The sequence below is a fragment of the Paramormyrops kingsleyae genome, chromosome 25 (genome assembly GCF_048594095.1).
Source record: "Paramormyrops kingsleyae isolate MSU_618 chromosome 25, PKINGS_0.4, whole genome shotgun sequence".
NCBI lineage: Eukaryota > Metazoa > Chordata > Actinopteri > Osteoglossiformes > Mormyridae > Paramormyrops > Paramormyrops kingsleyae.
Window position 1 is genome coordinate 10,653,803 of NC_132821.1, and position 72,089 is coordinate 10,725,891.

At 42.9% G+C, this 72,089-nt stretch overlaps 2 protein-coding genes, 2 long non-coding RNA genes and 1 pseudogene across 15 annotated transcripts; 4 read left to right on the plus strand and 1 right to left on the minus strand.

The window, feature by feature from the left end:
* The first annotated feature begins 8,395 nt into the window (after window positions 1–8,395).
* Window positions 8,396–22,324, plus strand: LOC140583066 (uncharacterized). 10 transcript variants are annotated; one of them, XM_072707649.1, is made up of 14 exons: window positions 8,396–8,541; window positions 8,700–8,995; window positions 9,074–9,290; window positions 9,374–9,493; window positions 9,575–9,735; window positions 9,827–10,030; window positions 10,142–10,290; window positions 17,866–17,915; window positions 18,001–18,069; window positions 18,262–18,315; window positions 18,406–18,501; window positions 18,635–18,774; window positions 18,973–19,061; window positions 22,155–22,324. In XM_072707649.1, the coding sequence occupies exons 2-14, from the start codon at window positions 8,970–8,972 to the stop codon at window positions 22,286–22,288; spliced, it is 1,509 nt and encodes a 502-aa protein (XP_072563750.1). In that variant the 5' UTR covers window positions 8,396–8,541; window positions 8,700–8,969; the 3' UTR covers window positions 22,289–22,324. The 10 variants fall into 10 exon arrangements, with proteins under 10 accessions (XP_072563750.1, XP_072563749.1, XP_072563746.1 ...); XM_072707648.1 differs by lacking the exon at window positions 22,155–22,324 and adding an exon at window positions 19,202–19,444; XM_072707645.1 differs by having other exon boundaries at window positions 8,397–8,541; window positions 18,635–18,823.
* A 2-nt stretch (window positions 22,325–22,326) lies between these two features.
* Window positions 22,327–24,128, plus strand: LOC140583067 (uncharacterized). The gene is made up of 3 exons (XM_072707656.1): window positions 22,327–22,482; window positions 23,076–23,637; window positions 23,833–24,128. Exons 2-3 carry the CDS (start codon window positions 23,077–23,079, stop codon window positions 24,079–24,081), a joined length of 810 nt encoding a protein of 269 aa, XP_072563757.1. The 5' UTR covers window positions 22,327–22,482; window position 23,076; the 3' UTR covers window positions 24,082–24,128.
* Window positions 24,129–40,326: 16,198 nt separating this feature from the next.
* LOC140583070 (uncharacterized) lies at window positions 40,327–42,194 on the plus strand. Its single transcript, XR_011985859.1, has 5 exons — window positions 40,327–40,710; window positions 40,804–40,874; window positions 41,031–41,207; window positions 41,480–41,529; window positions 41,733–42,194. It is a non-coding gene; the product is annotated as an uncharacterized lncRNA (long non-coding RNA).
* A 15-nt stretch (window positions 42,195–42,209) lies between these two features.
* On the minus strand, window positions 42,210–49,754 carry LOC140583069 (uncharacterized). 3 transcript variants are annotated; one of them, XR_011985858.1, is made up of 4 exons: window positions 49,658–49,754; window positions 42,923–43,035; window positions 42,715–42,826; window positions 42,210–42,614 (listed from the first exon to the last, which is right to left on the minus strand). It is a non-coding gene; the product is annotated as an uncharacterized lncRNA (long non-coding RNA). The 3 variants fall into 3 exon arrangements; XR_011985857.1 differs by lacking the exon at window positions 49,658–49,754 and adding an exon at window positions 43,213–43,771; XR_011985856.1 differs by lacking the exon at window positions 49,658–49,754 and having other exon boundaries at window positions 42,923–43,771.
* Window positions 49,755–61,527: 11,773 nt separating this feature from the next.
* Window positions 61,528–63,147, plus strand: LOC140583056 (uncharacterized; annotated as a pseudogene).
* The last annotated feature ends 8,942 nt before the right edge of the window (window positions 63,148–72,089 follow it).

The window sequence follows — 72,089 nt, forward strand, 5'->3', positions numbered from 1 at the left end:
GAGGCCGGTATAGTCAACGTTCGTCACTTTAACTAGCAAGATAAGCTAAGTTCTCTATTTAAACCAGGCTTATTTGGTGAGGTAAAATCGAACATGATTATTTTCCAAGGAGATTAACTCTCTATGTTTTCATTCTCATTTTATCATGAATAAATTGTGCCTTTCTGAAATTAATACGCAATTTAGCCTGTGTGGTTTATTACTATTAGGCTAATGTTAATGCATAAGAATGTCTAACGTTATGCTCTGAAAAAACATTACTATAAGTGAATTTTTTTTTTTTCCAAACAATTTTTATTTTTAAACTTTGTCATAAAGATTAATACAACGTTCGAGTTTTCTATTATAACCCGATATAAAATAAACTATGTAACTATAGGATACTTGTCTATATACTCTCAATGTCCATCAGTTCCACAAAAGAGTCACCATTCAGACTCTGCAAGTAGTCACAGAACACCTTCCAGATGGACCAGAACACACGAAGTCTGTTCTTCAAAAAGTAGGTAATCTTTTCTAAAGCAAGAAATGAAGTCATCCCCTTTATCCATTGAGGCATGTCAGGACATTCTTCTTTTTTCCAAGAGCATGCAATTTCACGTTTGGCTTCCAGCAGACAAAGAATCAGCAGCAATCTTTCATGTTTGGTAATTTAAAAATTCAAAGGACAAATATGTAAAATACACAGCTTAGGATCAATAGGAATTACTTTACCGATGATTTTACTTACGATGTTCAATATTTTAACCCAAAAACAATTAACTTTAGTGCATTCCCACATACAATGAAATAAAGTTCCCTTCTCATGCTTACATTTATAGCATTCATCAGGAATATTCCGGATGAAGTGGTGTAACTTGACTGGAGTGATATATTGTCTACTATCCATTTAGCCATTTATACTGAAGCAGTCTCAGATGAGTGTTCATTGTCTGGGTTTGGGCTTTTAAACATACGATTTGCCACTCTTTCTCAGTTATATTAACCTGCAGGTCACATCGCCATGCTTGAAGTCTGTCATTAAATGATTCTTTAGAATTGGCTACAAATTGTTTATATAATAGAGATATTTGACCTCTACCTTTCAAACATTTAAGTGTAATGTTTTCCAAAGTAGAAAGAGGAGGCTCAACCAGGCTTTGGCCTTGCCTTGATTGAATGAAGCAACGTAATTGCAAATATTTGAAAAAGTGTTTTTGCGGAATTCTAAACCTTGTTCTAATTCCTTCAAAGGACATGAATTTTCCTTCATTATAGAGATCAGACACCTTGCTAATACTTTGAGTCAACCAGATTTTAAAACCTGGATCTACCCTACCAGGATGGAAATTTTCATTACCAAAAGTGAAAAGCATGAAAGTCGTGGTAATTCACCTAAATGAGTAAGTGCCTCAAACCAAACCCTTATAGTACTTCTGGTATATGGATTTTTTGTGCACTTAATCAACTTTTTAACATTTGCTGAATAAAGATATAAATTCAAAGGAATTGAAATAGAATGAGCCTCTATAGATACCCAGGTTGGAGGGTAATCCTTCTCAAAGTAAAACATTGCTGCTCTAATTTGAGCAAAATTTCATTAGGACAAAAAAAGAGGAATGTGGAGGAAGTGGGATGGATTGGAAGAGGTATAACAATTTAGGCAGAATTGACATTTATAATATATTAACACGGCCAATCAGAGAGATGGGGAGTTTTGTCCACCTGTTCAGCAGACCAATTATTGAATCTGATACAGGCTTATAATTAGCTGATACAATTTCATTAACAGTTGGTGTAATTTCAATCCCAAGATAAATGAAACCGTCTTGTGAAATTCTAAAGGGTGTCTGAACTGGGGGGAGAAGCCTTTCCGCTTTATGAAGGAACATCAACACAGATTTAGAATTATTAATTTTATAGCCTGAGAATTCTCCAAATGTTTCAATCAAATTTAGCAATGCTGGGATAGATTGTTTTAAATTGGAAAGGAATATAACAATATCATCTGCATATAGTGAGATACGATGTTCTGAAGGGCCAATTGTAATACCTGAAATGTGTATATGTTACGGATTGCCATAGCCAGTGGCTCCGTCGCTAGGGTAAAAAGTAAGGGAGAGAGCGGGCAGCCCTGGCGTGTTCCCCTGTGGAGTCTGAAAGGGGCAGATATTATTCCATTTGTTATTATCTCAGCTGAAGGGTTAGTATACAGGATCCGTACCCATTTCAAAAACCCATCCCCAAACCCCATTCTTTCCATAGTTTTAAACAGGTACTGCCACTCAATCCTATCAAACGCTTTTTCAGCGTCTAATGACAGAAATGCATTATCACAAGTATTCGATTTCTCATGTAATATATTTAATACTCTACGAATATTATGCAATCCTTACCTCCCCCAAACAAAGCCATTTTGATCCATGTTAACAAGCCTAGGCAAATGTATTTCTAATCTTTTTGCTAGCACCTTGCAAAGAATCTTTAAATCATTATTCAGAAGAGAGATGGGTCTATATGAACCACAAGCAGTTGGTGGCTGGCCGGGTATTAACATAAGAACATAAGAACATAAGAAATTTACAAACGAGAGGAGGCCATTCGGCCCATCAAGCTCGTTTGGGGAGAACTTAGCTAATATCTCAGAGTTGTTAAAATCTTATCTAGCTCTGATTTAAAGGAACCCATGGTTTTAGCTTCCACTACAATAGCAGGAAGACTATTCCATACTCTGACTACACGCTGTGTAAAGAAGTGCTTCCTCAAATTTGTTTTAAAATGTTCTCCCGCTAATTTCCACTTATGGCCACGAGTTCTAGTATTTAGACTAATATTGAAATAGTCATTTGGCTGAACAGCATCCAGACCCGTTAGAATCTTATAGACCTGAATCATATCCCCCCTTAGTCTCCTTTGCTCAAGGCTGAACAGATTCAGTTCCGCTAACCTCTCCTCGTAAGACATTCCTCTAAGACCAGGAATCATTCTCGTAGCTCTTCGTTGCACCTTTTCTAAGGCAGCAATGTCCTTCTTGAGGTATGGTGACCAAACCTGCACACAGTATTCTAGGTGGGGTCTTACCAAGGAATTATATAAGTGTAACATCACCTCCCTTGACTTAAACTCCACACATCTAGAGATATAACCCAACATTCTGTTCGCCTTTTTTATTGCTTCCCCACATTGGCGAGAGTGGGACATGGAAGCATCAACATACATACCGAGATCTTTCTCGTAATCAGCTACCTTTATTTCAGTGGAACCCATAAAATATCTGTACTGTATATTTCTGCTCCCTGCATGGATTACCTTACATTTATCTGTGTTAAAATTTTCCATCATAAATTAATTGGCCCCCTTTTAGACATGTTCCTGGAATCCTTGGAAAATGGGGCTTTGTCTCCCTGAGATTGAATCTTATGATGTAACTAAAATTGTAACAGCAGAGTTATTATCGCCATATTCAAAGAGGGAGACAAAGCCCCATTTTCCAAGGATTCCAGGAACATGTCTAAAAGGGGGCCAATTAATTTATGATGGAAAATTTTATATAACTCTATTGGTATGTCATCAGGCCCTGGGGTCTTCCCTCCTTTCATACTGGTAATGGCCTCAGACAGCTCCTCAGATTTTAGGTCCTCTTCAAGAGATGCCATGAAGCCCGAACCTGTGGATTTAAAGTCCAAAGCATCTAGAAAAGCTTTTTCTCTCACTGCAGCACTTTCCGAATATTCAGAGCTCTAAAGGGTCTGATAGTAATTCCTAAAGACGTCATTTATCTCAGTCTGATCCGATGTTACCTCACTCTCCTTTATCTGAATGGAATTTATGGCTCTTTCAGTTTGTAACTGCTTAATACGCCAAGCCAGTAACTTGCCCGCTCTCTCCCCCCCTTCATAATAAGTCTGTTTGAGTCTTAGCAAGCTTTTCTTTACGCGTTCCAATGAAAGTTTGTTATATTTCATCTTCAATTTGTGCAGCTCCAGAAGAAGATAAGGTGAAGTTTTTTGGTATACTTCAAATTCAGTTTTCTTTATTTTCTTTTCAAGGTCTACCATTTCTACTTGACAATGTTTGTATTTATAATTTGTATAGCTACTCATTCATCCTCTTATAAAGGCTTAAAATGCTTCCCACTGGACTGAAGCAGATGTTTAATTTGTGTTCATTTCAAAATAATAATCTATCTGTTCATCAATGAACTCCAAAAATTCGGGATCTCTCAACCAGGTCATATGTAGGTGTGAAACTGCATCAATCAAACAAAAGTCCTGGCAGCAACAGGAGGACAGACTCTTTCTACAATGTGCCTAACATTTTGATGTGTTGCTCTAAAACTAGTTGGATGAAGGACAACTACATATTAAGAAGCATTAACATTAAGAGTCTTTGCTGTAGGTGAGCATATATTACACAGGTCTACAAAAAAAAATTCAGGTGCCAAGGTTTTTTGAATGGATTTAGGGTATTTTGAGGGTGCTGAAATAAAAAATTTTGCTGAATTGGTTCTAGTTATTGAGATAATGGAAATCCACGAAAATAATGCATTCCTCCAATGCGACTTGTGTGTGATAACAAATGCAATAGCTTTTGGTCTGTCTTTTGACTCGTTAACAGTGTCATAGGTAATGAAATGAATGATTGGATATTTTTTATTCCTTTTTGTGTGATGTTAGACTGTTTACTTACTAGTTGTAACTAAAATAAAAACATTCTTGCAATTCTGAATGCTTTTCAAAACGTGTTGCCTTAATTAAATAACTATTAAATGTCTCCTGGGGTGGCATGTTGGTGCAGTGGTTAGCACTGTTGCCTCATACCTCTGGGACCCAGGTTTGAGTCTCCCCCTGGGTTACATGCGTGTGGAGTTTGCATGTTCGCCCCATGTTGTTGTGGGGTTTCCTCTAGGTACTCTGGTTTCCCCCCACAGTACAAAGACATGCTGAGGCTAATTGGAATTACTGAATTGCCCGTAGGTGTGCATGTGTGAGTGAGTGTCAGTGTGCCCTGCGATGGGCTGGTCCCCCATCCTGGGTTGTTCCTCACCTTGTTTCCGTAGCTTCTGGGATAAGCTCCAGACACTGAAGTTTACCTTTCATATGAGAAAATGCTTTTTACATATTGATTCTCTGCAACATAAAAGTCTCATCCATAGGATTCGGACTCGGCTGTAGGACTGATAGCGGTTTTATTCTCTCCATCATGGTTGGTTTCAGTTGGCATTGGTGTCAGCGGTATGTAAACTGTGTGACATGAATAACTGCAGCATCTTTAACGTCGGTCCGTTGATTTGATCCGGACAGCGCCACGGGTAGCACAGATGGTTCCCTCTTCTGCAGAGGAGGCACTGAAATACAAACAGTTTAAGATTAGAAAAGCGACCTTTCCGTTTACAATAAATCACTCGTTTGTGTTTAGGGTGGTTTATGCGTTCAAACATTGTGTAACTACCCGGGGGTAGGGGCGTCGCACCCGACGTGCTAGGTTTTGGGAGTGCAGGGTTGTCGGCAGATTATATCGGTACCCGGCCGAAAACGTATATATTTCAGGGTGCCACCGTGTCCATTTTTGTCCCCTGAACCTGCCTTCCAACACCCTCCCGCAGCAGGACGGGTAAAACATATTTGCACACGCAAATACTGGGACTAAAAGAACTCGGGGTGAGGGACTCAGATCCTCTCATTACTTAGTCTCCCTGGGTAGAATAACCGCCAGTTTTCCCCTACCAAGGCGGGGCGAAATTTCTCCGCTACAATTGCTCAGAATCGCTGTAGCTTTCCGATGGTATGTGGGGCGTTGCGGTTGCTTAGCGTGACCGACGCATAAGAAAGCAAACATTCTTTATTATCATCCTATGTATGTTAAATTACGATCTTCCACATTAATCAAGGTATTGTAAAACGGAAATTATTACAGCTCCAATAGCTTATATTAAAGTCAGCCAAGAGTCACAACATGGTTTTGAAATGGCAAACACAGACACAAATCAAATGTGTATGAGCAAGCAACATGAGGGATCTGTTGTTTGGGTAAATTATATTATAGTATACACTATATATTTGTGGTTGTGGGGGCGGCAGGCAGGAGAGCTGACAGAGTGCGCGACAGGAAATATGTCTGCAAAACATTGAGCTGCTGCAAAAAGCATAGAACAGTCTCACACCTATAACCACGAATGTTCTGCTTGCCCCTTATATGGAATCTTGTTCCGAGAAGTATGTCTGCACCTGTGAACAACAAAGATTCTGAGAACCCAGTAGATATATGAGAGACTGCGTAATGGAAATATACCAGCTTGACTTTTATTCTTTTGCTTGTGTGCTACAATGTAACAAGGAAGTAACCCAGAATAATGTAAGTATATAAGACTGCGTAAAGCTTTACCACCCAGAACACGCTGAGCTGACACACTGGGGGTGTGTAGGCAGTCTGTTCCCGAGCCGGCTCGCATTAAAGCAATAAGAGGCATTAACAATAGAATGCATTACTAAATAAAAGCATCATTTATAATCAAACTGAGAGTCTCCTTTGCGTGTTCCCTTCTCATCCGGACCCGGTGGAGCGGCGCACTCCAACATGGTGTGGTGGCGAATTGGTGCAGAAGTTTTAGAACTGCACTATCGATTTATCACTTTATTTAGAAATATAAATTCAGTTCTTATCCTTTTTAAAAGTTACATTTTTTGAAATTGTCTTTCAAAGTGTCCCTCAGAATGACACTGGGGCTGGGGTGGGCGGGGCTACGAGGGGGGGGAGGGGACGCGGTCAGAATGGTATATTAAGAGGAGACCTCCGCATGTACAGTTACTCTACCTCTGCTTCCAGCGAGACAAGAGTTCCAGATTCTGCTCAAGATTTCATCTTTTGTCGAAGAACTCGTCAAGAATGGCTTCCAAGGCGTAAGTTATGATCAATTTATGATTGCATTTGAATGTGTAGAAACTGTGGATAAACTGACACTGTGCTTAAGTCTCTTAAACTGACTACTATTGTTAAAACTTAAATTGCATCCACTACAAAACGAAAACAATATTTCGAAGCAACTTTTTTTAATTACTAAAAACTGATCTTTTTAGAAAGACATTTTGTTAAGGTACTTTATAGATTCTCCTGTTTTATCTCTTTATTTTTTTTCTGTAGCACTTTTGAGATTGCTAAAATATAAAGTGCAATGCAAATAAAATGTATTTTATACTAATTATCTTTAAATTAGTAGTAAAGATGGTATTAAAGTGTAGAATACCATTTTTTTATTTGCAGTGATCACAAAGGGCTTGTATTGCTTGATATAAATGTAACTAATTAGTAAACATGTTTTAGTATTTGTGATCATGTAGTTTACTAATTACTTTTCTCAGTCTGGGACCCATCAGGATGACAATAGATATGCAAATGTTATTTATCCAAACCACTGAGGAATGAACAATGTTGATGATGATGACTGGAATGGGTCCTGAAAATCATGAATTAAATCTAATCTTAAGTAACACTTCCTTGACTGTTACATAACTGTTAATTGTTTGTTTGTTTTTTTTATCCGCAGTACTTCCAACAGGCATTTCCTGCTCTGCCCCGTGTGCAAGAATACACAGGCAAGCCTCTCGGTTCATCTGACTAGGGTGTGCATGAAGAGATCTTCGAAAGAAGCCATCCAAGAAGTAGTGGAGAAGGCAAAGCAGGATGTGCTTGAAGTTCTGCAGTGGGGCAGGGTGTTCAGCTACAGGCACCTGCGAGACATTATGGATGATGCTAATCCTATGAGCAGGTTGGTGGGAAAACTCTTCAGTCTTTTTTACACATCTCGCGTCGTTTCTTCAGTATGACATTTACTAAGAGTTTTTTATTTACTTATTTATCTGAAAGGATGATCCAGGAGCTGGAGCGTCGCCACATGGTGGTGCCTGACACCCCCTCCCCAGCAGTAGCGGCGCAGACCAGCAGTGTTCCTGTGGTGGCTGGTACAACCGTGCAGCGACCGGAGAGCTCGGCGACTGAGCAGTCGGAGGACGCAGTCGGAGGACGCAGTCAGTGTCCGCGACGGCGAGATCTTTCAAGTGTGAGTATGAGTGTCTCGGCTTTGCAGCTTCATTGATACCTTTTGCTTTTGCTTGTGGGCCAATTGAAGGTGCAATTTTAAGACGAAATATGTTTTCCACATGGCAGTACCCGGGAAGTGCAGTGGCCACAGACCTCCAGGCACATGATGCAGGAGAAGGGACTGTACCGGAAACATTCTCTGGACCATCCCCTCCTGAAGGGCTTCGCCGCATACTTGGAGAAGGATCTCCTGAATGAGAATTTCAAGCAGACGGTGAGGTCTCCCATAAAAGTTCACTCTATTATTTTTTTGGAGCTTTATATCTACGCAATATATTCATTAAGTAATGCCGATCTTATTTTCCAGGTGGAAAACGTCAGCAGGTTCATGTTTTTTGTGAACCCTGAAGAGCCATCCCTTGAATTTCTGAGGGAGAGGGAGAAGACGAAGCTCTTCTTTCGGGAGCTGACTGAGGCTGGTCTCTCCAGGCAGACTCAGGTCAACTACATGAAGAGCCTGAAGAGGTTGGTAGCATGTAGATTTTTAACAGTATATTGTAGGTTTGTGTTGTATTGTCGTATCTGTTTTCTTCAAGGAAGTTCAGTCCTCCCACTATTGTCATGGTGGCATGTACAAGTTTATGTACATATGGATACTTACATACATGTCCTTCCTCTGACAGATTCCTCAAGTACCACACCGTGGCCACCGACCTCCGGCGTGACAACATTGCCTTGTGGAATGAGGCAATGTTCTTCGTGGAGTACCTGGGCTCACTCCAGCAGAGCTCTGCAAAGTTGGTGAGTAAGGAGATGACGCAAAGGAGGTAAGTTCAACTGTCAACACCCGTTAAATTCCATATTATGATTTGATGATACATCTCCTCTACTGTGTTTAACACACTCATGATGTTTTTTTTTTTATCTCCCTCACTGCTCCTGGAGTGCACTGCATGGAGAAGCAGAGCCATTTTACATTGTGAGCACATTTTATTAAAATGTGTACTGTATTGATTAGGATTGACAGTAATTGAATTTTCTTCTCCCACCCACATAGTCATGTCATTCTCACGGGGATGAGCCCAGAGAAGAGTCCAGAGGACTGCTGGGCCGTGCTGAGGGCTGCCAAGAACGACTTCTTGGCAGTCCTTGGCAAGGTGTATCCGGAGGAGATGCCCCTGGAGTGTGCAGAGTGCTGCCTTGTCCTCTACTACCTGGAGGCCACGGTGATTCTGAAGCATCTCCAGCCACCAGGCGTGGTGGAGCACATGACCGTAAGTGTTGTATTCTTTTTGTCTTCACTTTTCCTTTTTGCCGATACTCTTATTTATCAGTGGGACATCATTGTATTGTGTAGGTCCAGGAGTGGATGACCAGGAGCACGTCCGAGGCCGACCATACGGTGATTGTGGTGAAGGAACACAAGACGTCGGCGCAGCAAGTGGCCACGTTTGCATTGTCCTCTGAGGAGGAGACGGTAAGTATATCAAGTTTGATAAGATTTATTTCATAGTTTATTTCAAGAGCAGCGATTTAATCTGTTTTCCTCTGCCATCAGTGGTTCCACATCTACTTCACCCAGGTACGGCCACAGCTCCTGAGCTCCAAGAGGAGCCAGACGACATCGGATGACCTGGGAGGAGACGAACGGTTCTTCGTCTCCACCGCAGGCAGGCCGGTGTTCAACGCTTCGAATGACCTCACCCGGCTGCACCAAAAGTGAGCTGATCGTCATGATTAATTCCCCCTATAATATGTTCTACATACGTGTTGTGTGAGACGTATTAATAAATGTATTTTTGTATTTTAGATACAAGCTGGATCCAGTCACCTACCAGACGGCCCGGCGCATCTTTGAGACGGCCACCAAGGACTTGACGGACCAAGAGAAGTCCTTGGTGGCCGATTACCTCACTCATTCCACTGCGACGGCTGACGAGCACTACCGGATGAAGCAGTCGCGGAATGTGGTGCTGGCCAGTAAGCTGCTGAAGAAGCTGGCAGGAGACTCAAGGTAGGCATGTTTTCTGTTTGTCAACACACTTACCAACATCAAGACACACAACCAAAGCCCTCACCACTGAACACTAACCTTAAACTTTTGTGTTTTTTTTTTTTATCTCAGCGCTGACTCCGCAGAGGAAGGACCCAGCTGTTCTGCCCGTGGTGCCGCACGGGATGCTGCCCTGGCATCCAACCAACAGATGGATGTCCAGGCAGCGTTCGATCAGCTCCTTCGGACCCACCCCGTGACCCTGGATGGCGACGTCCCAGATAAGACCGCAGTCCATCTTCATCTGCTGTTTCCATAGTTCATCAAGCATAACCGCAGTAATTCTATTGGCGGTAACCACAGACTGACACCCTGGTCTTGCACAGCATACTCCGCCAAGTGGCCCATTCACTGTCCAACCAAGCATGGTCTTAATGGCGAAAGGCCCATCATCCACACTCTGGACAACTTCTATTGGCTCTAGGGCTCTAGGCATATTCATGCCAATCAAAAGCTCCACTTGCGATTGTATCTCAGGCAGACGAATGTGCTTCAAGTGTGGCCAGCCATCCAGGTCCCGTTGTCTTGGGATGTTGTACACGCTAACAGGCATTCTGTACTGTGTGAAAAGGTCAGGCATTTCACAGTAGACATCACTGTCCAATCCAGCCACCTCCAGGTCGGGCACAATGAAACTGTCCACCACTTTCTCTTGTCCCATGGTGCGCAAGAGAATCTTTGTCTTCCTCCCAGAGAGATTCAGCTTATCCATAAGACCCACTGTACAAAAAGACGCTGAGCTCCCCTGATCCAGGAAGGCATACGTTTCCACTGTTCTTTGACCTTTCCTTGACTTCACTTTAAGTGGTACAATGGCAAGCTTGCAGTCTTGTTCTCCGGCCCCAGTAAGACCACTGGTCTGGACTGTAACAGGAGTGTTGTCTACCTCACTGTCAGGCTTGGCCTCATTCTTCTCCTTGTGGAGGATATGGAGCACACTTGAATGTCTGAAACCACAGATTTTACATAAGACGTTTTCTACATTCTTTACTGATGTGCCCAGTAGGGTTGGGTACCGAAAACCGGTGCCAATACGGCACCGGTACCTATATAACCGGTATGTACCGGACCGAAACAAAACGCGAATTTCGGTGCCACTTAGATGCCTGAACTGTCGATTGAAATATTTGTTCTCTGGGGCTATGATGACACAGTTGTAATAAGCATCAGATTCATCAACACACACGTGACATCATCAGGAAATGAGACCATCCGAGATGCGTGTGAATGCAGCAACTAACGTTACACTTGCTCTGACGGCAGCAGGCGGTCTACCGCTATCTTAGCTTGCTAAATGAAACAACTTTTGTTAAAATGCCTAAAACTAAACGGTCGAAAATGTGGCTATATTTCACAAGAAAGGATTCCGACACTGTGGCATGCAGCAAATGTTTTACAGCAGTTGAGTGTAAAGGGGGAAACACGTCAAATCTAATGAAACATTTGAGGGTACACGGAATAAACTTAAAAGCAGAGAGATGCACCGTGTTTGACAGCTTGCGGACAACAGCTGGCACGATTGGTGTGGATAACCCCAGCCCCAGTCATACCAACCGTAGCAAAAAGGAGTCCACCGATTATGATGACGACAGCAACCTTTCCGCAGGTTAGTAGTAGGCTAATGTAATGCTAAATTAACATTACATAGGTGGCTTATGTTTTGTTGTTGTTTTTTGTATTTACATATATATTCATATATACTTTAAACTTTTAATATATTGTTCAATTTTAAGCATTCAATTTTTTGTTCAATAAAAATGTATTCTTGAGACATCCACCATCATTTTGTGGCTTTTGTAAAGTATCGGTTCAGGCACCGTTTTGGCTGAGATCTTTCAGTTTATATGCCAGTGGAATCATTACAATATAATGTGCATCAAGGGAATTTCTAAGCCATCCGGAAGTCATTCTCCATGGCCTCGCCAAACTCCTCCAATACCCGAGTTTTTGCCTCAGTGACCGCCAAAGCCGCGTTCAGCTTAGCCGCAGATGTTCCCCACAGACCCACACTATACACTTGGGTCTGACTGGCTTCCTCCCCCACCAGCAGAGCCAACCCACCACCAGGTGGTGATCGGTTGACAGCTCCGCCCCTCTCCTCACCCGAGTGTCCAATACAAGTCCGATGACACGATCGCAAAGTCGATCATTGAACTGCGGCCTAGGGTGTCCTTGTGCCAAGTGCACATATGGACACCCTTATGCTTGAACATGGTTCATTATGGACAATCCGTGACGAGCACCGAAACCCAACAACAAAACACCACTCAGGTTCAGATCGGTTCCTCCCAATCACGCCCCTCCAGGTCTCACTGTCATTGCCCACGTGAACATTGAAGTCCCCCAGCAGAACAAGAGAGTCCCCGGGAGGAGCGCTCTCCAACACCCCTTCCAAGGACTCCAAAAAGGGTGGGTATTTTGAACTGCCGTTTGGTGCATAAGCGCAAACAACAGAGAGTGCATAATGAAATAATTCAGCAGACAGTCTCATATACTTTTATATTAGTGGAAAGAGAAGAATGGAGAGGAAAAATAAAGAATGTAGGAAAAAAAGGGAGAGGGCAAATGTTATGTATCTAAATGGAGGCTTATATAAAAATCTTAAATTCTCTGCAGATTTAAAACGTTTAGTAGCTTTTTTATTCAGTGATGTAAAAACATTTTGTATGCAGATTTAAAATTCCTTTTTATATACCGTAGTCAGACCTTGTGGTGACTGTTGCTATCGCACCTACGTTTCGCAACAAAAACACAGAGGAAATTCCGTCTCAGAGTCCCCCAGAATCACTCAAGTACACTTCGCTGCAGCCTGCGGGATGGGGCGGGGTGAGATGTGGGCGGGGCGAGATGTGGGCGGAGCGAGATGTCACGCAGTGGCCTTATATGGTGAAATACCCATACACTCCGATACTGCAGGTGGCGATAGTTGAAACAAGTTGCATGAGTCCAACAAGAATGCGGGAAAGCAACACTTTTCGCGTTACGATGGATAACCTGTCAGAGGTAAGCAGAAATTAAATGCCAAATTAAAGCCTAAAATGCTTGTTTTTTGACCTAGATGAAACAAAGAAATGTGTGGCACTGGAATAAAGAAATGCATGTTAAGGAACTGTAAGGAAAAACCTTGCTTAGTTTTAACTTAAACTTATACTTCAACATCTGCTGTATTGGCTGTTTGTGCTTCGGTGAAAAGTATTAAATTGTAACCGCAGTATGTGCAGAACACTATACCAAATGTTCCATCGGACAATTTTTAAAACCAAATTATAATGTATATTTACATTTCTTAAATGATGCTTATCTATGCATTGATCTGTTTTTCATCCGTGTTAAAATATATGAATTATGACAACACTGCCCCTTCCTTTCTTACAGAGACACATTTCCATATCTATCAGCCGACAGCCTTGCACTTATTATAAGGCTGGACAGCTTCACTGCCTGTTCTGCCACTATATGTCTGCAGAAGAACACAGGGTTACAATACATGTGCAGAACCATGCCGTGTTAAACATTAAGGTATGAATATTTGAACAAATGATCTGCTAAGGAACAACAAATGAAAATTGGTGTACTTTGACTGCACTTTTCTTGTTAACTTAATGAGAAATTCCCTTGATGCACATTATATTGTAATGATTCCACTGGCATATAAACTGAAAGATCTCAGTTGTTATTTATAATTATATGTCTTTTGGTGGAAAAAAGAAAGCATGCTTACAACAAACAAACAAACAAATTTATTTTTGTATTGCGCATTATCACAACATTACATTGTCTCAAAGCGCTTTACAGCATCCCCACCCAAAGCCCCCAGTGAGAAAGCCATAGGCAACAGTGGCAAGGAAAAACTACCTAGAAGGAAGAAACCTTGGGAGGGACCAGACTCAAAGGGGGAGCCCATCCTCTAGGGGCCGGCAGGGAGAGTCAAATATAGTTAAATCTGTGACACAAACGGTGAGCAGGGGGGAGATGGCAAGCCGGTGCCAACGCTCCCTCCAATCGCCAGGCAGCCAGAAGGCAGGGAGCGGGTCATACAAGGAAGATGACACGGGCAGAACGGCGAGCTGGATGCATGGACGTCATTGGTAGAGGCGACGTCACATGTAGCAGGGTGTGCTGGACATCTTGATAGATTGAGGTCTCCAGGAAGCTCCCCCCAGGAGAAGTAGGGGAAATAAATGCAATTAGTCAAAGTAAGGGAGACTATAGGCAGTGCTAAAAGGTAGATGAGTGCAATATGAAGTGCAATGCTCCGGCAGATACGGCTATGGCAGCATAAGTAGGAGGGAGAGGCATGTGGGAATGCAGGCATGGGGAGTCCCTGAAATGTCAGCACTCCAATCCCACAAGCAATTGTGAAGCTAGAGTGACAGCACTGTCAATTCAGTTTATCCAAAGCCAATGGCACCGATCCCCACCCAGCTCAACACCTCACACTTGTAGGAATTATTAGCTCAGGTAATTTTTTATATCTCCACCAATATGTTTGAAATTAATTGAAGTTTAATTAATTATTATTTAATGCTGATTATTAACCAATTGTTATGCCGAATGGTCGGCTCCTCCAAACTCAATTGCGGTGTCCCTGTGAGTCTGTTAATGTAAGACTCAAATGGGATTCACTAATTACCAGTATCGCTTAGTAACCTGGGTTAGAAGGGTCGTCCGGCGAGCTGCATCACCAGGTAATGTAACCGATTGGTAGCGAAGCTCCCCTCACGGCCGATGAGAGAGAGTCTCGCGATGTTTCAGGCGAGTTTGAGGTTCAGAGTGTGTAGCAAGATCGCACAAAGGCAGGAACTTATTGTGGAACACTCAATGACGGAGGCTAAAGTTGTGTAAAAGACATGCATTTATTCCTAGCTAACACTACAACTAACATAAGACAGACATTACACCTAACACAAACAACAAACACGAAATAACGGAATAAAACAAATAATGTAATTATGAAAATGCAATGACGGGATTTAAATGAGTAACCTTAAATGGGAAATACTGTTCTGCAAAGCAAGCATAGTTTGTGGAAACACGACCCTAAAGTCTTACAGCAGGTTAACAGAACAGCTTAAGTTGTTAGAATGAAAGGAAGTTGGTTTACTTGGTTGAAGAGTGGGGGGGGGGGGGGGGTCTTGGCAGTGCTGGCAGAGCTGTTGAGCTGATGGCACTCAGGAAGCAGTGGAGTGGAGCCCCTTTGGATTCTCCCTTTGGATTCTCTCTCCTGGTGAAGCTTTGTCTTGGGTGCTGTTCTCTGTTCAGCTGGGCCTTCACCGGAGGGTTTCTTGTGGGCTTCTCGTCTCCCAGGCTGATGGTCTTTTCTGCGCTTGATGATCTGTTTGCCCCGGCTGATGTTCTCCTTCGGGCTGGCGGTTATTCTCTGCGCACCTTTGTTCTGAGGTGCTAGATTTTTATGGTCTAAAGTTCATGAATAGGGATGACCAGGAATTTGACTCCTGGCCCAATGGCTGGCCATCCATTTGGCGGGCTTTCGGAGGGGGGTCTGTATAAGTCCTTTTGGGATTTATGGCCCGACTGATTCTCCCTTTACTGATTATTTTCATTAAGCTGTTATAACTTTTGATAGATCCACTTTTATGGTAATCACTGACCAGATTTGGAATCAGGGGTGCTTAACAATCAGTTTGACACCAAACATGCCATACCAGCTTCACAGGTACATACCTCATACCATCTGCATTAATTGATTAAACAATTAATTATTTTATCTATGTGACTGATTCACATCAGTATAGGATACAGGTGTTTTGGGTTGCACCTCAACAGATGTTACACTTTGTGCAGACATTACATCAAATATTCATATTACAAACAGCACATCTTATCCATAGATAGGCGTGGCCATTAGTTTGTGGTAATATCAATATAAGTTGCACATCTGGACACAACATATCTTGGTTGGTGTGGCTTATTCTAATTGATCTTCTCCAAAATGGATAATGTACACCTTAATTTAGTTCTTTTTAATATAGTATGTTAGAACACAGAAACTTGGTAACGGTCCACCAAGATCAGATAAGGACCACAAAGGAATGTTGGAAGAGAAGGGGGGGTTTTAACAAAGAAGACTCTCTAAAAGTTAGGACACATTGGTTACACTAATTTTCCAGATTCTTCTGGTATACCATGAGAACATATATACAAGGGTAGCTATGCCTATCTATTTATTTAAATTTATATGTGTTCAAGTACAAAGGGGTAAAATAGGTGATACTCCGTGAACATGGTTATAAGGGTGGCACACAAAACGCTAAGATTGTCTAAGGACACATACAAACATAACGTATCTGTATATTGAGACTAGTAGTCGTGAGTAAATCAATATACAGGGTATACAAAAGCCAAAATTAAATGAAATTTCCTTTAGGGTGTTCGTCTGTTGGGTGAGTGAGATGTAAGGCAGAGTGTATGCGGAGGGGGGTTGTGTGCCAAGTCAAGGGCAATAAAAGTTGGAGTGCTGGCCTTTCTTGTTATCCGTGTGTGTGTGTTTATGTGTGTAACCCCCCTTTGGTGCCTCTCGTACCAGGCTCGGCCTTGTCTCAGGCCACCTGGAATTTAGGCCCTGTGATATGTGCATGTGTGATCCTACACACTATAGGTTTAACTGGGAGTGAGAAGTTAGCTAGAGTTAGAACTAGTGTCCCTATAAGCTAAACTAAACAGGTGTGTTTTTAGTCTAGACTTGAATATTGAGAGTGAGCCTGAAACCCGCACATCCGGTGGAAGACCGTTCCACAGCTGAGGAGCTCTGTAGGAGAAAGCTCTGCAGCCTGCCGTAGCTCTTTCTACCCTAGGTACTAACAGATATCCCGCACCTTCAGATCAAAGCAAGCGTGGGGGGTTGTATGTGGTCAGCAGATCACTAAGGTATTCTGGTGCAAGGCCATTCAGTGCTTTATAGGTTAATAGCAGTATTTTATAGTCAATCCGAGACTTAATTGGTAACCAATGAAGGGAGGATAAGACTGGTGTGATGTGATCAAATAATTTAGTGTTTGTGAGAACTCTGGCTGCTGCATTCTGTACCAGCTGAAGTTTATGTAAGGATCCAGACGGCCAACCAGAAAGGAGGGCATTACAGTAGTCCAGTCTGGAAGTTACAAAGGCATGTATTAATTTTTCTGCATCACGAAGTGAGAGCATCTTACGAAGCTTGGCTATGTTTCGTAGATGATAAAACGCAGTTCTAGTAATACTATATATATATATATATATAACTGTATCATCTGCATAACAATGAAACCCAACACCATAATTTCTAATAATGTTACCAAGCGGTAGCATGTATAGGGTAAACAGTAGTGGGCCCAGTACTGATCCCTGTGGGACACCGTATGTGACTTTGGTGGCCTTGGATGATTCGTTGTTCACATGTGCATACTGATAGCGATCAGTTAAATATGAGCGGAACCAAGAGAGTGCTGTCCCTGTAATGCCAACCACACTTTCTAATCGGTCCAAGAGGATATTATGGTCCACAGTATCAAATGCTGCAGTTAAATCTAGTAATACCAACAGTGATATAAAGCCACGGTCAGAAGCCATAAGTAAATCATTCATTACTTTGACTAGAGCAGTTTCTGTGCTATGGTTTTATGGAGGGCCGAGTGTGCCAAAATTAAATAAATAAATACACCAATAATTAATTAATTAAATGTTCCCTATGCTGTATGTATTCATTTTGACACTACATGATGTGTGCCAGCTATGACTCTGGATGCTTATTTGGGTTTTTACTGTGAAATGAGGAACTTTCCTCTCTCTACTTTCCGTACAGGAAAGTAGAGAGAGAGACAGGAAGAAAAGGAGAGCTGAAAGACAAAAGGTAAGTATTTTGTGTTGCGTATCAATGTAAGTGTAGAGGGTCGAGATTTGACCATAGAGTCACACTACATGTCTTTTTGAAACAGGAAACAGATGAAGAACCAGCCCTAAAGAAGACTGCCAGCATGGTACTCAGTAGTGATGAATCTGATTTGGTGAATTCTTTTTTTTATCCATTTTATCATACCTGTACTATACTAGCAACAGCAGATAACAACATGTTTTTATATAAAGATGATCATGTTTGCAAAAGTTGGTATGGTACTGCAATGCTCTCCTAATAAACAGGCACTGGAAAGAAAAGAAGAAATGTTTATGTAGTAATTAATTCAATATCTGTTTTGTAGGCTGATGAGGCACCAATCAGTTTCACTTCAGATCTCTACATTCAGAGGCTGGAAGTCAGTAGCTATCTGCATTATAACATAGTTAAATTAATCCCTGTTTATTGAAGCACACTTTGTAATTATCCATCACTCCTTTAACAACAGGAACGAGCCCATGAAGTCCAACAAAAGCCGAAGCAAGACTGTTCTGTGCTTACTGGATACATTACTAAGAACTATAATGTACGACAACACCTTGAAGTAAGTGTAGCCAAGATGGAAATTATTTAATTTAATTTACTTTTTATTAATCTTCATATAAACTGTTATTAGGTTTTTGCAGTATTACTGGTGTAACATCCCCCTTATTTGACCACCTCTCATTCATTTCCAGGCCATCTGCACAGGAATGTTGGAGTCTCCATGGGAAACAGAAAAAGCCCAAAAGCCGATGGTTCATTTTGAGGATGATGAGCAGATGGATGAAGTCTTTGCATTTCTGTCTGGCATTGTGAAGAATACGGCTGAAGCCAGGCAACTCACGGATGAGATTTCTTTCATCCTGGATGTGCTTCTACCAGAAGTGCATAGATACTTATTAATTATTTATGCATATTTCTTCACATTAAATATAACATTGTAGTCACTATCTTATTAAAATTTGTTAAAAAGCCATGTTTTGATTTATTTTATTTAATAACTGACTTGTTTGAATCAATCTTTATGCTACAGGCAACAATACACGCTCTTGCAGGGGTACACTCCCTGTGTGAAGAAGCAGCAAGGCAGATGTATCTGCGTGGACCACAGTATGACTGGAGGTAAGATTAATATTTGATATTTGATATATATTTGAATGATGAATAAAGCTGAAAATTACCAAGATATTTTAAAGTATTTCAATGGTTATAACTTTGTAATATCCTTTCTTACCAGTAAAAGACAACTATTTGACAACCAGGTTATCGGGAGTTTAAGAGGAGCCTGAGGAGAAACTGCTGTTTACTCTGTTGTTTTTTTTTTCTTCTTCAAGGATTTGTAAATAATGTAAATAAAATAAACCATTTTCCCCCATATTTATCTGGGTTGGTTGTTTCTGATGTGAATTTAATGGTGTTTGTTGGAGAGTAAAATAACACTTCGCACACCTGTAACATGTAACAAATCTGTATGTCTTAATTCAACTTTAAACACTATCAAACTTTTAAATAACAATATGAAATACACTCACCTAAAGGATTATTAGGAACACCATACTAATGCGGTGTTTGACCCCCTTTCGCCTTCAGAACTGCCTTAATTCTACGTGGCATTGATTCAACAAGGTGCTGAAAGCATTATTTAGAAACGTTGGCCCATATTGATAGGCTAGCATCTAGCAGTTCATGGAGATTTGTGGGATGCACATCCAGGGCACGAAGCTCCCGTTCCACCACATCCCAAAGATGCTCTATTGGGTTGAGATCTGGTGACTGTGGGGGCCATTGTAGTACAGTGAACTCATTGTCATGTTCAAGAAACCAATTTGAAATGATTGAGCTTTGTGACATGGTGCATTATCCTGCTGGAAGTAGCCATCAGAGGATGGGTACATGGTGGTCATAAAGGGATGGACATGGTCAGAAACAATGCTCAGGTAGGCCGTGGCATTTAAACGATGCCCAATTGGCACTAAGGGGCCTAAAGTGTGCCAAGAAAACATCCCCCACACCATTACACCACCACCAGCCTGCACAGGCTGCACCATTCTTTGTAAACCCTAGAAATGGTTGTGTGTGAAAATCCCAGTAACTGAGCAGATTGTGAAATACTCAGACCGGCCCGTCTGGCACCAACAACCATGCCACGCTCAAAATTGCTTAAATCACCTTTCTTTCCCATTCTGACATTCAGTTTGGAGTTCAGGAGATTGTCTTGACCAGGACCACACCCCTAAATGTATTGAAGCAACTGCCATGTGATTGGTTGATTAGATAATTGCATTAATGAGAAATTGAACAGGTGTTCCTAATAATCCTTTAGGTGAGTGTATTCTGTAATCCACTAGAGCAGTGGTTCCCAAACTTTTTCCAGCCGCGGACCCTCTGCTACCAACGACTCTTAATTAATGTCTATAAATAGATTGCAATACCGCATGCATAAAAATAAATACTGAACAGTCCATTATTTCTCACCACCAAATGAATTTAATAATATATTTTAGTAATAGATTGTTGCTATCCGGTGGGAGAATTTCACAGTAGGGATGGGCACGGAAAAGATTTTTGGTTCCCGTCCCATCCCATTCGCGTTGGAGGGTTTCCGTTCCCGTCCAATTTAACCGCCAAATTTTCAAAACCCATTCCCATCAAATTTCAAAAAATCTTCTACCGCTCCCTTGTTTTTCATATATTTCCGTTAGCGCTTGTTTTCCGCGACCAGAGTGGCAGATATTTTTCACTAGGGTCCTGGGAAAGTTGCACCAGCATCATACTGGTGCATGCCATGGCAGAATTTCAGAACAGAAAAATATGCAGGACTTTATTTAATGTGCGGTTAGACGCTGTTAGAGACAGTTAAGTTATCTGTGACAAAGCTCTCCAGTGAGTGTCATGCCCCGATCGTCCGCTCCTTCCGTGTGCCAAGCCCCCTCGTTAACCCTGTGTGGATTCCCCGTGTTTACCAGCTGTTCCTGATTGTTGTCAAACTTGTCATTAGTCCATTGTATTTAGTCCGTGTTTCCGTTTGTTTCTCCAGTCCTGTCATTGTATTGTAATTCTGCTTTACCGCTAGTCGGCTAGTGTGTGTTCCTTTTGCTCATTAAACCCCGCATTTCCCCAATCCTATGTCTCCTCGCCTCTGCTTCCCCGGTCAGCGTTGTGACAGTGAACCTACTCCAATGCTGCAATGTGAACATTTGCCATGTTCCTAAAAATTCTGTTTATTGCACAGTGTCTGACCACACAGACCTAGATCATACTGGACATATCAACTGGACATATTTTCCACTATTACAGATTGATATGTCTTGCATATACTGATTTTATCGATTACTCAAGAACATACAATATAATTAATACCAATTGTTTTCACTGTAAAAATAATTCCCATGGTTGTTCATATTCTCATTCTTACTTAATATTTACTTTTTTAATAATATATATAACGAACCGAATCAGGCTTAATCAAGATAGGTGATCTATCACTTTAACGATCCCCAAAATTAACCTCCTGGACCGGACAAATACAAATTAACGAATGATTAAACATTATATGCGTCTCTTTTTGTATGTTTTCTAAATAAGACCGCGTGCCCATACCCAACTGTAATAGCGATTAAAGCGATCTATTCTTTTAGTATTTATGTTAAAGCAAGACATTTATTTTATTACTGTTGTGGGATTAATCTTGGGAAACACTTAAATTTAATAAGCACAAAAACATATGACATAAACACGACTGTATTTTGTGTTTTACGGCTTTTTTGGAGGTCACCGACTCCGCTGTTTTGAGAATTACTGACTGTCTCGTTCGAATTCGTGATTCCCCCCGCTCCCTCGCGTACCCCCTACAGCCTCTTGCGTACCCCAGAGGGTACGCGTACCCTAGTTTGGGAACCGCTGCACTAGAGCTTTCATTGATCATTTCATTGTTTTTCATAAAATTAATATTTTAATATATATAAAATATTTCTCATATCTGGATTGCATACGATAATTAGGGTATATATACAAACGTATGACATGTGAAAGAAGCGCTAAAATCTCATAAATCGGTGAAGTTTACACATTAGTTGTAGTCAAACCATAAGTCTTCGCAATGCTGCCATAATCACTGAGCGGAGTTTCGAATTGGTCCTGCCCATCCATGTACCCATATAAGGCTACTGCGTGACATCTCGTTCCGCCCACATCTCGCCCCGCCCCATCCCGCAGGCTGCAGCGAACACCTTCTCGAATCACTCAGCTGTCCCAGACACGTAATGCGCATACGTTCTATGGGACGTCAAACGCCTCGCTGTATGATTGGCCGAAATCCTCGCCCCCCGGCACCCCCACCGGCTATATAAAGGTAAGCGCAGCGTGCACGGTGTAGATCCTCCGATAAAGAGTCGAGTCGCACTTGTTTATTTCTCTGGTTTCCGCCAAGAGACAGGGTTATTCTTTTATAAAACCAAGTGCAGACGTTTTTTTCCAGCCGAAGGTCACCTAATCTTCGCTGGTGTGATTTTCAGGCGACTGACTGAGATACGGAATCAAAAAGGTGAGCTTTATTTTAACACGGTAATTTAATTAGATAATTGTACTTACGATTTATTGTCTAATAGATATGTGAGTATTATAGGATAGTCCGACATAAGCTAGTCAACAAAAATGCTGTCTGTTAAATAAAGGAGGCTGTTTTTCTTTAAATGTCTGCGGCGCTATTTAGAGACTAATACAATGTTAGTATTGTAATGTATTGGTTTTTCGTTTGCCAGTCATATATGATGCACTGAAACCGACTTTCGCCACTGGTGTGTGGATGGGTGAATGTGAGGCATGTATTGTAAAGCGCTTCGAGTACTCGTAGGAGTAGGAAAGCGCTATATAATTGCAGTCCATTTACTTTATGGGCGGCGTAATACTATGGAAGATCGTAATATTGCGAGATGTTCGATTTGCGACGGTTTTTAACAAATCCGTAGGTTCCTATATATGCGAAGGTTTTTTTTTTTTTTTTTTTTTTTTTTTTGTACCAAATGTTCTTATGCTCAGTTTGGTTAAAATTTAATTACTGCAGCTTGGTCTAGTGGTGGAGTACTATTATCCTGTTTCGGACGTTTATTGGTTACCGTGGTTTTTTTTCTTCCCCAGAATGTGTGTGGATATCGTCAATATCAGTGAGTGGCCGACGCAGATGTCCCAGGCGATTAAGAAGGCCTTCCGCCGCCTAAGGGCGGCGCTGTCAAAAATCAAGCGTCGCTGTATAGCAGCCGTGAAGGCTCTGCGGCCTGAGGTGTGCCCCCTGCCGATCGTTACTCTGGGGAAAGATGAGAGTGCGAGTTCCCCAGATGAGCAGGATGTTGACCTGTCGGAGTGGCTGGAATGGGACTCCTCTGAAGTCTCTTCTCATGAGGCTGATGAAGCTGTTCCTGGGAAATCCAGTGTGTCCTCGGAGGGGCCAGGCTGTGACAGTGATTCGAGCTGGTCTGATGACGACGGTGATGACAACTCTGAGAATGCTCAGCTCTGGGAATCCTTCCGCAGTGATGACCCATACAATCCGCTGAGTTTCTCCTCTGTGGTGACATCTCAGGCCACTTGCCCACCAGAGGGCTGCACTGCAAAGGCTGGAGGGACGCAGGTGGAACGTCTCTGTGATGAGGAACAGCGGCACCCTCTGCATGAGGAGATGCCCACTACAGGTCACAAAAAGGTATAATTTGGATGATATCACTGTGCCTCTGTGTTCCAGTCCCACAGGGAGACACATTCTTTTTGGGTTTCACAACATCTTCAGTAATGCGTTAATACAAATGCAGTGAACAGCTAATGTATGTGGTTGGTTATGTGTTGCGCTCTTTGTGTAACACTCCAGGTTTCGTTTAACGCCTCCCCTTTGTTATTGCAGGTGACCTTCAGTGAGAAGGTGGAAGTGCGCCCTCTTGTGGCCTGGGCGTTTGCCAGCCGGGTTGCCCGTGATGGATCCTGCTGGTTGCAGATGGCCAGAGACAGAGACCGGTTCCGGAGGAGGGTGGAGGCAGCCAGTGATGTCATTGGGCCTGTCCTGCTCCCCCAGCACAGAGCAGCAGTTTGGGAGAGGCTTGGGAGGGGCTCCTCCACCTCCTCCAGACACCAATACCGGGAGGACTCTGAGTAGGAGAAGTACTTTTGTGTACTGATTCTATAAACTTTTTTATATGACTATTTTCAAAAGAGTTGCTGATTTTGTAATACTGCTGCAGCATTCTCCACATGCTAATCACTGCCCACATCGAATTGGCACTTTGCTCTGCCACATATCACTTTACTACCCCCTTTTGAATGTTGCATCGTAGTGCTGGGTGATAAAACGATCTCGATTTTATATCGATTAAAAAAATGAGGACGATCATGATGATAAACGGACTATAAAACTCGATCAACCAAGTTTGCTCCATTTTAGAGAATGCACCGAGACAGACAACTCGATGGCCTATCAAGCAGAGCGTTTACTGAACGCTAGCACAACAGCCAATCACCGACCCCATTGTAATTTTGCCCATCCTCCCTTAAAGAAGCAATGGGTGTGTTTGAGTTGTTGAGCCTTAGGTCTGTCTGCAGCTGACGTGACGTGGAGCACGATCTGCCGTCGGCTGCAGGGGTGGAGTATAAACCGACTGCAGCCAAGTCGGACAACTGCTACTCCTTGTGTGCGAGACCTGACTGCAATGGCAGCACTGCCAGAAGGGTGTAGATCTATACAAATATCACCTGCATGCACATTAATTCTTTTACAATAACCAACTCCTGATACAAACTGTTAGCAGTGAATAAAACTATTGTGTACAGTGGCTCTGTGTAAAAAGAGCTGCCAGGAAAAAGATCAAATACTTGTATTTCAAGGATTCAAATTTTTTATGTACAGAGTACAATGCAATTCTTACTTGAATGCCTTCACAGACTGGACGATTAAACAAATAAAGCAGTGCAACATTACAGTAACTAACAAATAAACCACTAACATGTACTGTTAGAGCATTTATGTAACTTACTTAAACTTTATTTTACCAGGTAAATGAACTGAAAACCAGTTCTCACTGCTTTACGTTCTTTTCGGGAGAAATAGCAGATAACGCATTGGAACTTCCTGGGATACAAACGTCATACGCGTGACTAAAATCTTTAGCCAATAAGGGCAAAGTTGTGTCGTCACGGAGGCAGTTCCAGTTTGTGCTGCACGTCTTGCTCTCGCAAGGATTTTGTACCATGTGACATGGTGACGAGTGCTGACGTTTTGCAGCGCTGGACAAAAAAAATCTAACCATGCTTTGGCATTTTTTTGAATAAGTGTTTTTGTTTGGTTTAGATACTTTTCTACCTCAGAATTTTAAAAGGTTAAGAGACCAAGAATAGAGGAAGATACTTGTTGCAGTCAGTTCTGTCCTGCTTTATTTTATGTTTGCCCTTTAACATATTTGCAATATTATACAGTTTTGCACATTGTTACATTATTATACGGTTTTGTTCATTTCAGCTATGTTCCTTTGAATACTTGAAAATGAATAACCTTTTATAATTTTAAGGGAATTTTGTATGTAAACAGTAAAATTTGTTGGAAAAATAAGTATTTGTTTACTAATATTGTTTCAATCTATTCATTCTATTTGTCAGAATAGGGTTAATTTTATTATTTTGATTATTACATTATTACATGGAACAGCATTGTGAAACTATAATATTGATAATTATCGATATCGGTCAATACAGGAACAAATATTGTGATAATTTTTTTTGCCATATCGCCCAGCTCTACACGGAGGTATTTTTGACTCACTATCAAACACGATGTAAATTTCCCTGTAGTAATTAATACATTAATAGACACAAAAAACCCAGAGGCACACCAACGAAAACACAACGCAATGCTAGTACCAACTAGCAAGAACTAGCTAACCAGCTAAAAATTCGCAATTAACTTCTAAATTATCGAAACTCAGTTACATCGATAAGTACATAAATTACCACGAAACATACACTCACCTAAAGGATTATTAGGAACACCATACTAATACGGTGTTTGACCCCCTTTCGCCTTCAGAACTGCCTTAATTCTACGTGGCATTGATTCAACAAGGTGCTGAAAGCATTCTTTAGAACTGTTGGCCCATATTGATAGGATAGCATCTTGCAGTTGATGGAGATTTGTGGGATGCACATCCAGGGCACGAAGCTCCCGTTCCACCACATCCCAAAGATGCTCTATTGGGTTGAGATCTGGTGACTGTGGGGGCCATTTTAGTACAGTGAACTCATTGTCATGTTCAAGAAGCCAATTTGAAATGATTCGAGTTTTGTGACATGGTGCATTATCCTGCTGGAAGTAGCCATCAGAGGATGGGTACATGGTGGTCATAAAGGGATGGACATGGTCAGAAACAATGCTCAGGTAGGCCGTGGCATTTAAATGATGCCCAACTGGCACTAAGGGGCCTAAAGTGTGCCAAGAAAACATCCCCCACACCATTACACCATCACCACCAGCCTGCACAGTGGTAACAAGGCATGATGGATCCATGTTCTCATTCTGTTTACGCCAAATTCTGACTCTACCATTTGAATGTCTCAACAGAAATTGAGACTCATCAGACCAGGCAACATTTTTCCAGTCTTCAACTGTCCAATTTTGGTGAGCTCGTGCAAATTGTAGCCTCTTTTTCCTATTTGTAGTGGAGATGAGTGGTACCCGGTGGGGTCTTCTGCTGTTGTAGCCCATCCGCCTCAAGGTTGTGCGTGTTGTGGCTTCACAAATGCTTTGCTGCATACCTCGGTTGTAACGAGTGGTTATTTCAGTCAAAGTTGCTCTTCTATCAGCTTGAATCAGTCGGCCCATTCTCCTCTGACCTCTAGCGTCAACAAGGCATTTTCGCCCACAGGACTGCCGCATACTGGATGTTTTTCCTTTTGCACACCGTTCTTTGTAAACCCTAGAAATGGTTGTGCGTGAAAATCCCATTAAATGAGCTGATTGTGAAATACTCAGACCGGCCCGTCTGGCACCAACAACCATGCCAAGCTCAAAATTGCTTAAATCACCTTTCCCATTCTGACATTCAGTTTGGAGTTCAGGAGATTGTCTTGACCAGGACCACACCCCTAAATGCATTGAAGCAACTGCCATGTGATTGGTTGATTAGATAATTGCATTAATGAGAAATTGAACAGGTGTTCCTAATAATCCTTTAGGTGAGTGTAGTCTTATAAGCAATACTATACCGTTTTCATCAAGAAATATCTCTATCCAGCAAATTAAATACTGTCATGTATTATCTGTAAAAACAAAAAACACCGAAAAGGCATGTGATGTTTTAAAATATATGGCTTGTTTACCTCAAGAGCTTCGTAAAAAGACATGAAAACAACAGTGAAACCGTGTACAAATCAGCGCGCGACAGGGGAAATATAGGAAAACTGAATTGCCCGGAACACCTGATCTTTTTTTCCATTACAAATTCTGTTTTATAATCTTTGATCGGTTTAGGACAAGTGATCACATTCTGGGTGTGCAAAAATCAGCTTTAGGGTACTTTCATGGACTTCGAACAAACTCACATATTTGCATGAGTGAATGGGGCTTCAACAGTTGAAATTAAATAAAATTTTACAGAAACATGGCATTTGATTTCTCCCTTGTTTGTTATAAATTGGGGCCTAATTTGCACATGTGTACCAATTTTGGTATGGAAAAAAAAAACTTATGAAACGTATGAACAGCCCTTATCAGGTGCTAAATGCTAATGAGGAGACCGCTGTATAATAGAGCAATGGTGCCATCTGGTGATCCAAAAAAGTTTTGCAGGTACGTTAGCAATGGCGTTTAAAAATGAAACCAAGACCTACCTCATTTATTAATCTTGTGATTAATTCAATTACAAGAATTTTAAAAACACGGGTCGGAAACGTCACATTGATTTTTTGGCAGATAAAACATGCCATTTTTCATTTTTAATTACAAACTTAGATCTCATCTGCACACCCGTGCACAATTTTGCTCATGAAAGAAGACAAATTAGGGTATGAACGGCGCTTTTCAAGTGTTAAAAATGCAGGTAAGCAGACAGCAATCTGTATAATGGAGCGATAGTGCCATCTGGTGACCAAAAAAACTTTTCAGGCATTCAAGCGATGGCATTTTAAAGTGAAACCAAGACCCCAGATCGTCTATTCATGCGCGATTTTATAAAACTTATTTAAAACACGGGTAGAAAATCGCCCGCCCGTTTACAAACGTTTGGATGAATAAATGCATTTTAAGTAGGCACACGCGACAACCGGATACCCAGCACAAGAAGTATGTACACTAACTAATACAAAGTAAACAGAGGCTACATCCAAGAGGTACACGGGGGTATATACACGCGCTCGCGAGATATGCCGAGACATGCAGATACCGCCGGTGTTCTGAAATTTTTTCCTACCAGCATAAATATTTGCTCCCCTTTAAAGGTGTGTCAGGGACCGAGATGGAAGGCACGAGGAACACAGGCGGATTAGGAAAAAATCCTTTTTTTTTAATTCACAAAAAGAAAGCAATTTAACAAAGAATAAACTTGGGCCCACAAAAAAAAGTCAACTAATCAATAACTAAATAACCTAAACCAAACATACTGACCTCCTATAGACAAAACACCATGAGGGCTATATATACACTGGTTGGCCAAACCACAAGACACAAAAGGGGTAAAACCAATAACAAATACCACAAATACACCCATACAAAAGTCAGATAATGTTTCAATCAAAACAAACAAAATCAAATCAAATTAAGTGAATCCGAAAAAATATACCTAAACAATAAAAAGAAACTAAATGCAAACCATTCCACTCCCACGGCAAACAGCCAGTTGGAGTTGTCCAACTTCCTGCATTTAGCCCAGCTTCCATGTTGGCCACCTCTTTTGCCTGGAGCAGCAAGGAATCCTCCCCTGCACTCCACACACGGTAAATCAAAAGAAACAAATTAAACTCAATAAATACTCAACACATTATTCCAGTTAACCAAATGTGTGCGCCTCATCTAGTAAACTGGTTAAATGTGCCAAATAAAGAAATACATAAATTAAATGTTAATTACTAATATATTGCAACTTAAACTAAACAAACTCAAACATAGAATAACAAATGACCATAAATGATACTTCCCTTAAAATGGGGGCAGCCATCACAGGGTGGTACAGTAGGATATTATTATAGACATAAACACTCCATAAATATCTGCTCCCCTCTCTGTTAAGGGTGGTAGGACATTATTATAGACATAAACACTCCATAAATATCTGCTCTCCTCTCTGTTAAGGGTGGTAGGACATTATTATAGATGTAAACACTCCATAAATATCTGCTCCCCTCTCTGTTAAGGGTGGTAGGATATTATTATAGACATAAACACTCCATAAATATCTGCTCTCCTCTCTGTTAAGGGTGGTAGGACATTATTATAGACGTAAACACTCCATAAATATCTGCTCCCCTCTATGTTAAGGGTGGTAGGACATTATTAAAGATACAGAAATATAGATATAGTTATCTTTCATATTGTCATAGTTAATCTTTAAATGTCCACGTTCTTCCCTTTAGTGAATGTATCTCTGGGTATCCTAACCCATCCCAACCCATTTCATATTTAAAACATTTGGGAATATGAATATTTCATATAAGATGACCACAGTGTAGAGCCCTATTATTCAAATCACGGTCCTCGAGGTCCAAGCACTGTTGGTTCTCCAGCCTTCCTTTACCTGTGAGCCAGATGTGAAGCCTCTGACCAATCAGAATCAGTAATTATTAAACTACCTGGGAGAACTGAAAACAAGGCCTGGATTTGGAATCAAGGTCCAGATTTGAAGAGCCCTGGTGTAGAGTATAGATATTGATTTTTTTGTCCAATCACAATGTCCCCACTAGTTTCATTAGTTATACAGCACCTGAAAACAGAGGAAATTTTATAATGTTACACAAAGCTGACCCTGACACATACTTGTAAAAGAGAAAATATAAAACTCTTATAACCCATGACTCTTCAGAAAACTGATATTTTCAGAAATGGTAACAGAAAGGATAATATATTCATGCGTGTTCCAATATAATGTGTCTTGGGATAAAACGTAGTCTTTGCATAGAGAAGTCACGACATGACTTTCAGCACTAAAAAATTAAGTAAATTCTGTTTTTATTGATTCATACATTTTGTTTTCATTACGTTTCACAGGGCCCAAGTGCAGTATTAGATTGTTAATGCAAACATTATGCTCAGATCATTAGAAATACTGTTCACTTTTTCGTGAGTAAAAACGTGTACATGAAATAGAAATCTTATTTATTCATTTTTATTAACAGATAATAGGAATGCGATTTTATGTAACATGTTTCAGAATGAAAGATGAACAGTTACCATAGAGACTTAAATTGTTATGCAAACTATGGATACTGCAAGCCCTGAGTTAATTTCGCACACAGCCAAGTTTTAAAGCAGCGTGAAAATCACGCGGATGCTTTGCAGGCAAGAGTGTATTCAAACTGCACTCTGATACACATGCACATGGCAAGTCGAAAATGTATGACACTCAAACACGCACACACATATATATATATTTCTAAAATTGCGATAAAACTAACCTTGTTTCTTCTTCGAAAAGCAGAGACTCGAAAGCAGCAGATATTTATGGGTGTGTTAAGTAGCGAACGAGCATGTGCAGTTAACTCGGGTAGGACATTTTCATGGGTAGGAAAGAATTTCAGAACACCGGCGCCATTTCTGTTACCCTTTTCGTGAATCTGCCATCTTGGAGGCTGTGTACGGCAATCTTTTGTTTAATTTTTTTTTCCTATGTGATTTGGGTGCAGTGGAAGGAAATGGGGTATTGAATTTTTATTTTTTTTTTGTAATTGACAACTTTTGTACGGCACTGTACTACTATACAGGTTGGGTTTTTTTCCATTGGAAACCTTCGGCCTCAGCGCTGCAGAGCCTAACTGCGATGGCGAGCTCTATTTTGGACATTGAGCTAAGTTTTTCCTTCATCAGGTCACCAACGGTGACTCTGAAATTAATCAGTGTACCTCTATTACTTTTTTTTTGTTTGTTTTTTTTGTTACTTGTCCAATTGACATTTGTACATCTGTCGCTGTATTTTTTTTTTGTTGAAAATTGGTATCGTACGGAAGTCATTAGCTGTAATTATATGGTTTTGGGAATTTCTTTTTTTTTTTTAAAGAAGAAATATAATTTAAAAGGGGAGTAAACTCATTGTGCCCGTTGGCAAAAATACTTTTACTACAATTGTTTTTTTTCTGTATATGCATTTAGGTGGGTATATATATGTTTTTTTTCTCCCCTTTTCGCCTCAGTAAAAGTGAGGTGTAAATAATCTCTTAAATCTGTGGTCGGGTCTGCTCCTTTGTCACTGCTCCCACCGAACCTAGCACACTGGTCCCTGTACACCTACCACTCGCCATAGTGAGTGGAACTGGGGTTACATAGGGCAAGTTTTAGAAAAGACTAATTACCATACTGTATTAGCATCTTCCGCTTACCTGGTTTAATGTAACCCTAACCTTCCATCACCCTGCTGCGGCTAGAAATTCTGTCCATTAAGGTTATGAACCCTGGCAAAGTCCAACCCTCACCGGGAACAGGTCCGATTACTGCAAAAGCCCAGTCACCAGGCGCTCACCTACGGGCCCATTCCCCTGGCTTGGCTCCAGGGCAGGGCCCCAGTGACCTCCTGAGGTCTTCTGGACCACTCTTCGTCTGGCCCTTCACCTAGGACCAATTTGCCTCGGAAGACCCCTACCAGGGGCAAATTTTCCCCTGAAACATATGAGCACTCAAAGGTGGCAGCTCAAGAAGAAGAGTAGCTATAAATGTGAAACTCCTACCTGATGCCCTGAGATAATTGAAGAGAAGCTCCAAGTGATCCTGAATGAAGCTGTATGTGCAGACATAATGCTGAACTTGGAGCAGGCCAGGAATCATCATCAAAAATGTCTCAGTGTTGATGACAAAGCCATTGACTGACAGGTACCTTAAAAAAAAAATGTTTTATTAATATGATAATGGAAAGACAAGACACCTTGAGAGCGTCTAGCATATTTTATTTATATGACTTTTCAACAAATATCCATGAGATGTGACAACACGTAATGACAGGGATGGTAACAGTAATACATCTTTTTCTCCAGTAATGTCCCTGACTGGCAAATGACTACAAAGCTACTGGTTGCAAAATTACTGGGTGCTTCTTCAGAATGTCAAGATTAAGGTCCTTGAAATCAATGATTTACCTCGAGGATGCTAAAGCAACTAGGAACAATATAGAAACTGAACTGGGAAAGTTTTACAAGAACATGCCATACAAACCAATTGACACCTGTATGAACGGAAGAACACTGAACACAAGAAAATTCCAACAGAAACAAAACTGCAGACACCAAAAGGCTTTGCACACAAAAGCATCATATAAACATACATACCATTTTTCACAGCATCATATGAAAATACCATTTTTCACAGCATCATATGCACATACATACAATTTTTGACACTTGTATGACCTGAAAAACATTGACAGAACTCAACAGAAACAAAACTGCAGATAGCAAGAATATCAGAACAAGAGAACAGAGCATCTTATGAACTCGATGCACAACAAGATAATAGAGCATAATCTGAACTTATGATTTCATGAACTTTTCATGGAAACCATTCACTATTTTAAAAGACCTTTTTGTTTGACGAAGGGGTGTGCCATCTTTCATCACCAAACTGCCTCTCAAGAAGAACTCTACCCAGGGGAGCTTTGAAACCTGTGGCACAGGGATTGCAACTGTTCAGGATGTCAAAGAGCCTGTCAATCATCTAAGAAAACAAATGACTATTAACCAAAACCATCTTAAATATCACCATAACAGGGTGTCTGTAGGTATGAAAGAGATCAAATTAATATCTAATTTCAATATATACAACAAATAAACATTTAAGTCCTAAGCTTTGCTTGGATTTCCCCCTACAGGTAAGTATGAAAGGTAAGTATAAACAGAGTTGGGTTTCATGAAGAATATGCAATGTTATATAACAATGTTTTCATGTTGTATTACCTCAATGAATTCAACTGTTTCTTCACAGTGTTTATAGTGTGAATATCAAGGTCCCTCAATGTGTATAGAGCTACTGCTACAGAGTCCATCTTTTGTTTGGACATTTTTGAGATCAACAATGTATGACCAGTTGATTTCTCCAGTAGTGCTGCTTATTGGACTGTAAGCCTGCAACATGTTGCATGTCAGCTTCAGCATGTGACAAGCATCCATCAACACAAAAACCCTGTCACCAGTCACTGGATGTTCAAAGAAGGTTTGTAATGGCTCATGAGGGTTTCCTTTTAACTTGCCTCTTTGTGCTTGCACATGTTCATGTTGCAGGCATGCCCATCCATTGTCATGCAGACCACTCTTATGCTACGTGCATGCAGGGACGGATTATGGGTTGTGTGGGCCCCTGGGCAAAACGTTTGCGAGGGCCCCCCCCCCCCCCCACCAGCACCACCACCACCACCAGCACCACCACCACAACCACCACAATTCAAGGGCCCTTGGCAGCCAAACGCCCTCCCTCCATGTTTCCATCAGAGGCCCTGTAGGGTCAGGGGCCCTTGTAGGCAGAGGATCAAAGAATGTAGGCCCTCTAAAATAGACAAACGAAAATACATTGTTGATAAGCGTTGCAAATTGTTTTGGGCTAGGGGCCCCACGGGCCTCCTGCACCCCAAGGGCCCCTGGGCAGCGGCCCCGCTGGCCCGGTCCGTAACCCGTCCCTGCGTGCATGCAGTTCCTCCAAAGCATGGACAACCAGGACCTTCTGTGTGTCTGGTGACAGCGACTTTGTGAGGTAGTAGGCAATTGGAGCTTTCCAATGACCCTGTAAGCCAGGGGTGTCCAATCTTATCCGCAAAGGGCCGGGGTGTATGCAGGTTTTTTGGATAACCTGTAGGTCAGCTGTTCAAACCCAGGTGTGAGGACTCTTCAGCCAATCAGTCCTCTAATTAGTAATCTAATTAGGGAGTTGCAGCGAAAATCCGCATACAAACCGGCCCTTTGCGGATAAGATTGGACACCCCTGCTGTAAGCCAACCGCCATGAAAACAAGCATGTTTGTGGCTACATCAGTCTCATCCCTGCCATCCCCCATACCAACAAATCCAGACATTTTTCGCCTATGGGGGTTGTACTGAATCTGTTTTATGATGGCCATGGCATCCAACATGAGTGCCACACAACCATATTTAGGTGGGTCTTGTGTAAGTCATCTCTGCAACATGTCCAACATCATCGTATTGAGTCCAGGCTTGGCATCCACTGATTACATCCACATTTGCAAAAAGAAAACAAATAGCATATTTCAGCATTTTAACCCTGGCATCCCTATTTCAGGCACTTTTTCTATCTCATTTTTTTCTGAAATTGTTCGCATTTTCTAAGACTTTCAAAAGTAGTGAAAATAGCAGATCAACAAGCTCACAGCGTATACATCAGTTCGCTGTTTGTCGTACAACATAGTATGTAGGGCTGAAGTGGTTTAGTAGTTGGACCAGTATGTTTAAAAAACGTTTAATCACATAACATGAACAATACCTTTGCAAGGTATGTGGATGTGGGAGGGGAAGATGCAGAGACTCCCTCAGGCAGCTGTATGCTTTTGGACCATGGAGGTCGAGTGTAAGGGCAGACACTCTCTGGTCCTTTGTGTATTCATGGCCCCCAAAGAGGTCTATCTGAAGATCTGAAATTCAATTAATTGAAACAATACCTACAGTATATGAATTTTTAAAAAGAGTGTTAACATAACATATACATGAAGTTCCAAGTTGTACTCATCAATTTATTTTACCCGGGTAGAAATCAAGCCTCTCTTTCTACTTGTTGTTTATGAGGTTCTTTTTATTCAGATCTTCGCAAAGACTCTTCACCGTTATCTTTGCCCTCTATTCTCGGGCCTTACCATTCTGCTTCTCCCCCTCCAGACTTTCCACTCTAGCCAAAGCGTCACCAAGTCCAGCCTTTAGACGAGTGGGAGAATCGGCCAATGCATAGGAGTAGTCCTAGTAGAAAGGAGGATGGAAAGGGTGTGTGTGTGCATCAGGGATGAATTGTCAATAATGGGACGTTTCAAAGTGTGCACATCTGTAGATGTGAGTATGTTTAAAAAAGGGCCACAATGCTCACAGCTGTATGGAACATACCAAATACAAATACTTACAACACTGGGCTAAGGTTCACTTTCAGGGAAATGCTGAGAAAGGTCCACTGTTAAGCTCTCTTCAGCTTTCCTTGTAGCTTTAATGGTCCTGCTTGCTACTGGCTAAAATGGCAGAAACCTAATACTTAAAAACAACTTAAATAAAAACAACCTGGCTGTCGACTTTGGTCCAACATTTCTGACATTGTGGTGACAACGACTGGAGAGTTTACTATGTTATTTAATATTAAATTATAACATAGCTAGTTACTTAATTTTACGGATAATTTCGGAAACTGAATGACCCACGATTGGATACACGTTGTAGCTGTATAAACTAAATAACTTTCAAATTTAGAATAAACTAGAACATTTCCTAAAGTTCATTTGATCTTCTAGCTGGCCTGTGTGAATCGATTGGCTTGAAAAATTTCACAAACCTGATATCCACAGATAAAGTATATGACACTGGAGTGTTTCCACAGTGTATTTGTCATGGTTGTGGGCATCTTGGGCACGGGAACGGGAACGAGGCATGGTGCACAAAGAAGGGGCGGACGACCCGCTTGCGGCTCCAGCAAACAAAACAGGGTTTATTAAATCAAACAGATAACTCAAGAAAACCAAAAGACCACGAGGGGTCAAAACTAAACAGGGAGGAATAAACTAGACTAAGTAACACACATGGAAAAACTAACTAGAAAAGCAAGACACTGAAGTAAAATCCAACCATGGGGGAAACCAGAGACAAGGGCATACCACAGACAAACGTAGACATCAGAGACACGAGCTTAGACAATAGTTTAGACACGATGAACCAGCGGGGAACAGAACAAGGGCAGGAACTAATATACTAAAAGGGGTAATGACTAACACAGGGCAGGTGAGACTGATTAACAAGGACTAGGGAAACAAGACACAGGTGAAACCAATTAACTCAAAGAAACTAACAATCAGGGAAACTAAGAACTAACCAAGAATGCATATATCAACACTAGGGAAGTACATAGGAATAACACAGGCAGGGGAATAAGAAACAAAACCAAAACCGATTACTAAATCAGACACCAGGGTATATCAAGCACAAAGGAAAAAACCAGGGAGCTAAATACAAAAACAGAGGAGGTGGGATTCGAACACAAGACAAGAGGGAACTCAGGACCGAGGGGCAAACAGACATGCTTAAAACATTGAGCCACGAGACCAGACAGGAAACAGGGGAGAACAAGGACTGACGTGAAGGATGGAATGACCAGCACCACCTGCTGGTCAAACGGGGAAGGGGCACGGAAGGACCACAGTGGGGGGCTGACCCTGACAGTATTAGTATGTTTTACTTAAGTGTAATAATCTGAATAATGCTTTGATCATTTAAAATAACCCAAATCTTACCGTAATACTATAAAGATGTTTTTGTTATTCTCCATCTTTTCCCTAACCAGATCAGACCCTTGTTCTGCAGGATTAAACTTAGCGTCCCAGTCCTGGACCGCTTCTTTAACCAGCAGGACTCCAGGCCTGATTTTCGGCTAATAAGGGAGTCTCTGGCAGTGCTGCTCAGAGTACCTCACTGGTTTGCACCAGAATACCTTAGTGATCTGCTGACCACATACAATCCCCCACGCTTGCTTCGTTCTCAAGGTGCGGGATATCTGTTAGTACCCAGGGTAGAAAGAGCTACGGCAGGCTGCAGAGCTTTCTCCTATAGAGCTCCTCAGCTGTGGAACGGTCTTCCACCAGATGTGCGGGTTTCAGACTCACTCTCAATATTCAAGTCTAGAATAAAAACACACCTATTTAGTTTAGCTTTTAGGGACACTAGTTCTAGCTCTAGCTAGCTTCTCACTCCTAGTTAAACCTATAGTGTGAGGTGTAGAGCTGGGTGGGGATCGGTGCCATTGGCTTTGGATAAACTGAATTGACAGTGCTGTCACTCTAGCTTCACAATTGCTTGTGGGATTGGAGTGCTGACATTTCAGGGACTCCCCATGCCTGCATTCCCACCTGCCTCTCCCTCCTACTTATGCTGCCATAGCCATATCTGCCGATCTACCTTTTAGCACTGCCTATAGTCTCCCCTACTTTGACTAATTGCATTTATTTCCCCTACTTCTCCTGGGGGGAGCTGCCTGGAGCCCTCAATCTATCAAGATGTCCAGCACACCCTGCTACATGTGACGTCGCCTCTAACAATGACGTCCATGCATCCAGCTCGCCGTTCTGCCCGTGTCATCTTCCTTGTATGACCCGCTCCCTGCCTTCTGGCTGCCTGGCGATTGGAGGGAGCGGTGGCACCGGCTTGCCATCTCCCCCCTGCTCCCTGTTCGTGTCTCAGATTTAACTGTATTTGACTCTCCCTGCCGGCCCCTGGAGGATGGGCTCCACCTTTGAGTCTGGTCCCTCCCAAGGTTTCTTCCTTCTGGGGAGTTTTTCCTTGCCACTGTCGCCTATGGCTTACTCACTGGGGGCTTTGGGTGGGGATGCTGTAAAGCGCTTTGAGACAATGTAATGTTGTGATAATGTGCTATACAAAAATAAATTATTTGTTGTTGGGGATTCAAACCTGCAATCGTTCAATTACAAGGGTGCTTCCCTAACCATTAAGCCACCACTGCCCACAATATTGCCCCCTATATTGCCTGTCTTGATGTCATGGGTTCCATACAGGATGAGGGTTAAACTGCATTCATAAGCATAAGATGTTTAAACTGACAGATTATTGTTTTTATACCTCCAAGCCATGGTAGCCGAATTCTTGGCCCCGGTGAAGAGGTGGTCATTCTCACCTCTCATTTTAATGAATTGAGCTGACTGCTCTTTGGTCCCTAAAACAAAATTACTTAATACCACCAAACAAAAGCAGCTTTAGCAACAAAATTAGCAGCTTAATTAGCAGTGGTGGTGGGGCCCTCATACCCGAACTGCACCCCCTAATTTTTTATTTTTTTATTTATTTTAGCAAGACAAAACCATACACACACTGGCTGGAATAGGAAAGCAAAAAATATACATATAATGACAAACAGAGTATTATATCACAGATCAAAATCAACAATAACCGGGGAGAATACATCAATTATCTATACACCACTAGTAACACATTCCAAACCACAAGATGTCACAGGTAGAAGCATTTATGAAATTAAGGTATGGAGTCCATATGCGAATGAAAGCATCAGTTGTCAAATGAATAATACAGGTCAAGAGTTCCAGAGGGATAATCTCCCTAATAATTGAATGCCAGCCTTTGATGGAGGGAGGCTTATCACTGATCCATGACATCAGCAAATTCTTCCTGGCAGCAAAAGACAACAAACTAAAAAGTCGTCTTTCAAATTTATTTGGAATGAGCTTACAAGGAAAGCCCAAGAGAAGTAACAAAGGATCCAGATCCAGGCCAAAGATGTTGTTCAATTGAGCCACAACTTTGGACCAATATGCCTGGATCCTATAACAGTTCCAAATGCAATGAATATAATCTCCTACATTAGACTTACACTTAGGACGGAGTGGCGAGTGACTTGCATTATATTTATGTCTTAATTGTGGCATGATATGTAGTCTATGTAAAATTCTAAGCTGAATGGCTCTTGCCCTATTACAAACTGAGAGCCTGTTAGCTTGAGACCAAACCGTCTCCCATTCCTCTACTGGAATATCCACCCCCAGGTCTCTTTCCCAAATCAGTCTTAGATATGAAGTGCTATCTGCACCATAGGAGCATAGAGCTTTATAGAAAAGGGAGATCAACCTGTGTGATGGGGAGTTCCAGAGGATTTCCTCAATAACAGAAAAAGAGTATTTAGAGATAAGTGTGGTATTTTTGAATATATAGTTTCTAATTTGCAAAAATCTAAAAAAGTGCTGTCTAGGTAGATTATATTTAGAAACTAAATTATCAAAAGACATTAGAGATCCATCCTCAAACAAGTCACCCATCCTACAAATACCAAGAATAGGCCAAAGATTAAAACCTGAATCTGTGACACTTGGCAGGAACTCTGGATCATTCAAAATAGGCAGAAGCGGTGAGGTTATATCGCTCTTGCCTTCCATCCTTTGAATAGCACGCCATGCCTTGAGGGTATTGGGTACTAAAGGACTATTATACAGAGTTCTGCATAAATTTGAATTAGAAACAAATAATAAGTTTTGTAAGGGGCAGCTGCACTGTAAAGATTCTAGATCAAGCCACACTGATTTAGGGTCTTTAATAAGCCATTCATTAATAAATCTAAGATGGCAAGCCAACTGATATAATCTAATATTTGGGAGGTCCAAGCCACCCTTTGCATTAGAGAGCTGAAGTTTAGATAGTTTTAATCTGGGTTTCCTTTTGCTCCAAATAAATGAACTGAGCCACCCAGTTAACTCTTTTATAGCCTTATTAGACAATAAAATAGGAATCATTTGCAATGGATACAGTAAGCGGGGTAAGGCATTCATTTTTATCAGAGCCACCCTCCCCAGCCATGACAGAGGGAGAGCCATCCACCTATTCAAATCATCATGGATATTTCCTAACAATGGTGTGAAATTGACTTTATATAATTGCTTCAAAAGTAGGGGTCACATGAATACCCAAGTATACAAAACCATCCTCAGAGCATATAAAGGGAAAAGACGGAGATTGATTGGTGGGCTTCTTATTACCTAAGAATAGGGCGACTGATTTCGAAAAAGATTATTCATTCATAAAATTTAAAGCTCTTAATTTCTAATCTATTGGCCCAAGTACATCCTGATTGCACTGTACTATTTTCTTGTATGCAGTTTTTATGTGAAATAACTCTTTAAATGTGAAATAAAGTGACACTTTTCTAGTAGCATCCAGGTATAATTGTTTTGTTTTTGTTTTTTTGACAATGTATAAAGTTTAAGACCTTGTCGTTGCCCCAAGTATTACAGTATTTTAAGTGCGACCCACAGGTCACTTAATCAAGCGGTTAACATCAACATCTGACATGAGGGGTAACAGACTTCGGAAGGGCCTTACAGTCTGTACGGATGCCTGGAATGAGGTCTGTTTGAGCTCCTACCTCAGGCTATAAAGCCAAATTAAGCATCAAATTAAAGCACAACATTTGTGGTCCACACAGAGACCAGACACATGTCTATAGCCCCAGGGGGGTATTTCACGAAGCAGGTTTTGCAAACTCTGGGTTTAAACTTGAACTCTGAGTTGATTAACTCTGAGATGTCAACCTCTGAGTTTTTGGTTTCAGAACAGGTGATAACGATTAGTTTACAAAACTCTGAGTTCAATTAACCCTGATTGTCACGCGTGCACGAGCACATACTGTAAAAAGGCTCTATCAATGGCATCCAGAGAAAATGATTCACCATGACAACACAGGGAAACAAATCTCGCGCTTCCAATTTCACCCCAGTGGAGCTTGAATTATTAATGATGGCGTATACTGAATATGAGCATGCCATATCAAAAAAAGGAAACACGATTGCTGCTGCGAAAGAACGGGAACAAGCGTGGCAGAAAATAGCTGACCGAGTGAATGCGTAAGTATTGATAAGAACGATGTTGATTGATGTATATTTAAGAAATAATACTAGTTTTTCTATATTCTCTCTAATTTAATTTCGTTATTACAGTTGTAACCCAGCAGGCATAAAGCGCACTTGGCAGCAAATAAAGATGAAGTATAAAAATATAGTACAAACAGGTAGGCACTGGACGATTGGGAGGTTTTGCTTGTCTATAAGACACAAAAGCTACAGTTTCATCTTAAATCTGGCAGCATGTAATATTGTTTAAATCTTTTTACAAGGTTCTAAATGTGGGCTTGGGTGCATATGTTCACATTTTGCCTACATATTAGCCAATAGGAAAAAGGCAGAGGCCCGAAAAACTGGTGGGGGTCCACCACCAACACCTCTCTCAGAGGCTGAAGAGATGGCTCTCAGCCAAAACACTGGCCGGCCCATGGCTGATGGCATCCTTGGAGGAAGCTCCTCCGATACAGCCATGCCCCAGGACAGAAGTTCTTACATAAGAAGTAATTAATTCATATGAATGATGTATATGCATTTGTCCAGTGTTGGCTCAGTGATGGCTATCCATTAAACTCATCATCAAACCCATCATAATCGAACCGATTGTAATTTATTTAAAAGTTATAGATGAGTATAATTTGATAGATGTCATTACTTCATGTACATACTGTTGAAAGACTGTGATATTTGAAAGACTGCCCACTGTTGTAAAAGTTATATTCAAAATGTGCAGGTCTCAGTTGATGAATTGCCTGTAATCCACATTGTCTTGCAGTTACTGATGGAGTAATCTCTGTTGTGGAACCGCCAGACACCCATGAAATGGTACATACTCTTCTAGCGATTTTTCATATTATGTCTTTCATTATTGGTGTATGCAAGTAAGAGATAGTCTTCACTACAGGATGAAGACATCTTGTCAGCTGTCACAGGGAGGGAAGATGTAGAGCAGCCTATGGTATGCACTTTCTAACAAAAACGTCATGTAAGTGATGCACCATTTTAAAACATTTATCCTTTCTTCACAGAGCAATGCAGAGAATCTCCAGGGTGAACCGACTGCATCCACAGCCACAGCGCAGCTTACCTCTGTAAGATGCTTCAGTATTTGCCTGCCAGTTATTGAAAAATTGGATTAAGAATCATTCTTCTCATTAAATGAAAATGTCGTTAGCTACAAGTGTCTGTTTTCTAAGTTATATTCATAGTGGTACAATTTTCACAGTGCAATACTGCCAAGATGTAACATTTTTGTGTATTCTAATAGCTCCCTGTAAAGCAGTTGTACAAAATATACCTTGAGAAACAAATTGAAAAATCGGATCTGGAAATGGAACACATTAAACAAAAAATGCAGAAAACCCTAATAGAAATACAAATATTGGAACATCAGTTAAAGGTGGGTAGTGGCACAAGTTGATGGATCGTTAACTGTCTTTCAAAACAAAATATTAAAATACTGTTTTGCATAATCAATTACAGGAAATAAAGAAGAGTTCATAAAATGATTGTCATTTGTTTTTATTTGCAACTTATTTACTGGAAATGATTAGAACATATTGCGTTTCGAACAGCTTGTCCATCTGTTGCATCAACAGGAATGTCAGGGTTGTTATCAGGGTCAACCTCTGGGGCAGCAACCCAGGTTTCTCTTCTCATCATTGCAATATTGTGCAGGACTACGCATGCAACAATGATATCACAGGCCCTTTCTGGGGTGGCACGGAGGCCACGAAGGCACTGGAAACGGGCCTTCAGTATGCCCAGGGTCATCTCTATTCTAGCCCGGGTCCTGCTGTGAGCCAAGTTATATCTTTGCTGTGGGCCAGGCTCAGGATCAGGGTATGGGGTCAGCAGATAGGGCTGGCATGGGTACCCCCTGTCACCGAGTAGGTAACCACTGAACTCCCCTACAATGATGAGTAGACAGTTTACATGTTAAGGTGCAATATGAGGGAACAAGATATTGCTTAAAGATTATAATATACTGTAGCTACATTGTATACTCACCACGAGCAAGTCTAGCACTCAGTGTGCATTCACGGAACATTCTGGCATCATGCACAGACCCAGGCCACTTTGCCTCCACGTTGCTGATGACATAGGCTGCATCACATATAATCTTCACAATGCAGAACAGTGATTAGTTACTGTAGATGTACTGTAAAGTAGGCCAATAGTTCAATGCAGTAAACTACTAAAAGCTAGAAACACCTACCTGCACATTAATACTGTGGAATGACTTTCTGTTCACATAGTCTCCTTCATTTACTGAAGGAGCCTTAATGGGAATATGTGTGCCATCTATGCAGCCAATCACACCTGGAAATCCTAACAAAGAGGGCATAAGTCTACTTAATTTTAACAGGTACTGCAGTCAGTTTCTAGTTTTGTATGGTGTTACAATGCAAAAAGTGTAACTGTATTTTATCTAGTCTTAACCTACAATTGTTTATTGCTTCAAATCTTAAAGCATATTACTAAATATATGAGGCTATTACTTCATACCTGCAATTCTGTGGAATTCTTCCTTGATTATTCTACTACATCTGTGACCAGGAAATGCCACAAACGTGTAGAGAAAATGTTTAAGCGCAAGAGTAACCTGTCTGATACACCGGCAGACGGTTGCCTTAGAAACATGTTGAGCGTCACCAATATTGTACAGAAAGCTGCCATTAGCAAAAAAGCGAAGTGCTGTACAAAGAATTTGCTCGGAACTGAGAGGATGTCCACGGTGTGTTTGACGAGCAAAATGAGGTCTAAGAATATTGTTGAGATAAATGATTGTCTGTGATGAAAAACGGTAACGCTCTAACAGAAAATCATTTGTAAACGATAAAATATCTAAACGGGGTCTGATCACCCTCTCCTGACGTAGATTCCTGCGGATAATTTGTGCTTCGATGTCGACCGGTCTTTCGAGAAAAGGACACGCCATGTCTGAGAAAGTACTTGCTTCAATCTGACTGTTCATTTAAAGAGGAGGAACTCAGAGTTACAGGGATTAAACCTGCTAGCGAGCAGGTTAGCTTCACGGGGTATGTTACCGCGGTAAATGACTCAGAGTTGGGCTCAACTGTCATGCGCACCAGTCAGGTGATCGCCACTAGGACCCGGAAGTAGGTGATCGTCCGGAAGATAAATAGCGGAGCTTCACAGTCTCTCGCCGCTCAGTCATTGCTAAATGACCCAAGCCTCTTCTACCTCCATCGCCGGTACTGTGAGTACTTCAGCCTTTGATTCCAGCAGTCCGATTGTGTGTATATATAGAACGGGGATTCCGATGGGAATTCCTACTCGTTAGTTAAGGAGCGTTCTTAGATTAATCGCGTGGTTATCCTACCCTTTTCGTGTACACTCCGCGTCTGGGTTACCTTCCACGCTACATTAAATATCCGCTGTCTTCCGATCTTCGCCGTGTTTTGCTACGGGAATTCCTGACAGAATGACTGAGCCCGGTGCGGTTAACCCAGCGGAGTTCGCCGCCATCTGCGACGCTGTCGCAAACCAGTCGGTACTGCTCCAGTGTGAGGTCGCGGAATTACGCCAAAGCACTCAAATCCAAGCTGCGTCTCGCGGCGAGGTGGAGGCGCTGCGGCAGGAGGTCGCGGGCCTTCGCGAAGCAGTTCGGGAGCTGGCTGGCGAGCGGCACGCACCGCGGGCGGCGGCTCGTCTTTCTTCCCCTATTGTTGACTCCCATCTTTCACTGCCTGAGAAATGGAATGGGGTAGATGGGAAGTGCGATGTATTTCTCACTGCGTTAGATTTAGTGTTTGAGTTCCAACCTACCCGATACTCCACAGATAGACAGCGCATTGCACTTCTCGTCTCCCTTCTTACCGGACAAGCAGCGGAGTGGGCTACGGCCATTATTCGGTCCGGATCCGACATAGGGCACTCTTATCCCGAGTTCATTTATCAACTCCGTGCTACGTTTTGTCATCCAGATAGTGAGGTGGAGACCGATTCAAGGTTGTACCATCTGCGGCAGGGGGGCTCACCCGTAAGCCGATATACAGCGGATTTTCGCACCCTCACAGTACAAACCACCTGGGGTGATTCCGCTCTCCGGAATGAGGGGTTGGCGAAAATCCACTATGAGGGGTTGGCTCCCCGTATTCGGGATGAGCTTGCCGGTAGGGAGCTCCCCGCCACTTTGGAGGGTCTCATTCAACTGGCCCTCCGGATCGACCAACGGATGAGCTCGCGTCCGAGGCAAATCCCCCGTAACCTGCCACCCACATCGTCTCCTTATCCACCAGCTGCTTTCCCAACATCTGCATGGGCTATCACCCCACCTCGATCCGTGGACCACCCGGGAGCTGGAGAACCCATGCAATTAGGGCGTGCCTCTCTGACCACAGCGGACAGGGAGAGGCGTTATAGGGAAGGTCTGTGTGCCTACTGTGCCTCTCCCAAGCACCATCGCGCCGTCTGTCCCCTCCGTCCGGGAAATGGTCATACCCGGTGAGTCCTGGGAAGAGCTCACCGGGTCCCTTACATCTTTTCTCCACTACTACGGCGGTTTCTCGCCTCACGGTTCCGGTACACCTCCAGTTTGACCACAAACGGGTTAAGACCTCGGCTTTTATTGATTCTGGAGCCGCAGGGAACTTTATTGACCTAACCTATGTCAAACAACTAGGGATGGAGCTGGTGGCGTTACCTCAGCCGGTTTCGATCACTGCGGTGGACGGTCGACCTCTGACCACCAGTCCTATTACTCACCAGACTCAATTTATCTCCCTCAGCATCGGTCAACACCATGAACATATCCAGTTCCTTGTCACATCCATCCACTCACCTCCCATCATCCTAGGGCACCCTTGGCTCTTTCAGCACGACCCCCTCATCACCTGGACCCAACAGCGGATTCTTCAGTGGGGGTCGACCTGCTCCGGACGGAAGTCTTCTGCAAGAAACGGGCCGTTAAATTACCTCCTCACCGGCCCTATGACCTCGCCATAGACCTCTTACCAGGTGCGACTCCACCCCGCGGCAGACTTTTTTCCCTTTCCCCCATAGAGACCAAGGCGATGGAGGAATATGTTGCTGACGCTCTCCGTCAGGGCACTATCAGGCCGTCTTCCTCACCCGCGGCCGCGGGATTCTTCTTCGTGAAGAAGAAAGACGGTGGTCTCCGTCCCTGCGTCGACTATCGGGGGCTCAACAACATCACCGTGAAGAACCGTCATCCACTTCCGCTGACCAACACCGCCCTGGACGCTCTATCCGGTGCTACCTACTTCACCAAGTTGGACCTCCGGAGCGCATACAACTTGGTGCGCATCAGGGAAGGCGACGAGTGGAAGACGGCTTTTATCACTCCCACTGGTCACTATGAGAGTCTAGTGATGCCCTTCGGTCTGTGCAATGCCCCCGCCGCCTTCCAACAATTTATTAACGATGTGCTACGGGACATGCTAGATCGTTGGGCATTCGTCTACCTCGACGACATCCTCATCTACTCCCATACCCTAGAAGAGCACATCCAACATGTTCGGGCGGTCCTCAGGCGTTTACTCGCTCATCAGCTGTACTGTAAGTTGGAGAAATGCGCTTTCCACCAGTGCTCCACCACGTTCCTGGGTTTTGTCATTTCACCCCAGGGCGTGGCCATGGATCCCCAGAAGCTGGAAGCTGTGCGTCATTGGCCCCTACCCAAGACGCTTAAGCAGCTGCAGCGTTTTCTGGGGTTCGCCAATTTCTATCGGCGTTTTATCCGGGACTTCGGTACAGTTGCTGCGCCTCTCACCGCTCTAACCCGTCCTTCCACCCATCCTTACAGTCTCACTCCGGATGCCATCAACGCATTCCAGAAGCTATGTCACTTTTTTACTACTGCCCCTATTCTTCTTCACCCGGATGTCACCAAACCCTTCGTGGTGGAGGTGGACGCCTCAGACGTAGGCGTCGGAGCGATCCTCTCTCAGCGGGGTCTGGACCAGAAACTGCATCCGTGTAGTTTTTTCTCCAGGAAGTTCAACCCCACTCAGCAGCGTTACAGGGTGGGGGACCGTGAACTGCTGGCCATTAAGTGGGCCCTGGAAGAATGGCGTCACTGGCTCCAGGGTGGCAGCGAACCATTCATGGTCTGGACGGACCACCAGAATCTCATCACCATCCAACACGTCAAACAGCTCAACCCTCGACAGGCACGATGGGCCCTGTTCTTTGAACAATTCAACTTCCACATTTCATATCGGCCGGGGTCCAAGAACACCAAGGCTGACGCTCTCTCCCGCCAACACCAGGCCGATGCTCCTCGGATGGATCCGGAACCGGTGGTGCCCACCGCTCGAATCGTCGCCCCTCTCCAGTGGGATCTGGTGACTAGAGTGCGCCAAGCCCAGACCACGGAGCCCGCTCCGGCAGATTCTCCACCCGGCCAGCTCTATGTTCCCACGTCCATCCGGCCGGAAGTCCTTTCTTGGGCTCACTCCTCTGCCCTGGCAGGCCACCCCGGTACCAAAAGAACCTTCCAGTACCTCCAGCGCGCTTTCTGGTGGCCTGCCATGGATCGGGATGTCCGAGAATTCGTGCGAGCCTGTCCGGTGTGCGCCAGGGCCAAAACCAACAATCAACCGTCTCCGGGTGGACTTCAACCCCTCCCGGTTCCTCATCGGCCCTGGTCGCACATCGGCCTGGACTTTGTCACTCGCCTGCCGGAGTCAGAGGAGAAAACTACGATTCTCGCTATCGTAGACCGTTTCTCCAAGGCGGTGCACTTGGTGGCCCTAGCCGGACTTCCATCGGCTAAAACTACCGCTGAACTGATTTTAGAACACGTGGTCCGTTTGCATGGGTTCCCCAGGGACATCGTCTCGGACAGAGGGCCTCAATTCACCGCCAGGTTCTGGAAGGCTTTTTGCCGCATGATCAACTCCTCTTGCAGTCTGTCTTCAGGTTACCACCCTCAAACCAACGGTCAGACGGAGCGGACTAACCAACAACTGGAACGCTACCTGAGATGCTTTGTTGCGGATAAACAGCATTCCTGGGCGCGCTACCTCATTTGGGCTGAACTGTCTCACAACCTGCACACTTCCGCCGCAACTGGTCTCAGTCCGTTCGAGGTGTGCAACGGTTTCCAACCCCCTATGTTCGACTATCAAGAACCGGAGGTGGATGTCCCATCGGCCCAACGGTTGGTCCGTCGATGTCGCAAGCTCTGGACGCAGGCACATTTTGCCATCAAGAGGGCTAATCGTCAGTACATTGCCCAACACCGCCGTCGGCACCCCCCGGGTCGGTTGTTCAATGTGGGTGACAAGGTCTGGCTTTCCACCCAGAACCTTCGCCTCCGCACCGACTCACGGAAACTCACCTCCCGTTTCATCGGGCCGTACCGTATCACCCACCATCTTAATCCTGTCACCTATCGTCTCCTGCTGCCCGGGACTCTTCGGGTTCATCCAGTGTTCCATGTTTCTCAGCTCAAGCCCTTTGTTACTTCTCCCATGGTTCCGCCCCCCCCCGCCCCCCCTCCGCCCCGTATCATTGCTGGTGGTCCCGCTTGCACTGTGCGCCGGATCCTCGATGCGCGCCCTCGGGGTCGCGGGACTCAATACCTTGTTGATTGGGAGGGTTACGGCCCTGAGGACCGCTCTTGGGTTCCGGCTCGGTTTATTCTGGATCCTTCCTTGGTCCGGGATTTCCGCCAGCGGCTGTCCTCCCGGCCGGGTCCGTCGGGTGCCGGTCCTGGAGGGGGGGGTACTGTCATGCGCACCAGTCAGGTGATCGCCACTAGGACCCGGAAGTAGGTGATCGTCCGGAAGATAAATAGCGGAGCTTCACAGTCTCTCACCGCTCAGTCATTGCTAAATGACCCAAGCCTCTTCTACCTCCATCGCCGGTACTGTGAGTACTTCAGCCTTTGATTCCAGCAGTCTGATTATGTGTATATATAGAACGGGGATTCCGGTGGGAATTCCTACTCGTTAGTTAAGGAGCGTTCTTAGATTAATCGCGTGGTTATCCTACCCTTTTCGTGTACACTCCGCGTCTGGGTTACCTTCCACGCTACATTAAATATCCGCTGTCTTCCGATCTTCGCCGTGTTTTGCTACGGGAATTCCTGACATCAACTGGCTTTTTGAAACCGAAAACTTTGAGTTTCCCTTAACTCACACACAACTAACTCCGAGTTTTCACTAAACCCGCTTCGTGAAACGGCCCCCAGCAGTTTTAGAGTAACCCTTCAAAATATTTGGAGCATTATAGACTGGGCCACTACCTATCTGATGCATGGCACACTGACCTGTAATACACCGCAAATACACCAAAGCACGTGACGAACTGAAACACACAGCCCGTCTACTCAAATAATCACGCTTTTATTTTACAGTTTGCAAGGGAATTAGCAGGATAACCTTAGCAAAATCACAGAGGTCAAAGCAATGACAGACAATATAAAATGTACACAGGCAAATAAAGCTGACAACCTACAGTATTTGTGGAGCATAAAAACATGATGACCGTTTAAGGAAAAATAACCTCAACTATTTTAACACAGGTTACTTACTGAAGCGGTTAACATCAACATCTGAGATGACGGGTAACAGACTTCAGAAGGGCTAATTATGATATATATAGTTGATATACAATTAGAGTATTAAGCTTGTCCTAACTTATATTAAATTATAAAGTTATTAAACTTATATTAGACATATTATATATATATGATGTTATTTATCAAAGGCATTGAGCACTAAACAATGGAGATGACAATTGGAAATTCAACTAAAAGTAAGTGATAAGCAGAAGAAAACAGGGAACAGGGCCACACAGGCAAGTTAGCTGTAGTTGTGAGCAAATTACAATGATGCAAATATTTTTAATCCAACTATTTAGTTACAAATTCCTCAGCCTGGGAGTCATCAGCATTTGAATCAAGCAGGTCAGTTACTCAATCCGTTAACATCAGCTTCTGACATGAGGGGACAAATACCTGGATTGGGCTTGCCAGCCTAGGGCTATTGTTTCCTTGATTGCTGTTTTGCACTTCTCTGCGATGCACATGCAGGGCTACCCATCCCCCAACAATCTGCCAACGTAACAATTAGGCTGAGATCTCACGTAAACATCAGGTCACGTAAACAAACAGAGTGACTCAAATAAATGTATTAAAGAACCAGTAATGCTGAGCAATATACCAAAATATTCGGAACATTATACATTGAGCCTATCCTGCAAATATTAGTAGTCACTGTATGTCATGTCTGTGTCACAACAGTACGGATTAGAACAATATGTGGTACCATCAGTAATGCGATCTGGGCCCTTTAAGGCTGGCTCGCTCCAATTAGTGAGCGAGTGCTTTCAGGCAGAAATTTCAGGGTAAAAACGGCGAAATCGAAATTGGATCATACTGGCAATATTGCTCAGAATCGCTGTAGCTGTCCGATGGTATGCGGGGCATTGCCGTTGCTTACAGTGACTGACAAATAAGAAAGCAAACATTCTTTATTATCATCCTATGTATTTTAAATTACGATCTTCCACATTAATCAAGAGAGTGTAAAACGAACAATATTGCAGCTCCAATAGCTTATATTATAGTCACCCAAGAGTCACAACATGGTTTTGAAATGGCAAAGACAGACAGAAATTAATTGTATATGAGCAAGCAACATAAGGGATCTGTTGTTTGGGTAAATTATATTATAGTATACTATATATATGTGGTGTGGTGGCGAATTCGTGCAGAAATTTCAGGGTAAATACGGCGAAATCGAAATTGGATCATACTGCCAATATTGTGTAGCGGATATAAAGATCCGTGTAGTGTATGGACTAACTTTTGTGCGGAGTTGTCTCTTCTGTGTTCCCTGTGGTTCAAGCCTGAAAGGTGTTCGTCAGTTTTATGTGCATTGATATGCCTGTTCACAGTTGGCTGTGAGGCTCTCCGAAGCTGACAGTAAAGTCACTAACTCCCAGCCCGTGTCTGTTCTAATTAATCCATTCCGGTGTTCAAAAACACCACAAACTGGCGACGAGTCCGAACCTGCACGCAAACGAGAGTCCCCGGCTGCACTGACAGTTTTCGCGGAGACGGCGGAGCGAGGAAAACCAAGGTAAAAAGACGCCCGCGAGTACAAGCTAAGCTAACGGCTAAACGCGGAGGAACAGATGGCACACATAGGGAAAATAGAAGAGTTTGACGGCACAAATGAAGACTGGGAAGTATATATTGAGAGAGTTGAACTGTATTTCACAGCAAATGACGTGGAGGAGGAAAATAATGTCCCCACACTTCTTAGCCTCATAGGCGCTAAGACGTATAACCTGCTCAGAAACTTGCTTACCCCCGAAAAGCCTGGCACGAAGACGTTCCAAAGCATTGTAAACACGTTAAAAAACCACCTGAACCCAAAACCCCTAGTGATTGCGGAGAGATTCCGTTTTCACAACAGGAACCAGTACAAACACGAAAGCATCACTGAGTATATTGCTGAGCTGCGCAAACTGACTCAGTTCTGTGAATTTGGAACAGGACTTTCTGATGCATTGCGTGACAGACTGGTTTGTGGCATGCATTGTGGAAGCACACAAAAAAGACTCTTGTCAGAAAAGGATCTTACTCTAGAAAGAGCATTAGCTACTGCAGTGTCTATGGAGACCGCTGCCAAAGATGCCTTGGAGCTACAAAAAAGGGCTGTGGATAATGGGCTACATAAAATGTCAATGAATGATGCCAAAGGATATAAACAGAAGTGCTACAGGTGTGGCAAAACATCACACAATGCTAATGATTGCTGGTTTAAGGACAAAAACTGCAGAAGGTGTAATAGACCTGGACATATTGAGCGGGTGTGCAAACAGAAATCCACCAGTAAGCAAGCACATGAAAAAGATAAAAGAACAAAACGCAGGGACAAACATATACATAATGTGACTGAAGATGAAGGTGAATCAACTTCAGAGTCTGATACTAATGGACTGGGCTGTTTAAGGTTGCATAGTGTAACTGAGAGTGAAGATAGAAAAACTATCTGGGTTACACCAGATGTGTCTGGTGTGAGATTAAAGATGGAGCTAGATACCGGGTCAGCTTTATCAGTCATTTCATATGCTGACTACAAGAGGCTGCTCCCCAACCTACCATTGTTAAAAACATCTGTGCACCTAAAAACCTACACTGGTCAAAAGGTGTGCCCAAAGGGTAAACTTAAGGTGACAGTGACATACGAAGGGAAAACACTGCAGTTGATGCTGTATGTGCTAGGGAAGGGTGGACCACCACTGCTCGGACGTGAGTGGCTAAGAAAGATTAAACTGGACTGGTACACCATTAAGGCCTTAAAATGGTCGCAAACAGAAAACGACAGTCCCCATAGAACCACACAAAAACTGTCACAGCTACTTAATGCCCATGAGAAGGTGTTTGCAGAGGGCATAGGCAGGCTAAAAGGAATAAAAGCAAAAATCGAGCTGAATGGAAATGCATTGCCTAAATTCCACAAAGCTCGTCCCCTCCCATACGCACTGCGTCCAAAGGTGGAGGCCGAACTTCAAAGCTTGGTAGCATCTGGTATCCTATCAAACGTGGAACACAGTGATTGGGCAACGCCTATTGTCCCTGTGCTTAAGAAGGGAAAGGCTGAATCGGTTCGTATATGCGGAGATTTCAAAGTGAGCATCAATCCTATGCTGCGTACTGTGCAGTACCCACTGCCACGTATTGAGGACATTTTTGCTACATTGGCAGGTGGTGAGAAATTCTCAAAGGTTGACTTAGCACAAGCTTACCTGCAAATGGAGGTGGAGGAGTCAAGCCGAAAACTTCTCACCATCAACACCCATAAAGGCCTTTTCCAATACAATAGACTTGTATTTGGCATTGCATCAGCCCCCGCACTCTGGCAGAGAGCGATGGATCAAGTGCTGCAAGATATTCCGGGTACACAGTGTTACCTCGATGACATCATTGTGACCGGCAAAAATGACGAACATCTAACTAACCTCAATAAGGTACTTACCAGGCTGAGTGAGTATGGCCTGCGTGCTAAGAGAAGCAAGTGTGAATTTTTCAAGAGTGAAATCTCATACTGTGGACATGTTATTGATAAGCTGGGCTTACACAAATCTCAAGAAAAGGTCGAAGCAGTGCTCCAGGCACCTAAACCGGAGAACGTGTCACAGCTCAGGTCCTATTTAGGCCTTGTGAATTACTACCATAAGTTTCTCCCAGACCTAGCCACTGTGTTGTACCCACTTAGCACACTGCTGCGAACTGGAGTACAATGGAAGTGGTCAAAGGAATGTGACAGGGCATTCCTAGAAACAAAGAGACTAATGACTTCAGATAAACTACTCACTCACTACGACCCATCAAGACCCATCAGACTGGCATGTGACGCTAGGCCATATGGGATTGGCTGTGTCTTGTCACACATTATGGAAGATGGATCGGAACAACCAGTGGCGTTTGCCTCAAGGTCACTGACGAGCGCTGAACGCAATTATGCTCAAATTGACCGTGAGGCCCTCAGCATAGTATGGGGTGTCAAAAAGTTTCACCATTACCTATATGGACAAACATTTACGATTGTGACTGACCATCAACCCCTGGTGTCAATTTTTAATCCCCAGAAGGGAATCTCAGTGATGACAGCTGCACGGTTGCAGCGATGGTTGCAGCAGTAAAGTCACTAACTCCCAGCCCGTGTCTGTTCTAATTAATCCATTCCGGTGTTCAAAAACACCACAGATCCGTAGTTTTTATTTTAAAGTTTTCCTGCTAGTCTCTGGGCTCGGTGGATCATGCGGTCATGCCTTAGCCTATCCAATGAGTAGCGTTGCTGGGCGAGTCTCTGGTAGTGAGGGGAGCGGTAAAAAAAAAAGGTCGGTTGGGCGAAGTGGAAGCAGAGTCGCGTGAAGTTTTTTTTACAAGGAATCGCGGCTAGTATAGTTGGAGCCCGGCTTCGTTTTGGCAGGACGAAAGTCTGTTGTTTTTTTTCTTTGTGTTGGAGTTGGGGATTATTGGGGCTGCGCCATCCCAAGCGGAGAGCGTGGTGAGCAGCCTGGTGTGCATACGCCGGACGCCATCTCGGTCTGCAGCGGAAGACAGAGACGCGGAGGGGCTGTTTGAGTGGTGTCGACGACAGCGGGTATGACGAGTGGCATCTTCGGGAGTCTAAGTCGTGTCCTGGCATCCGGTGGAACTGAAGGAGCTGGGGAATATCGTGGAGGAGGGCACCTGGATTAGCGGTGTTAAAGTGGAGGCAGCGCGCGCCGGTTTTGAGATCCAGGGCCCCGGAGCTGTGTTACACGGGCGTATACGCGGGCGATTTCGACCTCGGATGCAGCGCGAGTGAGTGACCCTGCCATACAGAGGCCTCCCCCTACAACTCATCTCGACCCATTCCGTCGTTGACTGGTAAACCTGCTCCTTTTGTTCACTCTCCTCAATCGGGTGAAGGTCTCGGCAAAGTTGCAGATCTGGACAATTGTATGCATAAGTGTGTGTTGGATGTAATTAAGCGCAGTCGAAGTGTTTGTTTAATGTCATTTACGCGCTGTATTTTGAATAGGTGAATGACGATTGGTATTGTGCTATGCTTTGCTGTGTAACCCTGAGATGTTTTCTTTCTTTTTTTTCCCTTTTGAGTTAAATCTGTCTTTTTCTGTTATTGATGACAACGGGACAAATTGGTGAATTGCTAAAAAAGGGGATGTTTGAATTATTCAATTTCCTCTGCATCATCGGGGTCTAATTCAGCTCTGTGGCCTGAAGTATTTTCTTTCATGCCGTCCGTTTTATACTGAGGGGGTTCAGTCTTGAAACGGCAGCTGGCAGGACGAAGTGACGTCACAGGCACCCGCCAAGGCAGGTAGCGGCAGCTGCCACTAAGGAGCTGAGAACTGGCAGCTGCCACTTCTGTCCGTCGCTAGTGGCGCTTTACTGTGGCAGGTCCCGTTCGAATACAGTGCCTGCCGAGGTACAGAGACAGCCACCGCCGCTCGTGGAAGTAAACCCGAGATGCTGTGCACGGCTACGATAAACTGGAATACGGAAATAAATTGAGGACTTGTTTAATCTTTGTATGACTACGAATTATATTATTGTTGCTGACTGTACATCTCTTTAAGATAATATTTGAGAAAGCAATGATTGTACTGTTTATTTATTATATTTATTCATTTTACAATGTAATATTTCTTATTACGTTGAAACATCTCTAGTTACTATTGTTATTTGGTATGTAAATTATTTAATTTCCTCAACTTGTATAGCTAAGGAAGCTTTTTATAAAATTACGTTAAAATTCCTGCATTTAGTTGTACTATTTATAATTATAATATTCACAAAATGAGCTGGTCAAACTCTGAACCAGACTTAACCAGATCCGTCCCAAATGTGGGCTAGATTCGAAGCGGAGCTGCGCCGGATCCTGCCCAGAAGTGAGCCGTATCAGCATTCATGCCATGTACTGGGCCAGAAAAGAAAAAATGGATCCGTGGCGGTATTGGCCCGTTGTGCAAAAGGACACCGGCCTAGTTATGTAGAGCGGATCTGGCCCTGATCTATCCGGACCAAGTGTTTTTTGATATCTGGGATGCATTCATTGTAAGTAATTTGCTTAGCCCGGTGAAATTCAAAAACAGAAAAAATAGTTTTTTCACCAGTCAGATATTGATGTGGTGGACCTCTGATGCAAATAATGATTTTGTCTATGATGTTTTACAACAACATTGCTTGAACAATTTAAATTGTGTAAATCGTAATATGCAAGTCGCTTATTTGTATTTATTCTATTTTGTTTGACCAGAATTTGTCATACAATTGAATTGTATAAAGTTGAATAAATTACCCAAATATATTCTTTCAGTGTAGCTGGGAGCAGAATTTGCACATAATTACACAGCACACAAGGAGCTGAACCGCTGGGAAACGGGTGAAGTTCTTGTCCATAAAGACCTTGTAGTTCTGATGTTCTAGAACATCACCTAATACTCGAAATTCGCAGAGGCTGCAATATATGTGTTGTACTGTAATTCATGCAAGCGAGTTTTCTGTGGTAGCCTATGGGCTGTGTTTAATTTACAGAAATAAAAATACAGGGCTTTAAGAAGAACAAAATGAAAAACAGGAGACCACTCAGTGAAATACTCCAAATATCAGCACTGTTATGGTGCGGAACGCTGGACCAATATACGGTTGTTTTGTGTTATATCTGAACTGTTATATTTTATTTGGAAATTTAGCTACATTTATGTTCACATTATGTTACAAAATTTATACATTATATTTTTCTTAAGTTAGCACTAAAATGCCTGACATATGTAACATTTCTTTTGCTATTTCCACGAATTTGCGGGGTTAATAATTAGTCAGGTTCTAAGGCCAAAGCTGAAGCCGTGACTTTGCGGGGAATACGCAGTATAATGTATGTTCTGGTCAGGGGCGTCGCACCCGTGGGGGATGTGGGTGTTTTAACACCCACACTTTTCCCGGTGAGAGGGTTCAACACCCACACTTTTTTTACAGTTTTCCCGCAGTTTTGAACAAACGCCTTCGCATTCGCTCCTCCGTTTCTCTGGCCGCTCTGTGTCTACGCTCGCTTCAGCTCTCCTCTCCCCTCCCTCTCAAACATGACACCGGCTGATGATTGGCTGTTCTGCCTTAAGTCTTGCCTCTCTTGGTGTGTTAGATTTATCGGTCAGCTCGTGCAGAGGAGGCGGGAACTTATGGTTGTTATGATTATTTACATCTCCGTTTTCCAGGTACTTTCCCAGATAGCAATCGTTATTGATTCAACATTGAATTATGGTCAGAAAGTTTGTTTTGTGGTTGACGTTACAACTTCAACTTTAAATCAACATTTTTACAACAACAATTTCTACAATGCGCCATCGCGCATTCACGCCATCATTGTCTTTGAGGCTGCGAAGAGAGAGTGAGTTAAATTTGAAACTTACTCTTATACTGGCCGGTTCTGTGAATAAAAAAAACTGCTGTTATTGGGGCTGAGATGCTCCTCGAGCCTAGCCTGGTTGACGCGCACTTTACAGCCAGCCGGTGTCGTCAATGGCGAATCCGGTGTTCCGGGCAGTTCAGTTTCCCTAGGTTTCCCCTGTCGCGCGCTGATTTGTACACGGTTTCGCTGTTGTTTTCATGTCTTTTTACGAAGCTCTTGAGGTAAACAAGCCGTATATTTTAAAACATCACATGCCTTTTCGATGTTTTTTGTTTTTACAGATAATAAATTAAATTATTTAATTCGCTGGATATCCATGTGAGAAATACTTGAAGTCTGCAGTGTGTCTTTCGTGTAGTACAGTATAGTAGGAATGTTACTTTTCTTAGTTTCAGATAAGGTACAGTATGTTCAGATGTATTTCAGCAGAAACCTCATTAGTAAAACTATTGATGTTTGAATGAATATTGATCACAAACAGTTTCAATATTAAATCAATTAAAACAGCTGAAGTAATTCATCCCCCACACTTTTGAAAAGCTTGCTACGCCCCTGGTTCTGGTCACTCCCGGGTCAAAGACGAAACTGGGTTTTCAAGCTTCAAAAAAATAAAATATTACAACTTTTTTTTTCTTTCATTTTTGGGTAAATTGGTTTGTCTACTGTTTAAGTTTAATATTTTCTATGAAAAAAATAATAACCAACATACATTTTTACTCGTTTCTAAATAGCAACTCATAAAATGTCATTCAGTGTAATAAAAAAATCCTTTAAAAATAATGTATGGTATTAGAAAATTGAAAGGATTACTTGACTTATTAAAATATTATTTAGGCTCTTCATTGAAACTCCAATGATCTTATTAATGGCAATGTGAAATCTTTAAACAATGCTCATATTCTTCCACCCAGTAAGTTTTACCCATTCGCCCTCAGCACAGTAGGTGTGCTCAAAGGGTCTCGCCTTTCATACTCTGTGTCACGTACTGGCAGGCAGGTGAGCAGGGAAGCAGACGCGCTAGCCAGGACTTCAGGTAAACAGGGTTTAATGAACTAAAACAGGCAAGCACGGACAATCACGAGACAATACAATGACGGATCTGGGGTAACGTACTCAGACACGGACTAAATACAGAAGACAAGCTAGACATAACAGGACTCAGGTGATCACAATCAGGGCTGAACACGAGGTAACGAGGTGGGCGTGGCACACATCAGGAGCGGACGGAGCGGATCATGACACTCTGCATGGCGATCGGGATATTTTGATTTTATATGATAAATTAATCCCGACGTTGAGAAAGTCTTTGTGGATGCACCCCCTCTAAAAATTTCGGTCTTGCGCGCTTTACAAACGGCTTTCCGTGTGTCTTTCTCAGATATATCGAAATGCGCCCACACAGCCGACATGCTGACACACACACATTTCGGGGGAGCTCTGAAATATTCATTTGATGACCAAATAAATGCCATTTTGGGCATGGGTTCTCTCACAGGTGTAAAATAAGTAAAATAAAATCATATTTAGAGCTTATTACTCATGAAAAAACATAGCCTGCTTGCACGCTTGTGGGGGCGCTGCTTGCAGCCCCACCCACTCCCCACTCAAACGAGTTAACCACGCCCCCCCGGCGCCACAAAACGCCCACCGGCTCCCCACTCAAACGAGTTAACCACGCCCCCCCGGCGCCACAAAACGCCCACCGGCTCCCCACTCAAACGAGTTAACCACGCCCCCCCGGCGCCACAAAACGCCCACCGGCTGCCCACTCAAACGAGTTAACCACACCCCCCCGGCGCCACAAAACGCCCACCGGCTCCCCACTCAAACGAGTTAACCACGCCCCCCCGGCGCCACAAAACGCCCACCGGCTCCCCACTCAAACGAGTTAACCACACCCCCCCGGCGCCACAAAACGCCCACCGGCTCCCCACTCAAACGAGTTAACCACGCCCCCCCGGCGCCGCAAAACGCCCACCGGATCTCGGCTCCCCACTCAAACGAGTTAACCACGCCCCCCCGGCACCGCAAAACGCCCACCGGATCTCGGCTCCCCACTCAAACGAGTTAACCACGCCCCCCCGGCGCCCCAAAACGCCCACCGGATCTCGGCTCCCCACTCAAACGAGTTAACCACGCCCCCCCGGCGCCGCAAAACGCCCACCAGATCTCGGCTCCCCACTCAAACGAGTTAACCACGCCCCCCCGGCGCCGCAAAACGCCCACCGGCTCCCCACTCAAACGAGTTAACCACGCCCCCCGGCGCCGCAAAACGCCCACCGGCTCCCCACTCAAACGAGTTAACCACGCCCCCCCGGCACCACAAAACGCCCACCGGCTCCCCACTCAAACGAGTTAACCACGCCCCCCCGGCACCACAAAACGCCCACCGGCTCCCCACTCAAACGAGTTAACCACGCCCCCCCGGCGCCACAAAACGCCCACCGGCTCCCCACTCAAACGAGTTAACCACGCCCCCCCGGCGCCGCAAAACGCCCACCGGATCTCGGCTCCCCACTCAAACGAGTTAACCACGCCCCCCCGGCGCCGCAAAACGCCCACCGGATCTCGGCTCCCCACTCAAACGAGTTAACCACGCCCCCCCGGCGCCGCAAAACGCCCACCGGCTTCCCACTCAAACGAGTTAACCACGCCCCCCGGCGCCGCAAAACGCCCACCGGCTCCCCACTCAAACGAGTTAACCACGCCCCCCCGGCGCCACAAAACGCCCACCGGCTCCCCACTCAAACGAGTTAACCACGCCCCCCCGGCGCCACAAAACGCCCACCGGCTCCCCACTCAAACGAGTTAACCACGCCCCCCCGGCGCCACAAAACGCCCACCGGCTCCCCACTCAATCGAGTTAACCACGCCCCCCCGGCGCCGCAAAACGCCCACCGGATCTCGGCTCCCCACTCAAACGAGTTAACCACGCCCCCCCGGCACCGCAAAACGCCCACCGGATCTCGGCTCCCCACTCAAACGAGTTAACCACGCCCCCCCGGCGCCACAAAACGCCCACCGGATCTCGGCTCCCCACTCAAACGAGTTAACCACGCCCCCCCGGCGCCGCAAAACGCCCACCGGCTCCCCACTCAAACGAGTTAACCACGCCCCCCGGCGCCGCAAAACGCCCACCGGATCTCGGCTCTCCCGGAGACCGTGGTATAGTTCGCACACTGCTGACAATCCAATAAAATATATTAGATATTATTGTATTTTTATTATAATTAATTATTAGTATTATAAAAGAGCTGAACCAATTACACTGACCCTCCCTTTGTATAAATGAAGTTTTTGATGTTTGTCTAGCTTTATGTCTAGACATTTAAAACCTTAAGCGAGGTTTAAGCGATGGTCCTTTGTCTTTACAATGTCTGTTGGGAGAGGAATTTGAGAAACCAGACAGTGGTCGCCAATTCACATCCTTTTGTTAGGAGATATGGAGCCAGTCATCAAAAACCTTAAGCGATATTCAAGCGATTGTCTTTTATCTTTACAAAGTCTGTTGGGAGAGGAATGTGAGAAACCAGACAGTGGTCGCCAATTCGCATCCTAGGCAGAGGCCTAGACATCAAAAACATCATTTACACAAAGGGAGTGACCAGAACTTAATTATTATACATTAGCAATGAAACTCATCAACTTTTTTGGCTAAGTCTTACTACATATTCAACAAGGCGTGGTATATAGGATGATGACTGATCAGTTGTGACTTTGAAAGCGGAGTATCACAAGCTGGGAGCTACTGACTGTCCGCAATAGGCTGAGAGAGGCTGGACTGAGGGCTTGTTTTTCACAGTCGGTAGACAAGTCTCTTTAGTGTCCTGCGTTTTTAGAACTGTGACCTTAAATGCCTACTTTCTGTAAGCTGTTAAGGTCTTAACGACCATTCCACAGGTGCATGTTAATTAATTGATTATGGTTAATTGAACATGCATGGAAAACATTGTTTAAACCCTTTACAATGAAGATCTGTAAAGTTATTTGGATTTTTACAACATTATTGTTGAAATACACAGTCCTGAAAAAGGGCCGTTTCTTTTTTTGCTGAGTATAGTTCTTGTGTGACCTGTCTACGTCAACCATGTCAGGTAATTATCCGTTTCAATGTGTCTATATAAAACGCTTTATTCATGCTTGTTTTCTGTATGGCTTTAGTCATAAAAGGTCAAGAAAAATCTCTGTTTTTTGTGAGTTCTGTTTTGTTTTTCTGTGTGTCAACTCTGTTCTTGTAATTGTTTACACTGTTATTACTTCGTTAGTAATTCTTCTATAACTTCACTTTATTGTACTGAATAGTACTTTTCTAATAACCTGTGTGATTGTGTCTTTTAAGTTTTATATGTTTATCTTGTTATAAATAACTCTTACAAATAAATAATACATAAAAATATTCTGGAACGCGCAAATGTCCTCCGCATTATTTTTGCTTTTATCGTGACGGTAGCTATATCATTTTCTATGCATTTTAGAGCTAAATTATTAAAAGTGTAATTTTCAAATGTTGTAACATAAATACGAAAGTACGTTTAACGAATATAAACCATAACTGTATACAGTTTTTAGTACTGTCGAGAGAACACAAAGCAAACGTATATTCGCTGGTGCTCCTTGAACGGATACTGTTTAATGCCCAATGGAAAGTATGTTTAGAGAGAAGATTGAAGATGACCGTTTGCTATAACTTTCAGAGAAGGTGTTTGAGTTTAGTTCTGAAGAGGAGCTGCTTTCACTGAGACCGGAACTTGACTGTCCTTACTGTAAAAAAGAAAAAGCTTTGCATGGCCATCTTTTACGCCGGCATTTGAAACCAGCTGTACATTATAGTGAAAATGATACTGGTGAGTATATGTGAAATTTATGCTGTAAATATTTGTTACAGTTTTTCAATGTATTTATGTTTATGTATATGCATGTTTTCCCTAGACAAGTTTACTATACCATGCTTCTGTTCTGAGAGGCAAGTAGCAAAAAGAAGCCACTGGCACTGTCCAAAGTGCCATCAAAAAATCAGCAGATCATCAGACTTTAGGAAACATCTCCAAAATCATGGTTAGTTAAAATTAATTATTTCTTTGATCAACTTGTAAATAGTTCAGTGGGGGAAAAACATAATAACCTTTTTTTGTTCAACAGGTTTAGTGGTTATTGGCAGTCCAACAAGTAAGTATCTCATGCTATGTCTTTGAACAATTTATTGCTATATATATATATATATATATATATATATATATATATATATATATATATATATATATATATATATATATATATATATATCTTTTCAGAGATCCCCTTTTCATACTTTTCTTTTCACCTACAGCTCTTGATGCAAAAGACCTGCCCACTGCTCAAGACCACCCTACATTTAATCATCTGAAGTGTAAAGTTTGCCATTTAGGATTCACCAACATTTCTAATTTACGTAGGCATGAGAAGGTGCAGCATGACAAGGAAAGGCAATCAATTATTTGTATTGATGCGAAAAATGGAATTTTCGTTACTCCAAAAGATCCCCATGGACCTAGGGTGCCGGTTCATGTCTGCAAATCCGTGCTCTCTTAAACAATTTCCTGTGAACTGCCCATTTGCAAAGACTTCATGGCAATTGCTTTAAAAAGTGGTAATCCAGGGATGGAATGCCAGCATCTGGTAAGGACTAATAAAGCCTTGGCATATACTCCCCCCCCTCCTCTGGCAGAAACATCAATTCAGTTAATGAGTGACAGAGGTCTAATCTCAAGAACTGCACAAAAGGAATGTCTGGACATGAATGCAAAAGCACATTCTGAAGGCATAGACTGTGTTTTCCCAGTTTTTTGGGATGAAACTAGCATTTCTGAGCGATTTATGTATTTTTCAGTGTTTACAAATAAGAAGGACAACTGGTGCAAGTTTGCAAGGACCCGTGTCACTTTTGATAGTCAGTCAGGAAAGTGGCATTGCCAGTGCAGAGTGAAGCGAAGAGCCAGTTGTACACATAGGTACCTTTCTATGTGGTACATGTTTCAGGAACATCCACATTTTTTTAAATCAACTGCTAATGTTCATTTGGAGGATACTGATGATGTGGAAGAAATAGTCTCAGAAACAGAGGAACCTCACAGGCAGTGTGCTGAAAGGTATGCAGATGTTATTAAGATGACAGAATATTTGTGGACACACAAAAAAATTCCAGAAGACCTCCCACATGAGCTCATCACCAAAGAAAAGCCTCTTCCAGAGTCATTTACACCATTGGAAGAAGTGTGCCCATATTGTCCTGGACCTTGTCCTCCAGCTCTGGATGAGAGCCGACTGGTGACGAAACATGGCACAGTTTATTTCATTTTGTCTGTGACCAAAGGTAAGTAAAACAATTATTAACTTTTTTGTGTTACCATTTAATACATTGTAGTCACAGCTAGGTGAATGATGAAATAAAAGTACATCTATCTTTCCAGGGGTTCCTGTTTATGCAAAACAATGCCCAGTCTGCAGAGTGCATGTGAGATTTCAAGACTATAACTCTGGGTTTCACAACTTTAATGTCTTTCTGTCACTACCTTTATGTTCACTTATGACATCTGCAGTTTCGGTGAGCCCATTAATACACTTGCATGAAATGCAATAAAATTATGATGTACAAATACTATATAACATGTAAAAATCTTTTATAAATCAGTTATTTTGTTGCAGCTGTATTTGTATTCCATGTTAGTTAATGATATTTTTGTCATTCTTGACAGAACCATATAGCAGTTGGCCGTTTCCTGAACACACTGGAAGATCATTCAAGAATCATCATTCCTCACAACACTGTCAGACAAGCCTTCTACCACTATTGTGCAATGAAAAGATTTTCTTATGATTTTTTCTGCTATCGCTGTTGTCACACCCTGCTCCGTACGATCCCGATGTGTGCCACGCCCCCCTCATTACCTCGTGTTCAACCCTGATTGTGCTAGGATACTAGTAGCCTTGATAGCTAGCTAGCGATGCAAACTTGGGCTAACCTAGGTTACTTAAAACACAAAACACAAATGCTCCTGACCTACAAACTATAGCCTACACATGATAGATGGTGTGCCAGCTGCAAGACACCACAAATCAAAGCCTGCAGTGGGTTGCACCAGCTAAGCGTAAGCTCGATCTTAGCCTACGATGGACGTAAATTGGCCCTACGTTCGAGTTTACGCACTACTAAAAAATAATCTGTTGCACCACGCTCTTAGTTTCAACGTAATACTAAGTTATAGCGTAAATTTTACACTACCTTAACATTAGGTGTAAAGTCCATCGTAAGAAAGACGTTAAAAAGTGGTGAAAATGGCTATCCGTTTTGAACGGTGGGAAGACTAAATTAAACGCGGTTTACGTCGAGAAAGAGTCATTCGTGACCGGTTACATCCCTTTGAAGAATATGATGATGTTGATCTGTATACTCGGTTTCGTTTTCGCCGTGCCGAATTACAAAAAATTACCGATCTGTTAGCTGCTGATCTACAGCATGATACTGACAGAAACGGAGCCCTCAGTCCGGCTTTACAAGTATGTCTGGCACTTAGGTACTTTGCCACCGGCTCTTTTCAAAGTCTTGTGGGCGACTCGATGCATGTACACAAGTCCACCGTGTGCAGAGCCATGAGAGCAGTGGCAGTGTCGCTGAATAAACACATAAACACGTACGTGCACTTTCCTCTGCTGCCTGTGCAACAAAACACAACCCGTCAGAAGTTTTTTCAGATCGCCGGTTTTCCAGATGTGTTAGGATGTGTGGATGGCACGCACTTCAAGATAAAAACACCCAGCGACCACGAAATTGACTACGTCAACAGAAAGGGCTACCACTCTATAAACGCACAAATTGTCTGTGACGCCGACCTTATTATCACAAACTGCGTGATCAAGTGGCCAGGCTCGAAACACGACAGTTACATCCTCAGGCAGTCTAGGCTTAGTTCAGACTTTGAAGAAGGAAGATATTCTGGAAGGTTGCTGGGTGACTCCGGATATCCCTTAAGAATATGGTTAATGACACCTTACCTTAGCCCATCAAATCAGCAGCAGGAGCGCTACAATGTAGCACACGTCAGAACAAGGAATGTGGTAGAACGTTGCATAGGTGTCCTGAAGAAACGGTGGGCTTGTTTGCACAGAGGTGATTAGGTTTATAGTCTGTTTACATTAATTCCTACAAAACTGCTATTCAGAACAAATAATGTCTAGGTAAATAAGCTATGCCTAACCTCTATAATTTATGGTGCAACCATTTTGTCACTGACAGGTATAATAATGGAGCCAGACAGAGCTGCTGTAGTAGCAGGTGCCTGTGTTGTTCTCCACAACATGGCCATAGCTTGGAAGGTACCTCTGGTGGAGGATGGATGTGAGGTGGATGGGGACTTAGACATTCCCCTGCACAATGAGATCGACCTAACAGCTGAAGCAGCAGCTGCTCGTGACTACCTCGCAGCATCCTACTTTGGATAATTAGAGCAGACCTAAGCCTACTACAATAAACAGCATACAATCCCCTTAATTCAGTTCTGCAATTAATACTAATAACTAATTTAAATTATGAGGACACAAAATAAAACATGGTTATGGTTCGAGCCTCAGCAGAATAGTCACCTGTCTATGGGCCCTTGAGAAAGGACCTTATCACCAAGCTCCAAGGATGCTGTGTGCTGGCTGATCCTGCACTGTGACCCCCAAGCTTGCTCTCACCTGTATATTTGCCAGTGTGTCTTATGGAGAGCAAGATGGAGTAGGTGAAGTTAAGCATTCCAATGTTCTTATGCAAATGGAAACAGAGGATCATTTCATTTCAGTTATCATACAATGACATTATTAATAGTCAATCACAACTCTTGCAATGAAAATATTTCAGATTTATTTGATTTCCAAGTAACACTATTAAGAATGAAAGATTATATAACTTTCTAGGGCTCATTCATAACAAAGGTATATATCCCTTGGTTTTCAGTTCTTGCAATTTTAATATTTCTAAATTTAGTTTTATTTTTTCCATGTCAATTTTCTCTTTTTCTGAATTAATTTTTAAAGTTTCTGCTTTAATTTTTTCAATTTCAACTTTATACAATTGACATTTAAGGAACTCTGCATCCACAATCTCTGGCCGTGGCTTGGATAGCCTGACACGCTTTGCTGGTGGTGGTGGAGGGCTGCATGCTGGCTCTGCAGGTGGAATTAATGGCAGTGGTATGGGAAATGCAGGGGTATCTGGACATGGGTGTGGAGGTGACTGCGATACTGGAGTTGGGGGTGAGCAGGGAGTGGGCACCTGCACTGCCAGCCCAGTTTCAATCCCGCCTCCTACAATTCCCACGAGTGATGGGGAATCCTCCCCAACAATGTGAAGAATTAAGGAGGAGTATGGCCGCACATCTGGCTTTGGGCCGCCTACAGTTCGTGCTGTTTTGGGGAAGTCCTCCGCTGCCTGCATCTTGAGGTCGCTCCACTTCTTCCTAACCTCTCTGACGTCCCTCTGCTCCACTCCCTTAGCATTTAAAGCCTCAGTAATGTCCTCCCATATCTGCTGCTTCCTTTCGTTTGTTATAAAATTATTGAATTTGGATTCTAATGTCAATTTATGTGCTCTGTATTTCGTAAGGAGAATTATGACCTCTTCGTGCGTAAAATTTTTCTCTCTCGGCCTACGGTCTGACATTTTTCTAAAAAAAAAAAAAAATCAACATCTTCAGGTTAACAAACACCCTTACCTCATCTCTGGGGTCAATTTCACATGAAAGAAATATATACTAATAGGTAAAAAATTTAAGTTTTCATCTGTTCTCGTGTCTCTGTGGAGATCTCGACCTCTGTGAAACTGGACCTCTGCTGCCATTATATGGTAAAGAAAAGTTACCCAGTGTAATGTAAAGGATGGCCCTTCGTAGTGAAACAGGTGGAGTATATTAGTCAATGTGAAGATTATTATGGTCTATAACGTTAAGTGCCAGGGTGAATTTGACTCCAAAACAGCACAATAAGATTGGCGATACATGACCCATTCATTTTTTATAAAACTTCTTATCTGAAGTAGATATAGGGTAGTACAACGTTCAGACATCATTTTAATAACTTTCTACCTTTTCCGCTGATTGAAGACAAGTTCCGCGGCTAGATATGACCAGTCAGCTAACGTTAGCTGCCAAGCTAGACGAAGTCGTTGCCCTACCGTTATTTTTTGCTCGTGAACCCTGTTTGTATTCCTTGAGCTCGAGCCTTACGTGTAGCAGAACGACTGTAAAGCATCCACAATAAATTACCACGAATTTGACTTGATAAACATACCTAGCGAACACACTTCTTAGGGTGACGATGCACGGCAACCTTTTGAGCAATGTTGCTGGCAAATGTTTCTCGGGCACTTTCCTATTGATATTGGGCCGCAAAGTTCTATTTGAAAACCTTCGATCAGCAGCTGGCAACTTTTCGCGATCATCTAGATACAGCAGATGAGCTGCCCTGTGGTTGATATTCTTCTGACAGATACAGAGAACATAAATCGGTAGCTATTTATAACCCAAACTTAAATGATATTTTTTTTTCATCCCGAACAACTAAGCAACGCCTGTAGAAGGACATTACTAAGGCTACATACAAAATGTGTATACAGTAGTCGAAAAGCATGGAGAACAGCGAGTTAGTTCCGGTAAAATCAGACAGTGATATTGATTGGTTGTCCACGGTAAAAACGTCATTCTTTGCGACAGTAACTTTATTTAGTAGCTACTAACTACGATGTAACTTAAGTGGCAGTAGTGCAACCGACAAAGAATGCGGCGCTAGTTTCAAACTATCTAGTTTCAACGTAAGACTTAAGGTATACTTTACACCATACTTTAGGATCGAACTTACGCTAAGCTGGTGCAACCCACCACTGGATACTATTAACTAAGTAGTAGTACAAGTTCTCTCGTGTCATACAGGGTGGCTAGCTGCCTGCCAATCTGACACTCCACTCACTGACAGAAAACACGAGTAACCCAGCAGATATAAAAAAATGTTGATTTTCTTTTTCAAAGAAGAAATCAATTAGTTGTTCATTTTAAGAGACCTGTCTTATTTTCTCTTACATATTTAAGATTGCTCTTTAAGTAACCCCTTAAGTGTACCCAGCTTTAAAAGCTCACAGCTCCCTCATACTTTGGTCTTTTTGCATGTTGTCAGTCCATTTGAAAGCTAAGACCTTGAAGTTTCATGTGCAAGAAAAAACCAATATGTACAACCTTCTGTTACAAAGCAACACAGGTTGGAACAAAGGATTTCATAAACGTTGGTCAAACGTCTGGCATTGTACACTGGGCTGAAACACCTTTAGGCCATAGCCACAGACCTTGTGAACTTATGTTCAAATTTTGAGCTCAGAAGAATAAGAATTGAGTATTTTACAACTGTTTTAGTAAAGGCAGGCACTCAGAGACTCCAAAGTCCTTTTGTAGAGTCAAAGAATCTTTTGCTTACTACTTGAAAACCACTTCAGCTGTATTTATTATCTTGGTCTATAATGAAAGACACCCTTTGAGGTGTCTTGTGCACTGTTCTTGGCCCCTTGGACCTTTCATAATCCATCCTATATGAAGAGAAGACTTGTTATAAGTGTGTATTTTTGGAATTGTGGCTTGGAATAGGTCAAAGACATTTCTGTGTGCAAAGTACATTTTTTATTTGTGCAAAATAGAGAAATATAAAATCCTAACAATAAATGACAAATAGAAAAATTACACATAGAAAAATTACAAATAACAATAATAAAATATCTAGAGAAATATTAAAACTATCTATAAAATAAACAATATAAATGAATAAATTAAAAAAACAAACAAGTAATTTACAAAGGCCTGCATATGAGCTGCATACTGTACTTCCAGATCGAGACCCAGACGCCCCCTGGTGGCGACTATTCGTATTGACGCAGTAGCGGATCGGCTCCGAGTTTCACTTTCTGATTCCCTAAAATATGTGCGCCTCAAATATGTTTTATCCGATTACTCGATTACTTGATGGAATTTTCAGTAGAATACTCGATTACCAAAATATTCGATAGCTACAGCCCTAGAGTTCACCCTAACCCGAACATGAATTCATTTTGTAAAATGCAGGATAAACTCTTAACACTGTTCAAGGGGACAATGAGCGACCGCCAGACAATTCTCAGGTTCACTGACAACACCATCCTAAATATCAAAGAGCTGATGAGTATCTGTCCACAGAGCCTCATTGACTTGACAGTGTCCCAGGCATCAAGGCTTCCCTGGCTTACCGATGATGTAAGTTAAACATTTGTTGGCTTTTTTTTATCCCTTCTTGATGACATTTATAATAGGTTGCCAGCACATTTCCCTAATAAAAAAAATAACCTTGTTATTTTTTGTTTTTGGAAGGCTGTTAATTCCCGTGTTGCCCAGATTGCCAAATACAAAACCAATGTAAGTATGTTGAGTTACACATAAATCCCCAAAAAATCCCACACTTATTTAATACATTCCAATACTTAATACTCATCAATTTCTTAGAAAAAGCACGAACTTACTGAGTTATTCTTGAGTGAAGCTTGCCATTTAAGTGTGATCCATGACCTATGAGAATAGATCAACTTTTCCCGAGTTTTTAAAATCAGGGACTCCCAGCCCGACCTTTGTTCTGCTCAAAATCTTCATTAACTTTTTTCTCCTTCTTGTTGTCTCGCCCGGCTCGTACGATACTCGTGTGTGCCACGCCCCCCTCGTTACCTCGTGTTGATTCCCGATTGTAATCAACCTGTTACGTTCAGCATGTCCTGTGTATTTAGTCTGCGTCTGAGTTAGTTTCCCGAGATACGTCATTGTATTGTTGTGCTGTTGTTAGTGGATGTAGTGCCTGTCTGCCCTCTCGTCCTGATTGAACCCTGTTACCTCCGTCCACCCGTCTGTTCTCGCCTGCTTTTTGCCTGCCCGCTCCACGCTACGTGACAAAACGTGACCCTTGTTCTTCCTTTGTTCATATTGCTGCGAGGATTGCTGGGATTGCTGCGAGAGAGTGGTGTTGAGCTGCAGCGATTGTTTGGGATTGTTTTTTGGAGTGTTTTGAGTGTTTGTGTGCTTTACCTGTTTACGTGGGTGGCTGTTTATTTCTATTTATTGTTCTTATTTCGGTCAGCGTGAGTGCTTGTCTGTCCTGTCTGTTAATTAACAGCGCGATTTTTCTGAGCGGCGTTTTTCTGTCCGCGTTTAAACTCCGTAGCAAACACCCGCGGGGCGATAATAACTAATAATATCTAACGTCGGTATCGCTACCCAGCGTCGGAAAAGGACAGTTGCTCCTGAGCTTTGCTCGGTCGCAAGTCGGGGCCGGGAGGACATTTTCCACTTTTTTCCCGCTCCGGCAGTAGCCTGCTGTGAGGGGGTTTTTGTGGTTTTTCGACCTCCCAAGAGCAACTTCGATTTCGCCTTGTTTTTAGTTCATACTTGGTTCAGGCAGAAGTTCTTCTGGTAAGTAGTAGTAAATTTATCAGGTTTAAAATTTTAAATAAAATAATAATTAAGTTCCGTTTTAACACAAGTAATAACTTATTTTAGTGTACTCCGCACGTTACTGCATTTATTGTTACGCAAATTAATCTTTATAGTTAAATACACTATATAAATTTACTGGGCTGGGAGTACGGGGTCATAGTGAGTTAGTTAATTATGGGGCCGGCTCAGTGTTGCGTTTGCAAGATGTTTGCCCTTCTGGACGTTAGTGTCCAGTCGGACTTCATCTGCGAGCGATGTAAGCTAGTGGACTCACTCATGGTCAAGGTTCGCGACCTTGAGGAGCAACTGGCTCGCATCCAATGCAACAGTGAGTTAGATGAGCTAGTTGATACGCCGTTTAGGGAGATGGTGTGTACGCCACTAGTGGGGGGGAGGGAGAATGAAGAGCAGAGAGGTCGAGAGAGCTGGGTGACCGTAGGTCGTAGACGCAGGAAAAGGCGTACACATGTTACAGAGGCGGCATCACCTGAGGTGTCTGTGTCTAACAGGTTTCAGGTGCTTCCAGCTTTAGAGCCGGAAGGGACTGGGGAAGCAGGTGGGCCCTTGGGCACTGAGGAGCCCCCTCCCCCCAGAAAAAGGGAGGTTGTGGTAGTGGGGGATTCAATTATTAGGGGAGTAGACAGTTATGTGTGCATGCGTGATAGAGGGTCCCGTACGGTATCTTGCCTGCCTGGTGCCCAGGTAGGAGACCTTCCAGATCGTGTGGACAAGCTTTTGGCCCCAGCTGGGGTGGATCCAGTTGTCGTGGTGCATGTTGGCACCAATGACATAGGCAAGGGTAGAAGGGCTGTTCTGCAGGATAAATTTATAGAAGTCGCCAATAAGCTTAGAAGCAGAACGTCCATGGTGGTATTTTCTGAAATAAGTCAGGCTAAGTTAACTGAGATAAGGAGATTAAATGCGTGGCTAAAAGGATGGTGTAGGAAAGAGGGGTTTAGGTTTATGGGGCACTGGAGGACCTTCTGGAACAGGTGGGACCTGTTCAAGCCGGATGGGTTGCATCTGAACCGGAGGGGAACCAGTGTACTGGGAAGGCGTATTTGTAGAGTAGTTGAGGAATGTTTAAACTAGGGACTGGGGGGGCAGGGAGGTTAGTTAAGTATGTAACTGGGGGGAAACGGAAAGCCCCAAAAAATCATATTAGTAGGCACTGTAATAGGCCTACCCTTTGTTGTCTGTATTTAAACGCCAGGAGTATTAGGAATAAAATTCATGATTTAGAGGCTCTTATCTCATCGGACTCTTATGATATTATAGCAATAACTGAAACGTGGTTGAGTGATAAGGATGGACAAGAATATAATATGGATGGTTACACATTGTTCCGTAAAGACCGTATAGGTAAGAAGGGAGGTGGTGTTGCAGTATATGTAAAGGAAAACTTGCAGGCAAGGGAGCTTACTGATATAAGTAAAACTACGGAAGCTATGTGGGTAAAATTAGATGCTACAAACTCAAATAGCCTAATTGTCGGTGTTTGTTACAGAGCACCCAATGTAGCTGCTGAGGAAAGCAGATTGTTATACAGTGATATTAGGATTATGAGCAATAAAAATGATGTGGTAGTTATGGGTGATTTTAATCTACCGGGGATGCAGTGGGACATTGTTGCTGGCTCTTCTGAAAATGAACTTGACATGGTGGAATTAGTACAGGATTGTTTTTTTACTCAGTTTGTTAACACCCCTACCAGGGGAGATGCCATTCTTGATCTTGTTTTGTCTAATAACCAGGACAGGATTGGTAAATTAGACGTTTTAGAACCACTTGACAGTAGCGATCATAACATGGTTAAATTTGAGGTTAAGTTTAGTGCCCGAAGAGCAAAGTCCAAATCAAAAATATATAATGTTAGGAAGGCTAACTTCAATTGTATGAGATTAAAACTAGAAACTGTGAACTGGATGGAGTTAATTAACAAAACTGTTGAAGA

Excerpts from the sequence above, each read along its gene's own strand:
- LOC140583066 (XM_072707645.1), top strand. The coding sequence starts at position 8,970 with ATGGAGAAGCAGAGCCATTTTACATT. Across the intron at positions 10,031-10,141 it reads AAGCTGGCAGGAGACTCAAG|CGCTGACTCCGCAGAGGAAG; the intron begins GTAGGCATGTTT and ends TTTTTATCTCAG. Across the intron at positions 10,291-17,865 it reads CCTGGATGGCGACGTCCCAG|AGGAAAGTAGAGAGAGAGAC; the intron begins ATAAGACCGCAG and ends TACTTTCCGTAC.
- LOC140583067 (XM_072707656.1), top strand. The coding sequence starts at position 23,077 with ATGTGTGTGGATATCGTCAATATCAGTGAGTGGCCGACGCAGATGTCC. Across the intron at positions 23,638-23,832 it reads CCACTACAGGTCACAAAAAG|GTGACCTTCAGTGAGAAGGT; the intron begins GTATAATTTGGA and ends TTGTTATTGCAG.